This window comes from Bufo gargarizans, chromosome 11 (genome assembly GCF_014858855.1).
Source record: "Bufo gargarizans isolate SCDJY-AF-19 chromosome 11, ASM1485885v1, whole genome shotgun sequence".
NCBI classification, from domain to species: domain Eukaryota; kingdom Metazoa; phylum Chordata; class Amphibia; order Anura; family Bufonidae; genus Bufo; species Bufo gargarizans.
In genome coordinates this window covers 20,078,292-20,150,380 of record NC_058090.1, presented here as the reverse complement: position 1 = coordinate 20,150,380, position 72,089 = coordinate 20,078,292, and positions in this window count along the sequence as shown.

Sequence of the window (72,089 nt, the reverse complement as noted above, 5' to 3'; positions counted from 1 at the left end):
AGAGCGATCTTCTGCAGATCTCTAGAGAGGTCAGAGGTGTAATAATCTGCAGGATATATAACTATGTGTCTGTCAGGAGGTAGAGAGGACAAAGCGATGTTCTGCAGATCTCTAGAGAGGTCAGTGGTGCAATAATCTGCAGGATATAGCACTATGTATCTGTCAGGAGGTAGAGAGGACAGAGCGATCTTCTGCAGCTCTCTAGAGAGGTCAGAGGTGTAATAATCTGCAGGATATATCACTGTGTATCTGTCAGGAGGTAGAGAGGACAGAGCGATGTTCTGCAGATCTCTAGAGAGGTCAGGGGTGTAATAATCTGCAGGATATAGCACTATTTATCTGTCAGGAGGTAGAGAGGACAGAGCGATCTTCTGCAGCTCTCTAGAGAGGTCAGAGGTGTAATAATCTGCAGGATATATCACTGTGTATCTGTCAGGAGGTAGAGAGGACAGAGCGATGTTCTGCAGATCTCTAGAGAGGTCAGTGGTGTAATGATCTGCAGAATCTGTCGGTCATTACACAAGTGACTTTTTTGGAGACTGTTTACCTGACAGACACGGCTTTTCTTTCCTCTTTCTGGTTTTGCGCACGTATCTCCAGTGCAGGATAGAAAACACTTGTGAAAACAGTGCGCGGTCGCTGCGGCCGCTGCAGGATGTGGTTCTCCGTCTGGCACCTCGTGGACTGTTTATTTGTGCAGTTCTGTTTCACTGAACCAACGATTTTTTGTAATTTTTTATATCATTTGACGTTTGGAAACGTTTATGTAAATTTCATCTTGAATCCACGTGTTCTGTGCGGAGAGCAGCGCTCAGACCCCCCCCAATCAACCTGATGATGTCACCACATCTTAAAGGAGCGGTAAAAGTTATCGTCCTGTTGCTGAAGGACAGGATGACCTTGAGGAAATCTGTGACTCTTCTCCGGCCTCTTCCCTGATCCTCTTTTTGGTTTCATCCTTGTCAACAGTCCTGACCACAGCAGTGACTCCCTCTAGTGGTCGGGCTGGAAAATCACACCCATTACAGCTCTACATGAAGCCTATCGGCTGGTCTATATTTATTTATTTGTTGTAATATAATTTATTGTACCAAACTAACCAAATAATGATGTAATAATTATAATCTGCCTGTATGCAGTGAACTGACAGGGTCTCCATAATTGGCACCATAGTCCGAAAAATGGCGTGATGGCGGATGAGGTGGAATTACTAAGTTAAATGCACCACAATGCTGCTCTGCACATTAGTAATGTGTTTTTAAACACTTTTTGTGCCTCACTTGACAAGAGGGCGTGGTTTGTGTAAAGGGGTGTGGCTTTATATGCACCAAATTGCGCCAAAATTTTGGCTCAAACTGAGCCAGTCAATAAATTGTGTAAAAGTATTTAAAAATGCATCAAATGTATCACCGCAGACTGAACCTGATGAATCGGGAGCCTCGTCAGACTTTTTGGTCCTAGTTTGAATATTAGACAGGAGGAGTAAATTTGCCCCAACATCCCGAAAAGGAAGCAACCCCCAATACTGTGATACTAAGGAAGATACAAAGTAGCAATAACTAATAGAAAGAAAGAAAACAAACAAATATAAATAAACAGACTGCAGTAAATATTGTGGAGGAACTGGGGCACCACAGCACCATAAACTATGAATCACGAGGACGGGCGGCGGCCGCGGGGCCAGGAGGACAGTAAAATATTAATAATAGTAAATCCTCCTGCAGCCGGGAACGTCCAACCTGATGATAATTAGAGGCTGCGTCCAAGTGAAAGAATAAATCTGCAACAATCAGCGAGGGATCCGGGCAAGGAAATCTCCAACCGGCCGCATAGAAAGAGCAAAGGCTGCAGTGAATGGAGGGTCGAGCGAATCAAACTCCACAAAGCGGAATTCGTTTCGAGTTTCAGGGAAAATTAGATTTGCCGCAAACCGAATTTCCTCGTGCTTCATGGTAGTGAATCAATTTCCCCTGAATGTCGATAAAAAATGTAAAAAAATTTACATACCTTATCCGATTGAAGATCTCGCACGAAATCCTGTGCATGGTGACGTATGATGTCATCACGGGCTGCGCAAGATTTCACGCTAGATGGCGATGACCGGCTCTTCGCAATCAAATGGATGAGGGTAAGTATGATTTTATTATTTTTTATTTTATTACTGTCAGATGCAGCGATTAGTGATGAACGCGGCATCTGAGGTTTACAATGATGTGACTACTTACAAAGAAATGTGCTTCATGATCACAAAGCAAATTTTTTTGTAAAAATTGGTGAATCAGTAGAAAAAAATAAAATTTGTACTGCGTTCATCACTAGTTACCTGCCCTGATACATTGTAACAAGCACCAGGACTGGGGAGAGACTTGTACAGCTGCATATTACCTGCACTGATACATTGTAACAAGTACCAGGACTGGAGAGAGACGTGTGCAGCTGCATATTACCTGCACTGATACATTGTAACAAGCACCAGCACTGGAGAGAGACGTGTGCAGCTGCATATTACCTGCACTGATACATTGTAACAAGCACCAGGACCGGAGAGAGACTTGTACAGCTGCATATTACCTGCCCTGATACATTGTAACAAGCACCAGGACCGGAGAGAGACGTGTGCAGCTGCATATTACCTGCACTGATACATTGTAACAAGCACCAGGACCGGAGAGAGACGTGTGCAGCTGCATATTACCTGCACTGATACATTGTAACAAGCACCAGCACTGGAGAGAGACGTGTGCAGCTGCATATTACCTGCACTGATACATTGTAACAAGCACCAGGACCGGAGAGAGACTTGTACAGCTGCATATTACCTGCCCTGATACATTGTAACAAGCACCAGGACCGGAGAGAGACGTGTGCAGCTGCATATTACCTGCACTGATACATTGTAACAAGCACCAGGACCGGAGAGAGACTTGTACAGCTGCATATTACCTGCCCTAATACATTGTAACAAGCACCAGGACCGGAGAGAGACGTGTGCAGCTGCATATTACCTGCCCTGATACATTGTAACAAGCACCAGGACCGGAGAGAGACTTGTGCAGCTGCATATTACCTGCCCTGATACATTGTAACAAGCACCAGGACCGGAGAGAGACTTGTACAGCTGCATATTACCTGCACTGATACATTGTAACAAGCACCAGGACTGGAGAGAGACTTGTACAGCTGCATATTACCTGCACTGATACATTGTAACAAGCACCAGGACCGGAGAGAGACGTGTGGAGCTGCATATTACCTGCACTGATACATTGTAACAAGCACCAGCACTGGAGAGAGACGTGTGCAGCTGCATATTACCTGCACTGAGACATTGTAACAAGCACCAGGACCGGAGAGAGACTTGTGCAGCTGCATATTACCTGCACTGATACATTGTAACAAGCACCAGGACTGGAGAGAGACGTGTGCAGCTGCATATTACCTGCCCTGATACATTGTAACAAGCACCAGCACTGGAGAGAGACTTGTGCAGCTGCATATTACCTGCACTGATACATTGTAACAAGCACCAGGACCGGAGAGAGACTTGTGCAGCTGCATATTACCTGCACTGATACATTGTAACAAGCACCAGGACCGGAGAGAGACTTGTGCAGCTGCATATTACCTGCACTGATACATTGTAACAAGCACCAGGACCGGAGAGAGACTTGTGCAGCTGCATATTACCTGCACTGATACATTGTAACAAGCACCAGCACTAGAGAGAGACTTGTGCAGCTGCATATTACCTGCACTGATACATTGTAACAAGCACCAGCACTGGAGAGAGACTTGTGCAGCTGCATATTACCTGCACTGAGACATTGTAACAAGCACCAGGACTGGAGAGAGACTTGTGCAGCTGCATATTACCTGCCCTGATACATTGTAACAAGCACCAGCACTGGAGAGAGACGTGTGCAGCTGCATATTACCTGCACTGAGACATTGTAACAAGCACCAGGACTGGAGAGAGACGTGTGCAGCTGCATATTACCTGCACTGATACATTGTAACAAGCACCAGCACTGGAGAGAGACGTGTGCAGCTGCATATTACCTGCACTGATACATTGTAACAAGCACCAGGACCGGAGAGAGACTTGTACAGCTGCATATTACCTGCACTGATACATTGTAACAAGCACCAGGACCGGAGAGAGACGTGTGGAGCTGCATATTACCTGCACTGATACATTGTAACAAGCACCAGCACTGGAGAGAGACGTGTGCAGCTGCATATTACCTGCACTGAGACATTGTAACAAGCACCAGGACCGGAGAGAGACTTGTGCAGCTGCATATTACCTGCACTGATACATTGTAACAAGCACCAGGACTGGAGAGAGACGTGTGCAGCTGCATATTACCTGCCCTGATACATTGTAACAAGCACCAGCACTGGAGAGAGACTTGTGCAGCTGCATATTACCTGCACTGATACATTGTAACAAGCACCAGGACCGGAGAGAGACTTGTGCAGCTGCATATTACCTGCACTGATACATTGTAACAAGCACCAGGACCGGAGAGAGACTTGTGCAGCTGCATATTACCTGCACTGATACATTGTAACAAGCACCAGGACCGGAGAGAGACTTGTGCAGCTGCATATTACCTGCACTGATACATTGTAACAAGCACCAGCACTAGAGAGAGACTTGTGCAGCTGCATATTACCTGCACTGATACATTGTAACAAGCACCAGCACTGGAGAGAGACTTGTGCAGCTGCATATTACCTGCACTGAGACATTGTAACAAGCACCAGGACTGGAGAGAGACTTGTGCAGCTGCATATTACCTGCCCTGATACAATGTAACAAGCACCAGCACTGGAGAGAGACGTGTGCAGCTGCATATTACCTGCACTGAGACTTTGTTACAAGCACCAGGACTTGAGAGAGACGTGTGCAGCTGCATATTACCTGCACTGATACATTGTAACAAGCACCAGCACTGGAGAGAGACGTGTGCAGCTGCATATTACCTGCCCTGATACATTGTAACAAGCACCAGGACTGGAGAGAGACGTGTGCAGCTGCATATTACCTGCCCTGATACATTGTAACAAGCACCAGGACTGGAGAGAGACGTGTGCAGCTGCATATTACCTGCACTGTTACATTGTAACAAGCACCAGGACTGGAGAGAGACTTGTACAGCTGCATATTACCTGCACTGATACATTGTAACAAGCCCCAGCACTGGAGAGAGACTTGTGCAGCTGCATATTACCTGCACTGATACATTGTAACAAGCACCAGGACCGGAGAGAGACTTGTGCAGCTGCATATTACCTGCACTGATACATTGTAACAAGCACCAGGACTGGAGAGAGACGTGTGCAGCTGCATATTACCTGCACTGATACATTGTAACAAGCACCAGGACTGGAGAGAGACGTGTGCAGCTGCATATTACCTGCACTGATACATTGTAACAAGCACCAGCACTGGAGAGAGACTTGTGCAGCTGCATATTACCTGCACTGATACATTGTAACAAGCACCAGGACCGGAGAGAGACTTGTGCAGCTGCATATTACCTGCACTGATACATTGTAACAAGCACCAGGACTGGAGAGAGACGTGTTCAGCTGCATATTACCTGCACTGATACATTGTAACAAGCACCAGGACCGGAGAGAGACTTGTGCAGCTGCATATTACCTGCACTGATACATTGTAACAAGCACCAGGACCGGAGAGAGACGTGTGCAGCTGCATATTACCTGCACTGATACATTGTAAAAAGCACCAGCACTGGAGAGAGACTTGTGCAGCTGCATATTACCTGCACTGATACATTGTAACAAGCACCAGGACCGGAGAGAGACTTGTGCAGCTGCATATTACCTGCACTGATACATTGTAACAAGCACCAGGACTGGAGAGAGACGTGTGCAGCTGCATATTACCTGCACTGATACATTGTAAAAAGCACCAGCACTGGAGAGAGACTTGTGCAGCTGCATATTACCTGCACTGATACATTGTAACAAGCACCAGGACCGGAGAGAGACTTGTGCAGCTGCATATTACCTGCACTGATACATTGTAACAAGCACCAGCACTGGAGAGAGACTTGTGCAGCTGCATATTACCTGCACTGATACATTGTAACAAGCACCAGGACTGGAGAGAGACGTGTGCAGCTGCATATTACCTGCACTGATACATTGTAACAAGCACCAGGACCGGAGAGAGACGTGTGGAGCTGCATATTACCTGCACTGATACATTGTAACAAGCACCAGGACTGGAGAGAGACTTGTGCAGCTGCATATTACCTGCACTGATACATTGTAACAAGCACCAGCACTGGAGAGAGACTTGTGCAGCTGCATATTACCTGCACTGATACATTGTAACAAGCACCAGGACTGGAGAGAGACGTGTGCAGCTGCATATTACCTGCACTGATACATTGTAACAAGCACCAGGACTGGAGAGAGACTTGTACAGCTGCATATTACCTGCACTGATACATTGTAACAAGCACCAGGACTGGAGACAGACGTGTGCAGCTGCATATTACCTGCACTGATACATTGTAACAAGCACCAGGACTGGAGAGAGACTTGTACAGCTGCATATTACCTGCACTGAGACATTGTAACAAGCACCAGGACTGGAGACAGACGTGTGCAGCTGCATATTACCTGCACTGATACATTGTAACAAGCACCAGGACTGGAGAGAGACTTGTACAGCTGCATATTACCTGCCCTGATACATTGTAACAAGCACCAGGACTGGAGAGAGACGTGTGCAGCTGCATATTACCTGCCCTGATACATTGTAACAAGCACCAGGACTGGAGAGAGACTTGTACAGCTGCATATTACCTGCACTGAGACATTGTAACAAGCACCAGGACTGGAGAGAGACGTGTGCAGCTGCATATTACCTGCACTGATACATTGTAACAAGCACCAGGACCGGAGAGAGACGTGTGCAGCTGCATATTACCTGCACTGATACATTGTAACAAGCACCAGCACTGGAGAGAGACTTGTACAGCTGCATATTACCTGCACTGATACATTGTAACAAGTACCAGGACTGGGGAGAGACTTGTACAGCTGCATATTACCTGCACTGAGACATTGCAACAAGCACCAGGACTGGAGAGAGACTTGTGCAGCTGCATATTACCTGCACTGATACATTGTAACAAGCACCAGCACTGGAGAGAGACTTGTACAGCTGCATATTACCTGCACTGATACATTGTAACAAGCACCAGCACTGGAGAGAGACTTGTACAGCTGCATATTACCTGCACTGATACATTGTAACAAGCACCAGGACTGGAGAGAGACTTGTACAGCTGCATATTACCTGCCCTGATACATTGTAACAAGCACCAGGATCGGAGAGAGATGTGTGCAGCTGCATATTACCTGCACTGATACATTGTAACAAGCACCAGCACTGGAGAGAGACGTGTGCAGCTGCATATTACCTGCACTGATACATTGTAACAAGCACCAGCACTGGAGAGAGACGTGTGCAGCTGCATATTACCTGCACTGATACATTGTAACAAGCACCAGGACCGGAGAGAGACTTGTGCAGCTGCATATTACCTGCACTGATACATTGTAACAAGCACCAGCACTGGAGACAGACGTGTGCAGCTGCCGCTGGTGTGTTTAGCTCACCCAGCATTGCCAAGAATGATCCCATTCACTGACAGCAATAGAGATCTTGAAGAATTGAAACTATATTAGAATGCAGCTCAGGATGAGGTTGTTTCGGAGCTGTTTCTCGCCCTAGTCATTACCTTCATCACGTTTTATAGGTAACGGCTCTAGAAGTTCCCCGATTGTTTCCTGCCACGGTAAGAACCGCAGACCCCCGCACCGCCGCAGAATATTTCCCTTCAGCCACTCTGGATAATGACACTGCAGCCGGTAGCAGAAGGTATATCCTGCTTGTTCACCTTCTGCTATTGCCCTGCAGATCCTCAGCCCTACATCGGAGGCGCTGACCCCATAGAGCTTTGGCATCTCGCAGACCATGGACCATATGCTGATCGTAGCGAGAAGCCCCCAGGATCCGCCATCCAGTGAACGTGCTGTGTGCGTCCATCTGTGCGCCTACGACGAATGTAGAAGAAAGCGTAAAAGTAAACACAAGCAAAGTAAAACCAGAGCCGCCAGGTATAAAAAGTGCCAAGAGGTGAAGGTGCCCTAAGGGGGGCTGTGTGCCCCCCATAAACTCGGTGAGGCAATGGTTTATGGAACCAGGGGGTAGAACAGCACTTGGGGGTCTAGCGGAGGAGGGGCAGGTGAAATAACAGGAAGGGGGGATAAGTCACTGGGACGGCCATGGCCGCCCGGGGGGCACCGCTGGGGCGTAGGCGTGCCTCGAGGTTCAGTCTCATTTAATTAATATTTAATATTTTCTGAGTTTCCGGTGAATTTGAGAGGCAGTCGTCCAGCGATGCGATCCTGGTGGGGGGGGCGATGCGACATTCTGTATATGACCGGAGGATGAGCAGCGTTATACGGAGTCTTAGCTGATGGATATCACATTAGGCGCATCCATCACACCTCATCATTGGTGCCTCTGGCCGCCATTTTGGTCGTCACCCAACTTTCCCAGGAATAGATATAACTGGAAACCAGCTGAATAAATGAAACTGAAGGAGGAGGAAATGACAAGAACGGCGATCGGACGGCGAATGTGATCACGCAGGAGCAATAAAGATTCCGTCCTGTTTGTATTGGCCTGAAGATGATGATAGGAGAACCGCCGGAGGACGTGACATCACATGACCGCGAAGAGCGGATGGCATCGCCTTCCCTGTCTGTGCATGAGACATATTCCCAAAATACGGAGAGCGGAGGTCCCATGGTGGGATGAGCGGCTGCCATATTTCCTCCTTGTAACCTCACCCAGCAGTGCACACTGTCTAATGTTACCGTGAGAGTGCAGCGCCCGTCTCTCCAGAGCGTTCCCGCACAAGGATCATAAAACTTTCCTCTTACAGAGAGAGGATCCGATTTCAGGTGCGGCCCAAACAGCTGACTCTCCGGCCCATCTGGAAGCAACTAGCAGCTCAGCCCTGAAGATGCTGCAAACCCGCAACGGGGCGTCCAGTGAGGAAGGAGCCATCTCCACGAATAAAGACGTCTCATTGTGAATGACCCCCATGAATGAGCCGTCTGCTCGCATTTATTTCCCAGCAAAAGTCACTGAAAATGTAATAATCTATAAACAGAGAAGAAAAATACACAGAACCCGGAGCAAGACAAGCGTCCAGATGTGAGATCCGGGAAACAGGTGCACGAGGCGGTGAGGGGGTCAAGTGTCCCCCAAGAAAGGAGGGAAGGGGGGGGGGTAATAGTGATGGCGGGAAGGAAACATCTAAATAACATGTAAGTGGGACCAAGACTATATAATATTAACATGTCATACCCCAGAGCTGCACTCACAATTCTGGTTGTTCTTGGAAACAGCAAGACCCACAGTAACAACTAAGCTGTGCTCCTGCAAGGAGACGGAAGAGAACAGAGAATGCTGCACCAGCAGAACAGTGAGTGCAGCTCTGGAGTATAATACAGGATGTAACTCAGGATCAGTACAGGATAAGTAATGTATGTACACAGTGACTGCACCAGCAGAATAGTGAGTGCAGCTCTGGGGTATAATACAGGATGGAGCTCAGGATCAGTACAGGATAAGTAATGTAATGTACACAGTGACTGCACCAGCAGAATAGTGAGTGCAGCTCTGGAGTATAATACAGGATATAACTCGGGATCAGCATAGGATAAGTAATGTATGTACACAGTGACTGCACCAGCAGAATAGTGAGTGCAGCTCTGGAGTATAATACAGGATGTAACTCAGGATCAGTACAGGATAAGTAATGTATGTACACAGTGACTGCACCAGCAGAATAGTGAGTGCAGCTCTGGAGTATAATACAGGATGTAACTCAGGATCAGTACAGGATAAGTAATGTATGTACACAGTGACTGCACCAGCAGAATAGTGAGTGCAGCTCTGGAGTATAATACAGGATGTATCTATGGATCAGTCCAGGATAAGTAATGTATGTATACAGTGACTGCACCAGCAGAATAGTGAGTGCAGCTCTGGAGTATAATACAGGATGTAACTCAGGATCAGTCCAGGATAAGTAATGTATGTATACAGTGACTCCACCAGCAGAATAGTGAGTGCAGCTCTGGAGTATAATACAGGAAGTTACTCAGGATCAGTACAGGATAAGTAATGTATGTACACAGTGACTCCACCAGCAGAATAGTGAGTGCAGCTCTGGAGTATAATACAGGATGTAACTCAGGATCAGTACAGGATAAGTAATGTATGTACACAGTGACTGCACCAGCAGAATAGTGAGTGCAGCTCTGGAGTATAATACAGGATGTAACGCAGGATCAGTACAGGATAAGTAATGTATGTACACAGTGACTGCACCAGCAGAATAGTGAGTGCAGCTCTGGAGTATAATACAGGATATAACTCGGGATCAGCATAGGATAAGTAATGTATGTACACAGTGACTGCACCAGCAGAATAGTGAGTCCAGCTCTGGAGTATAATACAGGATGTAACTCAGGATCAGTACAGGATAAGTAATGTATGTACACAGTGACTGCACCAGCAGAATAGTGAGTGCAGCTCTGGAGTATAATACAGAATGTACTCAGGATCAGTACAGGATAAGTAATGTATGTACACAGTGACTGCACCAGCAGAATAGTGATTGCAGCTCTGGAGTATAATACAGGATGTAACTCAGGATCAGTACAGGATAAGTAATGTATGTACACAGTGACTGCACCAGCAGAATAGTGAGTGCAGCTCTGGAGTATTATACAGGATGTAACTCAGGATCAGTACAGGATAAGTAATGTATGTACACAGTGACTGCACCAGCAGAATAGTGAGTGCAGCTCTGGAGTATAATACAGGATGTAACGCAGGATCAGCATAGGATAAGTAATGTATGTACACAGTGACTGCTCTGATTATGTAGATTAATTCTGTATATAACCTGTAACTTATGGTTTGGAGGTGGACCTAGCCTTTAAGCTCTGCATCCATCATATAATACATAATATAAATGAGCAGCCGCTGCAGGCACAAATGCTTTCTCCTCCGGGCTCTGACTGCTGCTTGTTATATATGGCGCGCTGTCTGCAGTAATAACAGTGTTGATTTGTCCGGTGTCTCGGCTATAGATATTTCTTATCTTCCATCGAGATGAAGATGCGGGTTGCTCCGGCCCCTGACCAGCTCAGATGCCATTGTCCTGACTGGTGAGTGGCAGTAATTGTCTCCTTCAGTTATAAAGCAGCTGAATTATAGTTCTGCTGAGTGCGGAAAGTTTGCTTCTGGCGCTCTGGAAGTTTTTCTAGATGCTTAAGGTCAGTACATTTATTTCTGTGCTGCGCACGTTACACGGGATTGTTACACTGGAAGTTCATCACTTTCATCCATCAAAAATCGGCCTTCGTGTTATTGTCCGGGCTCCACGGAGCGCTTCTCTGCTCCGCAATGGCATTAATGAATCACTGCGCGCCGTTGTGCTCATCCAGCCGAGCGAGTGATCCCCAACTACTTCTAGAAAGTTTGGAAGAAGGAGAAAAAACTTCCAGTTAATTTCTGTTTCTGAGAAAAATGATGAGCGGCATAGGCAATATTTGTTTTCGCGATATTTTGCGAATTTTTTCTAAATAAATTCGAGAATTCTAGAATTCGTGCTCTCCAGTCATTATTTTCACGATTGCGCAAATCGACACTAATAATGCGCATATTTTGGTGCAATACGTGCAACTTCACATGTTATTAGGTCTGAGTACATATTACTGATTGGTGCACTAAGTATTGTTGTGACATCACAGCGCTATGTCTGTAGCTGTATGTATGGACAGCAGAGAAACAGTAATCCCTATCACAGCACAGTAATCCCTATCACAGCACACTAATCCCTATCACACTACCTAACACCCTGCACTGGAACCTATCAGCTCCACTGTATCAGGATATAACCTATAGTGATGAGCGGCAGGGGCAATATTCGAATTCGCGATATTTCACAAATATTTTGCAGAATATTCGTCCTCTATTTGCGAATTCGCTATTATTTTCTTGATTGCGAAACTTTCCTATTGGTTGCTAGGGATGTTGCTAAGCTCTGACAAAAATTGCAGCCTTCTCATTGGCCCACAAGCAAGAAGCAGGGAGGTTACTGATGAAAAAAATCTAGAATATTTGTGATTACGAGTATACAGCGCTATATTGTACATCTTTGCGAATTCTCAAAGTGCAGATATTCGTGATAAAAATTCGCAATTAGAATATTCGCGATCAACACTATCTGAGAAACCAAGGAAACAATCCAGATTTCCTCCCCTCATTCCAGTTCTGAAATCCTCTGTGCTGCTGGGGACCCTGCTCATTCACTATGTGACTCAGTCTGTGACCTCCACAAGATCAGCACACTCCTCTCCTGAAATCCTCTGTGCTGCTGGGACCCTGCTCCTTCCACTATGTAACTCTCAGCTTGTGACCTCCACAGGATCAGCGCACTCCTATCCTGAAATCCTCTGTGCTGCTGGGACCCTGCTCCTTCCACTATGTAACTCTCAGCTTGTGACCTCCACAGGATCAGCGCACTCCTCTCCTGAAATCCTCTGTGCTGCTGGGACCCTGCTCCTGAAATCCTATTTGCTGCTGGGGATCCTGCTCCTGAAATCCTCTTTGCTGCTGGGGAGCCTGCTCCTGAAATCCTCTCTGCTGCTGGGGAGCCTGCTCCTGAAATCCTCTGTGCTGCTGGGGATCCTGCTCCTGAAATCATCTGTGCTGCCGGGGACCCTGCTGCTGAAATCCTCTGTGCTGCTGGGGATCCTGCTCCTGAAATCCTCTCTGCTGCTGGGGAGCCTGCTCCTGAAATCCTCTGTGCTGCTGGGGATCCTGCTCCTGAAATCCTCTCTGCTGCTGGGGAGCCTGCTCCTGAAATACTCTGTGCTGCTGGGGATCCTGCTCCTGAAATAATCTGTGTTGCCGGGGACCCTGCTGCTGAAATCCTCTGTGCTGCTGGTGTCCCTGCTTCTTTCACCATGTACAGTAACCTTCATTTTGTGATCCATTTCACATCACTTTGTATTTTAGTCGATGATTGTCCTCGTTCCCTCGGCTCCGTCCCCCCTGCACATTATGGTTCTGATTGGACTTTCCAGATTAGAGGAATTTCACTGGACTTTACATCGAACAAAACTTTCCTCCTTGAAATACTGAAGAAATACATGACGATCCTTAAGACATCTCCTAACTTCAAAAAATGAACAAATATGGCCGCCCCCCTATCCAGATCACCGGCACAGAGCGCAACTCTCCAGTGTCAGAGGGTGGAAATGAATGTACCGCGTCTTATAAAGAAGAGCTGGACCCTTATGTTAATCTGGTACCACAAGGGAAAGTTCTGCCCTAGAAGGGTAAATGCCCTGTGTGAACCCGCCCCGGACATGGCAGCCTAATAGCAGCGAATACTCAGGGATGCACCTAGCTTTTCTGCTGCCTGAGCCAAACATTGGAACAGCGCCCCCTGGCAGCCCTACTGGTAAAGGCATGCTGTGACACAGTTGACTATAGAGAGATGAGCAGTTCCACAAGCGAAGCGTTCATTTCCCATGGCACTGCCACCGCCCCCATTTGTCTCTAGGTTTCGCCACCTGAGGCAATCGCCTCACCTGGCCTCATTGGAGGTGGACCCCTGGGAATACTGCGGGCACCCTGCGACGCCAGATCTCCACTGCTGGGCAAGATGTGACACGCTGCACTGGGAGAAACTACCTGGGGGGCCAGTTTGTGGCGTTCTTCTGTTGCAGATTTTGTCACAAAGGAGATTTGCGACCAAATCTGCAACTTCTCCTCGCAGAAAAAGCGGGCATGGTGTGGGCGGCGAAGGGGTCGGGCCAGCCTGTCTCATTTAACATTGTCTACACCTGTTTTTGGTGTAGAAAATGACTTAAATCAGTCAGCAAGAGAGCTGGCATATATTTGAGGAAGGTGCCTAAGTTATGCAGAGGCCGGCACGTCTATATACTTTAGGTGCATCAAGTGCTAGCGCAGGATTATTAACTGACCCCCATCTGTGGATATACACTGCACTGTGATAGAAATGTATACATTGTACATGTGTAGGTCACAAACTACAATGCGGCCACCTACTGGTCAATTGTATTATTGCTGGTGGACAAAGTATTTGGCTGTTCAGCACCTTTTGGTCATGTGTCTTAATTTGTTCAGGTTCCTATGCTGCAGTGAGAGCATAAGGGTTAGGTTTAGGGTAAGGCCCCATGCACACGGCCGTGTTTCACAGCCGTGTGCGGGCCGTGGAACCGCGGCCTGGATCCCTCCTGAGAGCAGGAGCGCACGGCGTCATAGCAACCAGTGACGCCGTGCGCTCCTGCTCTCAGGAGGGATCCAGGCCGCGGTTCCACGGCCCGCACACGGCTGTGAAACACGGCCGTGTGCATGGGGCCTAAGGGTGGTTTTGGTGGTGGACATTAGTCCTTATGATGAGTTGGTGGACTGGCTGGATTCTCTTAGAAGCCCATACATTCTAGGCACAACCACATGTCTGTGAGCGGATAAAAGGGAGCACCAACAAACCTCAGAGAGGAGACGTAGGAGTGCCTGAGTCTGCGTGTAAAATGGAAGAAGCTGAAGATTCCTGCGTGTAGTTAGCTAGCAGTGGAGGTGAGGGACGATAGTCATAAAGGTCCGCCACCTCGGGACATAGATAAAACAAAGATGCAGAGTTGATATCGGAACTGAAAGGTAGAAAGAAGCTGCTGAGGCCGTGAATTCTGACAGCAGGCAAAGCTGGTATAATAGTCAGGTCTGTAAGCAAGACCAGCAGCCTGCCACCTGTAAGCAACCAAGTGTGCACTACCGTGTGTCAGGTGGACGGCACACCACGGCTGACTCGCCTTTCCTACAGCAGATACGGCCAAGTGTCAGGAAAAGGGCGACTCAATGGCTAATATTTACTGATTTCCTATAATTTTCCTGTAATTTGCCTTTAAAGCGAGACCTGTGATGGCGACGTTGTATTCCAGAATTCCACAATTCGGGGAGCGCAGTGCGGAGGATATTTTTAGACATCCCCGGCAATGTTTATTGCGCAGTGCTGTTGCTCTTGCTTGGATGTGCTGTGTCGTCTCCTGTCTTTGTCTAATGAGCAGAAGGCTCGGGGTCTCTGCAGAAGACGGGGAGGTCAGCGCAGGGTTCGTGCTCTGCAGACGGCTTGTCAGGAGTCTTCTCGTCACAACTGTAATTACTAATTTCCTTAATAGGATTTGATTGACCATTTCAGGTGCACCCGGTCTCTGCGTTCAACCGACATTCGCCTCCATTAACTGATAACTAAGATTTACTTGTGATTTTCCAGGTAACAGTTATCTGCAGCCGAGTCCAGAAGTCAAAGGATAAAACACTTTATTAACCCGAAGAACTAAGAAAGTTTCCAACTTCTCTTCACCAGATTAAACAACTCCAGAGCAGAAGAAGAAGGAAAAACTCTACTTCAAAGGCACATCCTTCAACTTCAAGAAAGACTGGTAGACATCGGAGAATAGACTGTCTATTGTAAGAACTGAAAAAGTAACAGGGTTCACAAAGTTTATGTCTGAATATAAATCTAAAGAAAAGTGACCATAAATACATTACATTACTTATCCTGTACTGATCCTGAGTTACATCCTGTATTATACTCCAGAGCTGCACTCACTATTCTGCTGGTGCAGTCACTGTGTACATACATTACTTATGCTGTACTGATCCTGAGTTACATCCTGTATTATGCTCCAGAGCTGCACTCACTGTTCTGCTGGTGAAGTCACTGTGTACATACATTACTTATCCTGTACTGATCCTGAGTTACATCCTGTATTATACTCCAGAGCTGCACTCACTATTCTGCTGGTGCAGTCACTGTGTACATACATTACTTATCCTGTACTGATCCTGAGTTACATCCTGTATTATACTCCAGAGCTGCACTCACTATTCTGCTGGTGCAGTCACTGTGTACATACATTACTTATCCTGTACTGATCCTGAGTTACATCCTGTATTATACTCCAGAGCTGCACTTACTATTCTGCTGGTGAAGTCACTGTGTACATACATTACTTATCCTGTACTGATCCTGAGTTACATCCTGTATTATACCCCAGAGCTGCACTCACTATTCTGCTGGTGCAGTCACTGTGCACATACATTACTTATCCTGTACTGATCCTGAGTTACATCCTGTATTATACTCCAGAGCTGCACTCACTATTCTGCTGGTGCAGTCACTGTGTACATACATTACTTATCCTGTACTGATCCTGAGTTACATCCTATATTATACTCCAGAGCTGCACTCGCTATTCTTCTGGTGCAGTCACTGTGTACATACATTACTTATCCTGTACTGATCCTGAGTTACATCCTGTATTATACTCCAGAGCTGCACTCACTATTCTGCTGGTGCAGTCACTGTGTACATACATTACTTATCCTGTACTGATCCTGTGTTACATCCTGTATTATACTCAAGAGCTGCACTCACTATTCTGCTGGTGCAGTCACTGTGTACATACATTACTTATCCTGTACTGATCCTGAGTTACATCTTGTATTATACTCCAGAGCTGCACTCACAATTCTGCTGGTGCAGTCACTGTGTACATACATTACTTATCCTGTACTGATCCTGAGTTACATCCTGTATTATACTCCAGAGCTGCACTCACTATTCTGCTGGTGCAGTCACTGTGTACATACATTACTTATCCTGTACTGATCCTGTGTTACATCCTGTATTATACTCAAGAGCTGCACTCACTATTCTGCTGGTGCAGTCACTGTGTACATACATTACTTATCCTGTACTGATCCTGAGTTACATCTTGTATTATACTCCAGAGCTGCACTCACAATTCTGCTGGTGCAGTCACTGTGTACATACATTACTTATCCTGTACTGATCCTGAGTTACATCCTGTATTATACTCCAGAGCTGCACTCACTATTCTGCTGGTGCAGTCACTGTGTACATACATTACTTATCCTGTACTGATCCTGAGTTACATCCTGTATTATCCTCCAGAGCGGCAGTCACTATTCTGCTGGTGCAGTCACTGTGTACATACATTACTTATCCTGTACTGATCCTGAGTTTTACATCAGACACGGAGGCTTCATATTGCTTTCTCTTCCTTTACTGATCACCATAGCAGCAAGGAGAAACAAAAAACAAATGCAAATGGTCACCATAGCAACCCATATGTCCCACCCCTACAGCCCCAATATAAGGCTGCGTCCAAGGCGGTACTTCCTCTTTCTTGCTGCTCACCAGATAAGTGACATTTTATTTTATCTGCTGACTGTTATTCCCTAAGAGTTTAATTCTGGCTATTCCCCGGGTTATATTTCTCCCCTGGGGTTTGTTTTCTCCCTTTAGGTGTTTACGTTTAGGCAGCGAGATATAGATATATATTTTATCTTTGTTTCCCCTGTCGGGGCATCCTCTGCCTACCCCAGTAGTACTGGGACCTGATCGCGCGCGGCGTTTTCCCTGGGGCCCCTTCCGCTCGTCCCCTCTCTTCTACAGCAGGTAGCAGGGTTATGTGCAGTGCCATCGGATCTGTGGTCTAACTCTGTTTATCCCCTGGGACTTTTACTTGGGACTCCCCACAGTGCCGGGCCGATTCTCTGGCCTTGCCGCCATTTTACCTCCCCTGTGCTGGGCACTCCCCTCTGGCACGCCCCTCACCTTGCGCACGTCTTCGCTCTGGTCGGCGCCCTTTTCTCCCCGCTTTCGCGCTCACTCTGGCTGTCTGGAGCGAGATCTCGCGAGATTCCGGCGGCCATTTTGGTTCCCGTTCCCGCGAGATCTCGCTTCATCCGGTCTCCTGCGTGACGGCTGCCGGTTCCTCTGTGTTAGCGCTCCTCTCCTCTCGCTCCTGGGGTGATTAACCCCTCAGTTAACTGGCGCTGCGTTTTCTTTGGCCTCCGGCTCTCCTCTCTGCCCTCTCCTTACAGGTGCCCTGTTTCTTTTACTTAGCAGCATGGACCCCTCGGCCCAATCTCCCCCTAGGGGTGGAACCTCTGGCAATATTAGTCTCCCTGGCTCAGACTCACAGGCGCAACTCATCCAGCGCTCTGTGTCTGATGCTATCCTGCAGGCCATGGGTTCCATGTCCACGGTTTTGTCCCAGACCATCTCCCAGGCCCTGTCTGCACACCCCCTAGCTGGGGCCAGACTTGCTCCACCTGAGACTGCACAGCACTCTTTTGCTGCTGAACCTCCTGTGGGACAGGAGACGATGACCGGTGTGTTGATGACCACCCCAGACGACGCGCTGAGGTCGCGTAAGAGAGCTTGTCCCCGCCAGGCTGACAAATCGCGGGTGTGGAAGCACGCTAGAGCCCTAGCGGATGCCGTCTCTGACTCGGATCTGGGTTCGGGCCCGGAGGATCCAGCAGAGGCTTCTGATTTTTCTGAGGAGGATGACTCCCCTCGGGGGTCCGACCCCATTGCCACTCCCCCTGCTATGCCTTTAGCTGTAGGTTCCTCCACTACCTCAGCTGACAATTTACCTTTGGATTCCTCCGGGGCCCCCATGTTTGATCCTGAGGCCCTCCATCATCCCAGATCAGCGGAGTGGCTCCCCGATTCCCAGATTAGCAGCTATCTGGAGCATTGGGCCCGTCGTCCTCTGTCCAAAGAGGCGCGCAGTAAACTACGGGCTGAGTGTCCTCGGCCCATTATACCCCATAAGGTCTGCGACACGCCCGTCGTGGACCCAAAGATGACCCAGTTTTTGTCTAAGTCTGGGTGGAATGCCAAGAAGGGTTTGGATTCGGCCCTTAGAGGCTGCCAGGATAAGCTACTGGATATTTTCGGTCCACTGGCAAAGATTATGGAGTTGGCGGAGTCCGCCAGACAGGAGGTTTCCCACATTGACCCGGAGGAGCTCACGGGCTGGGCCCAGAGGGCGATTTGCATCGCCGGGGGAACCAATGCGTCCCTATCTGTGGAGAGGCGCAAGGCCATCCTGCTTAGGATAGACCCCAAGCTCATTAATCTCGCCCAGACGGAGACGGGCAAAGAGGCGGAAGGCCTACTTTTTGGGGACTCCTTTATTAAGGACCTCAGCCGCTTCGTCGGCACGTTTTCCGCTCTGGACAAGGCGCAGGCCACTATGCGCAAAGTCTTCCAGGGCCGGGTCTCTCACAGGGCCGGCAGCAACAGGGGCCGTCTGTCCGGCCGTTCCAGCACCCGAGGCAGGGGTGTTTCCAGAGGCTCCTTCTCCCAGCGAGCTGCGTTTCAAGACCAGCGGTCTCCCCAGACGTTCTTCCCATCCAGAGGGGGACAATGGCGCTCCCGTTCCTTCCGAGGAAACACGGCTCCCCGCAAGTTTTCCGGTAAGTCAGACCCCGGTCGGGGATTCTTCGGTACCTTATGTAGGGGGCAGACTTCGGCATTTTTTACCCGCTTGGGAACTAATCACATCAGACCCGTGGGTTCTGGGGACGGTCAGGGGCTTCTCCATAGAGCTCATAGACACCCCTTGCTCGGTACAGCTCCCGCCGGCCCCTCTTCGGAGGGGATCGGACTCCGCTCGGGTGGACGAGGAGCTCTCTTCCCTTTTCCTCAAGGGGGCCATAGAGAGGGCTCACGGTCACTCAAGGGGGGTGATAAGCAACATTTTCTTAGTCCAGAAGAAAGGGGGGCAGATGCGTCCCGTCATCAATCTCCGGGCGCTAAACAGCATCGTGCGGTACCGACACTTCAAGATGGAGGGCATCCATCTACTTCGGGACCTCCTCTCCCCCGGGGATTGGCTCGTGAAGCTGGATCTGAAGGACGCGTACCTGACGGTCTCGGTGGCCCCCCAGTCCAGGGATCTCCTTCGTTTCCTCTGGAAGGGCGAGGTTTGGAGATTCACATGCCTTCCATTCGGCTTGTCGTCGGCTCCGTGGTGTTTCACCAAGCTCCTGCGTCCGGTCATGGCCTGGCTGAGGAGTCGCGGGGTGCGCCTCATAATTTATCTGGACGACATCCTCCTGATGCATCAGTCCAGATCGTCGCTGCTGCAACACCTCCGATGGACGTCGGATCTCCTGGAGTCGCTCGGTTTCCTACTCAACTTGGAGAAGTCTTGGCTCACTCCCTCCCAGAGGTTGGACTTCCTCGGCTTCACGGTGGACTCGATCTCGGAATCCCTCAGCCTGCCGGGGGACAAGTTACGGTCCATTCGCAAGGAACTGCGACGGGCGTTGACCAATGCCCACCTGTCCCTGCGTCATCTAGCCCGCATCATCGGCCTGCTGGCATCCTCCATACAGGCGGTCTTCCCGGCGCCCTTGCATTACCGGGCCCTACAGCGCTTGAAGATTGCGCACCTCCGCTCGGGGGCCTCCTTTGCGGACATGGTGGACTTGGATGCGGAGGCCAAGGAAGAGATCCGTTGGTGGATCGCCAATCTGGAAGCTTGGAACGGCAGGGCGATTTTTGGCTTCCAGCCGGAGTTCACCATCGAGTCGGATGCCAGCCTTCAGGGCTGGGGAGCACACTGCGACGGGGTCTCCACCGGGGGGCCTTGGTCGCAGGTCGAGACGCGCTTGCACATCAATGCCTTAGAGTTGCTGGCCGGCTCTTTGGCCGTCAAGAGTTTTACCAACGGTTTGGCCAATGCATGTATCCGTCTCCGGATGGACAATATTTCAGCGGTTCGCTACATCAACCGTTTGGGCGGAACCCAGTCGGCTACCCTGGCGGGGTTGGCGAAGGATTTTTGGGCGTATTGTCTCTCCAGGGACATCATGGTGCAAGCCGAGTACCTGCCGGGACTTCACAACGTACGGGCGGATTGGAGTTCCCGCCATCTTACGGACGGCAGCGACTGGCAGTTGGACCCGTCGATTTTCTCGGAGGTGTCGTCCAGATGGGGACCCTTTTCCGTGGACTTGTTCGCCTCCCGGCTCAACGCTCACCTCCCTCGGTTCTACAGTTGGCGCCCGGATCCGGAGGCGATGGCGGCGGACGCGTTTCTGCAGGACTGGTCCTCCGGCCTTCTCTATGCTTTTCCCCCATTCATGATGATTCCTCGGATGCTTCTCCAGGTGCGTCGCCATCGGGCGGAGTTGGTGGCGATAGTCCCGTTCTGGGAATCTCAGGTATGGTTCCCGTCTCTCCTGGAGCTTCTGGTGGACATCCCAGTCCTTCTTCCGAACCCGACCTCTCTCCTGCGCTGCCCTCAGGGGACTCTCCACCCCCTGCTCCTGGACGGATCCCTTCGTTTGATGGCCTGCCGGCTCTCAGGACTCCAGGAGCGGTCGACGGAATTTCGGAGGCAGCTAGGCGCCTCTTGGACGACGCTTGGGCTCCCGGCACCCGAAAATCTTATCGGGCGGCCTGGCGAACTTGGGCTGGCTGGTGCGTGGAACGGGACCTGGATCCCGTTTCAGCTCCTGTAGCTCAGTTGCTTCAATTCCTCACCTCTCTGTTTGAAGGGGGTAAGGCTTACAGGACGATCAACCTTTTTCGTTCGGCGATCTCTTCATCGCACCTGGGGTTTGATGGCGTTCCGGCAGGACAGCATCCTTCCGTTTCGCGCCTCCTCCGAGGCGCACGTCTTTCTCGGCCTCCCCGCCCGAGGTTTTCTTCCACTTGGGATGTTTCCCTGGTACTTACCTTTTTGTCCTCTTGGCCTTCCAATGCTGACCTTTCCTTTCGTCAGCTTTCCGCGAAGTTGCTCACGCTCTTTTGCTTGATTTCTTGTAAAAGAGTTTCTGATGTGCGGGCTCTGGACCACGACGCCAGATCCTTCACCCCGGAGGGCGTGTCATTTAACATTTCAAGACGCACGAAAACGAGCATCCGGGTCGTTTCGTATCCCAGCTTTCCAGCTTCCCCGGCCTTGTGTCCGGTAGCTTGCTTGAGAGAGTACGAGGCCAGGACTCGTCCTCACAGGTCTCCGACTGTGCCGCAGTTGTTTCTCTCCATCCGTCACCCGTTCGGCCCGGTGACTAGCCCCACCTTGGCCCGTTGGTTAAAATGGGTTATGGCTCTTGCCGGTGTGGACACTTCGGTGTTTACAGCTCATTCGGCGCGCGGGGCGGCGTCTACCTCCTTGGCGGTCTCGGGTGCTCGCCTGGAGGACATCCTGCGATTGGCGGACTGGTCGAGTTCCTCCACGTTCCGTGAGTATTATTTCCGTCCTCCTCCTCATTTATTTGATCCCTTGGTTAACCAGCTTTGAACTAGCAATATGAAGCCTCCGTGTCTGATGTAAAACTTAATGATTTTCCTAGTCTACGACGTAAAGTCATAGTTTTATTAAGACACGGAGGCGAATATTGCCCTCCCTTCCCTCCCCTGGGCTCTGGTTGTATGGGGGGGGGTATGTTCGGCCGCTTACCTCTACTTAGTGGGTAGGCAGGGTTTTGGGTCTGTTAGTACGCTGGGAGGGTTCAGTTGTTCGCCATTATGTGCTCATGCTTGAATGTATGCTTACCATCGTCCTGGGCCTGTGGTGTCCACTGGAGATGGGTTTTGGCTGGTGCCATGACCTCGCTTTATCGGTGTTTATCTCTCTTGTTCTTTCAGGTTGAGTCTTCATGCCTTTGATTGCTCCTGTTTTGGATGAGGTTGTTCCCTCCGGCTCCTGCTGCTTCCACGTTGGATGTGCTGGGAGTCTTGGATGTTGGTTCCAGTCCGTCTCCTGATGTGGATCCTGTCGCTGGAGAGTTCCTGCTTGGATTCTGAGGGGTTCGTTGGCGCGGATTGTTCTTGGACTGTTCCTGAGTTGCTGTTCGTTGGTTGTTATGGACTGGTTCGCAGAGAAAGAGGAAGTACCGCCTTGGACGCAGCCTTATATTGGGGCTGTAGGGGTGGGACATATGGGTTGCTATGGTGACCATTTGCATTTGTTTTTTGTTTCTCCTTGCTGCTATGGTGATCAGTAAAGGAAGAGAAAGCAATATTCGCCTCCGTGTCTTAATAAAACTATGACTTTACGTCGTAGACTAGGAAAATCATTAAGTTACATCCTGCATTATACTCCAGAGCTGCACTCACTATTCTGCTGGTGCAGACACTATGTACATACATTACTTATCCTGTACGGATCCTGAGTTACATCCTGTCATGGAACCATGAACCAGATGTACAACAAGAGATAAGTGGAAATAAGAAGGCTTTATTGAAAATCAAGCTGTAAGCAAAAGTCCAAACGGATGGCTAAACCGAAGCAGGGTCTTGCGTAGACAGAGGTCAGGAACCAGAAGGGTAGTCAGACGAAGCCTGGATCAGGAACCAGCAGGGTAGTCAGACGAAGCCAGGATCAGGAACCAGCGGGGTAGTCAGACGAGGCCAGGATCAGGAACCAGAAGCAGCAGCAGTCTTAGAAGCATGTGAACACAGGAGGACCAAGCAAGGAACTGAAGCCACAGACCTCCTATATATATGAGCTAGGCATCCAGCTCCTCCCAGTGGGAAGGAGAAGCCGCAGGGTGGGAGGCTACAAGAAAACCAGAAACCAAGATGGCCGCCAGCACATGTCAAACGAAGGAGAACAGTAAGAAGGTAAGACCATGACAGTACCTCCCCCTCAAGGGCCCCTCCTCCGTGGAGTAAGGAACGGTTTCTGAGGGAAGCGTGCGTGGAAGGCTCGGAGCAAAGCAGGAGCATGGACATCTGCGGAGGGAACCCAGGAACGCTCCTCTGGACCATAACCACGCCAATGGACCAAAAACTGCAACCGACCGCGGACCAGGCGTGAGTCCAGGATATTGCTCACCTCATATTCCTCACGATTGCCCACTTGGACCGGACGGGGCCGAGGAACCGAGGAAGTGAAACGATTACACACCAACATGGCTTCAACAGGGAGACATGAAACACGTTGGAGATCCGCATGCCAGGAGGAAGCGCAAGGGCATAGGCTACCGGGTTTACCCTGCGAAGCACTCGGAAGGGACCAACAAAGCGAGGCGCCAGCTTGGGAGTGGGCACTCGAAGGTTGAGGTTGCGGGTGGACAACCATACACGGTCTCCGACCTGGTAGGAAGGAGCGGGCGCTCGTCTGCGATCAGCCTGGAGTCTCTGGCGCTGCGCAGAGACCTCAAGGGACCTCTGGATCTGTACCCAAGAAGCACGTAGGACGGAAAGGTGATCCTCCACAGCCGGAATATCCTGGGGAGAGAATACCTCCGGTAACACGGCAGGTTGGAACCCATAATTGGCCATGAAGGGAGACGTCCCAGAGGAAGAGTTCACCGCCGTGTTCCTGGCAAACTCAGCCCAAGGCAGGAGGTCAACCCAATTGTCTTGGTGATCGGAGACATAGCAACAAAGGAATTGCTCCAAGGCCTGATTGGATCGTTCTGCGGCCCCATTGGACTGAGGGTGGTAGGCCGAGGAGAAAGAGAGATGAATCCCCAACTGGGAGCAAAAGGCGCGCCAGAACCTGGACACAAACTGACTCCCCCGATCCGACACAATCTCCTTGGGCAAACCGTGCAACCGGAAGACCTCCCTGGCGAAAATCGTGGCCAACTCTTGTGCAGAGGGTAACTTCTTGAGAGGAACACAGTGGCACATTTTGGAAAACCGATCCACAATCATGAGAATGACCGTATGGCCTCGGGATGCAGGGAGGTCCACAATGAAATCCATCCCCAGGTATGACCATGGGCGCTCCCCGGTGGCTATGGGTTGCAAAAGGCCCAACGGAAGGTGCCGAGGGGACTTACTCTGGGCACAAACGGAGCATGCCGCTACATATGCGGCGATGTCGGAACGTAGAGAAGGCCACCAGAACAGACGTGAAACAGCCCAGGACAGCTGATTCTTTCCAGGATGCCCCGTGGCCTTGGAGTTATGGTAGGTTCGCAACAACCGAGTGCGCAACTCCTCAGGCACAAAACACCTGCCGTTGGGTCTCCCAGAGGGAGCACCAGATTGAGCCGCCAAAATCTGCTCACCCAGGGGAGAGGTCAGGCTGGTGCGAATGGCGGCCAGGATCTGATTCAGAGGTATGACCGAAGTCGGAATCGACTCCTCCCCGGACAGCTCGGAGTACTGCCGTGATAAGGCATCCGCTCTGATGTTCTTGGAACCGGGTAGGTAGGAGACCACGTAATTAAAACGTGACAAGAACAGAGCCCATCTGGCCTGACGTGGTGTCAATCTCTTGGCCTCAGAAAGGTAGGTCAGATTCTTGTGGTCCGTCAGGATGAGAACCGGAACCACCGAACCCTCGAGCAAGTGCCTCCATTCTTTAAGGGCCTGCACGATGGCCAATAACTCCCTGTCACCAATCTGATAGTTGCACTCCGCGGAAGACAGTTTCCGGGAGTAAAACCCACAAGGAAGCAGAGGACCCTCGGGTGTTCTACGCTGAGACAGAAGGGCGCCTACTCCCGTCTCAGACGCGTCCACCTCGAGGACAAAGGGCAACCCAGGGTTGGGATGCGACAGAATCGGAGCCGACACAAAGGCGGACTTTAGAGCCTCAAAAGCTCGGATGGCCTCGAGCTGCCAGACCTGGAAATTACTGCCCTTCCTGGTCAGATCCGTGAGAGGCTTGGCTAGCATGGAAAAGTCCCTGATGAACTTCCGATAATAATTGGCGAAGCCCAAAAAGCGCTGCAGGGCACGGAGACCACTGGGCTGGGGCCACTGTAAGACAGCCGAAACCTTCTCAGGATCCATGGAGAACCCCTCAGCGGAAATGATGTAACCTAAGAAGGTTACCTGGGATTGGTGAAATTCGCATTTCTCAAGCTTACCGAACAGCCTGTTCTCTCGTAACCGTTGCAACACTCGTCTGACATCCATAATGTGGGCCTCCATGGATTCAGAATATACCAAGATGTCATCCAAATAGACCACCACACACTGCTGCAACAGGTCACGGAAAACATCGTTGATGAATTCCTGGAAGACTGCGGGCGCATTGCACAACCCAAAGGGCATAACCAAGGATTCATAATGACCGGTCCTGGTGTTAAACGCGGTCTTCCACTCATCGCCCGCCTTGATCCTTACCAGGTTATATACCGCCCTCAGGTCGAGTTTGGTAAAGACCGTGGCCCCTTTGAGGCGATCGAACAGCTCGGAAATCAAGGGTATCGGGTAAGCGTTCTTGATCGTGATGCGATTGAGACCCCTGTAATCGATACAAGGCCTCAACTCACCGCTCTTCTTTTTCACAAAGAAAAATCCAGCCCCTGCCGGGGACGAGGATTTGCGAATGTGTCCGCGTGAAAGCGCCTCCCTCACGTACTCCTCCATGGCCTCATTCTCCGCTACCGACAGTGGATAGACTTTGCCACGAGGAGGAACGGCACCAGATTGTAACTCTATGGCACAATCGTATGGGCGGTGCGGAGGTAGGGCAACCGCGCGCACCTTATCGAATACATCCCGGTACTCTTCGTATTCAGGAGGCAACAGAGAGTCCGAGGAAGTACACAGCAACTTGACAGGCCCATGGATGCAACTAGCCCCACACTGCGGTGACCACGAGAGGATCTCGGCCGATCTCCAATCGAAAGTTGGATTATGCTTCTGGAGCCAGGGGTACCCCAAGACCACCGAGTAGTGTGGAGACGAAATCACCTGGAGGCAGACCGACTCTCTGTGAACGGCACCAATAGCTATCCCCACTGGAAGGGTCTCATGAGTCACGTGTGGCGGCAGAAGGGGTCTGCCGTCTATCGCCTCAAGAGCCAGTGGGGAACCTCGAGGCTGCAGAGGAATGGAATTGGCGGCAGCGAACACACTATCAATGAACAAACCACCAGCACCAGAGTCCACCAACGCCTGGGTCGTCACCGAGCCCCCGACCCAGGAGAGGACAACAGTGATCAGTGGTTTGTCAACACGGGAAACCGGGGACGAGGAGACTCCACCCAAGATCTGCCCCCGACAGGATCTCAGGTGCGAGCGTTTCCCGGACGGTTCGGACATGCCAACCGAAAATGCCCACCGAGACCACAGTACATGCATCGGCCCTCGCGTCTCCGGAGTACCCTCTCCCCCTCGGACAGGCGAGCAAACCCCAGCTGCATGGGTTCACCCCCAGACAAGTCATCCCCAGGAGGCGTGGGAGGAGAGGGAGGCACGGGTGGGACAGCAAACGTAGGCGCCAATCTGTTAGAAGACCTCCGCAGGCTCTCCTTAAAGGAAGGTCTCTCCCTGAGTCTGGTGTCAATCAAAATCAGGAAAGAAATAAGAGACTCGAGCTCCACTGGTAGGTCCTTAGCTGCAACCTCATCCTTCAAGGCATCCGAGAGACCATGAGAGAAAGCAGCGACCAGAGCCTCATTATTCCAGCCCACCTCTGCTGCCAGGGTACGAAACTCAATGGCGTATTCAGCTACGGATCGTGAACCCTGTCTGATGGACATAAGGAGCTTCGCAGCAGAGGCAGCACATCGAATACCTTCCGAAGAGAAGCAACAAAACCGGAAAACTCGGCAACCACCGGATTGTTGTTCTCCCATAAAGGGCTGGCCCAGGCCAAGGCCTTGTCCGAGAGCAGCGAGATCAAGAAGCCCACCTTTGATCTCTCAGTAGGAAAGGCATGTGGCAGCAACTCGAAATAAATGCCCACCTGGTTAAGGAAACCTCGGCACTGAGTTGGCTCTCCCCCAAAGCGCTGCGGAAGGGGGGCAGAACCGGTCATACCCCGAGACACCGCAGGTGCAGCAACAGGTGTCGGGGTAGACTCTGGCGCAACAACCAGAGCGGCAGTAGGAGCGGGCCCAGGAGCGACAACCGACCCATCGGCAGCGGAAGCGAAATGAGCCGTGCGTTCAAGCAGGGTTTGCAACGCCACAGCGAACCGACCCAACAGGTGATCCTGCTGATCAAGTCTGGCAACCAGCGTAGGTAGCGAGGATGGCCCTGTACCGTCAAAATTCATGGCTTGGTCCTAATGTCATGGAACCATGAACCAGACGTACAACAAGAGATAAGTGGAAATAAGAAGGCTTTATTGAAAATCAAGCTGTAAGCAAAAGTCCAAACGGATGGCTAAACCGAAGCAGGGTCTTGCGTAGACAGAGGTCAGGAACCAGAAGGGTAGTCAGACGAAGCCTGGATCAGGAACCAGCAGGGTAGTCAGACGAAGCCAGGATCAGGAACCAACGGGGTAGTCAGACGAGGCCAGGATCAGGAAACAGAAGCAGCAGCAGTCTTAGAAGCATGTGAACACAGGAGGACCAAGCAAGGAACTGAAGCCACAGACCTCCTATATATATGAGCTAGGCATCCAGCTCCTCCCAGTGGGAAGGAGAAGCCGCAGGGTGGGAGGCTACAAGAAACCCAGAAACCAAGATGGCCGCCAGCACATGTCAAACGAAGGAGAACAGTAAGAAGGTAAGACCATGACACATCCTGTATTATACTCCAGAGCTTCACTCACTATTCTGCTGGTGCAGTCACTGTGTACATACATTACTTATCCTGTACTGATCCTGAGTTACATCCTGTATTATACTCCAGAGCTGCACTCACTATTCTGCTGGTGCAGTCACTGTGTACATACATTACATTACTTATCCTGTACTGATCCTGAGTTACATCCTGTATTATACTCCAGAGCTGGACTCACTATTCTGCTGGTGCAGTCACTGTGTACATACATTACTTATCCTGTACTGATCCTGAGTTACATCCTGTATTATACTCCAGAGCTGCACTCACTATTCTGCTGGTGCAGTCACTGTGTACATACATTACTTATCCTGTACTGATCCTGAGTTACATCCTGTATTATACTCCAGAGCTGCACTCACTATTCTGCTGGTGCAGTCACTGTGTACATACATTACTTATCCTGTACTGATCCTGAGTTACATCCTGTATTATACTCCAGAGCAGCACTCACTATTCTGCTGGTGCAGTCACTGTGTACATACATTACTTATCCTGTACTGATCCTGAGTTACATCCTGTATTATACTCCAGAGCTGCACTCACTATTCTGCTGGTGCAGTCACTGTGTACATACATTACTTATTCTGTACTGATCCTGAGTTACATCCTGTATTATACTCCAGAGCTGCATTCACTATTCTGCTGGTGCAGTCACTGTGTACATACATTACTTATCCTGTACCGATCCTGAGTTACATCCTGTATTATACTCCAGAGCTGCACTCACTATTCTGCTGGTGCAGTCACTGTGTACATACATTACTTATACTGTACTGATCCTGAGTTACATCCTGTATTATACTCCAGAGCTGCACTCACTATTCTGCTGGTGCAGTCACTGTGTACATACATTACTTATCCTGTACTGATCCTGAGTTACATCCTGTATTATACCCCAGAGCTGCACTCACTATTCTGCTGGTGCAGTCACTGTGTACATACATTACTTATCCTGTACTGATCCTGAGTTACATCCTGTATTATACTCCAGAGCTGCACTCACTATTCTGCTGGTGCAGTCACTGTGTACATACATTACTTATCCTGTACTGATCCTGAGTTACATCCTGCATTATACTCCAGAGCTGTTGCTCGTTATGTAAGGTCTGTACATTTGGGATATTTTCTTGTAATTTTTGGGGTGTCACAGGAGGAGACTTTAGGAGGGAGATGGATGCAGCTAATGTCGGCTGCTTGTGCATTCATGTGACAGCCCGGAGCTCCACCTGTCATGCAGCCCTGCGTCTTGAAGAATTATGGTCATTTACAGCAGGGTCAGCAGTGTCTGCGCTCAACCTTCAAGGCCCTGCGTTCACGGCTGCGTTTTCACCAGTGATAGATGAATTCACTCATTTTGTGCTCGCTGTGTGATGAGACTTTCAAAATTCACCTGAAGCTTCTTTTTCCAATATGTCACAGGCTGTCGGCAGGTGACCTTCTCATATTCTGCAGCACAGAACACCCGTGGACGCGACTTCTCGGAGGAAAGGGGGAGGGGGAGGTTTGATGGGATTAAGGAGCCTATAGAGCGGCTGTTTTATGGAACATTGGACATGAGACCTAAGCTGTAACAGCTGATATAGTGCAGGGCTATAACTAGTAACCACGGGGCCCCTTCAGACACTGAGCTCATGGACCAGCATATATACATGCAGAAATACAGATAGTGGGTCCCTCGGGGGAGGGGCTTGTTCTTCAGCTACCAGTGGCGTTCTGCCCCTGCTGTAAGCTGCATCCAGACCCGTATAATCACTTTACATGACACAGAACCAAAGCACGAAGAGCCTTGTAGTCCAGGTGAGGTTCATACCTGTGGATACGTCCGGCAGCAACACCTTTATGACTACAATATTATAGTCAGGCCGTTTTTTGCGTTCTGTATACAGTCGGTATACGGAACCATTCATTTCAATGGTTCCGCAAAAGAAAACGGAACACATACGGAATGTACTCTGTATGTCTCCCATATCCGTTCCGTATTTGCGGAACCACCTATTGAAAATGTTATGCCCAGCACAATGTTTTCTATGTAATTACTGTATATTCTATACGGAAAAACGGAACAGAACTGGAAACACTACTGAAAAAAATGGAAAAAACTGATTTGTTAAAAACGGCTCGCAAAACACTGAGAAAGTCATACAGTCGTGTAAACGAGCCCTAAAGAACATGGGGTGTGGCCCCAGGGAAGAGCATTCTGGTGGAGTAATATCCTGCAGATGGAGACAATGTAACCCGTCTTATTTGGTGGCTTTTGAAGATGCAGAATGCGATGTGCAGACACCAGTCATCGCGTCCTCCCCGATCCGCACTTGAAACGCTTCACCCAACAAAGACAAAAACAACTCAAGATCCGTATTTAAAGCTCAAAACCCTCAAACAAACAGATCATAAATATGTTCTCCACAAAGCAGGTAATTATAACTCAACCCACGAGTAGTGAGAGCGGGAACTAAGGTAAGTACCACGATACGCCCAAACTGCAGTACATGGCACCCAGTATGGGCGGTGACTCCAGGGGCCCAAACTCAGGAGCCCTCGTATTACCTACATAGTAAGTTCTGCTCATTGTGGCACTCAGCGGAGAAGATGACTCCAGGGGCCCACACTCAGGAGCCCTCATATTAGCTGCATAGTAAGTTTTGCTCATTGTGGCACTCAGCGGAGAAGATGACTCCAGGGGCCCACACTCAGGAGCCCTCATATTAGCTGCATAGTAAGTTCTGCTCATTGTGGCACTCAGCGGAGAAGATGACTCCAGGGGCCCACACTCAGGAGCCCTCATATTACCTACATAGTAAGTTCTGCTCATTGTGGCACTCAGCGGAGAAGATGACTCCAGGGGCCCACACTCAGGAGCCCTCATATTAGCTGCATAGTAAGTTCTGCTCATTGTGGCACCCATGTAGGCCATTTGTGGTGTGGAAAGTATATTGACGTCATTAGGAAATCTTCTGCTTTCTTGTCACTCTAAGATGAGGTTCTCGACATTGTGGTAAACAAGCCCAAAGTGCGGCCGATGCATTATACCAAAAATAGCAATTTAAAAAAAATCATGCACATAAATTGTTAAATATATACAGGGGCCATACATAATACATGTGAATATAGGCTCATATATAGTAGGGAAGGAATTGCCTCCTCTCTGGGTAACAAGGGTCATGGGCCCCTTACTCCTTAAACTCAACGGTAGCTGTATACATCTGTTTACAGTGAGCTCCTCCTAGTGGTGGCTGTATAATCTGTATGTAGTGAGCTCCCTCTAGTGGTGGCTGTATAATCTGTATGTAGTGAGCTCCCTCTAGTGGTGGCTGTACAATCTGTATGTAGTGAGCTCCCTCTAGTGGTGGCTGTATGATCTGTATGTAGTGAGCTCCCTCTAGTGGTGGCTGTATAATCTGTATGTAGTGAGCTCCCTCTAGTGGTGGCTGTACAATCTGTATGTAGTGAGCTCCCTCTAGTGGTGGCTGTATGATCTGTATGTAGTGAGCTCCCTCTAGTGGTGACTGTATAATCTGTATGTAGTGAGCTCCTCCTAGTGGTGGCTGTATAATCTGTATGTAGTGAGCTCCTCCTAGTGGTGACTGTATAATCTGTATGTAGTGAGCTCCCTGTAGTGGTGAATGTATAATCTGTATGTAGTGAGCTCCTCCAAGTGGTGGCTGTACAATCTGTATGTAGTGAGCTCCCGCTAGTGGTAGCTGTATAATCTGTATGTAGTGAGCTCTCTCTAGTGGTGGCTGCATAATCTGCATGTAGTGAGCTCCCCCTAGTGGTGGCTGTACAATCTGTATATAGTGAGCTCCCTCTAGTGGTGGCTGTATGATCTGTATGTAGTGAGCTCCCCCTAGTGGTGGCTGTACAATCTGTATATAGTGAGCTCCCTCTAGTGGTGGCTGTATAATCTGTATGTAGTGAGCTCCTTCTAGTGGTGGCTGTATAATCTGTATGTAGTGAGCTCCCCCTAAGTGGTGGATGTATAATCTGTATGTAGTTAGCTCCTTCTAGTGGCGACTTTATAATCTGTATATAGTGAGCTCCTTCTAGTGGCGACTTTATAATCTGTATATAGTGAGCTCCTTCTAGTGGTGGCTGTATAATCTGTATGCAGTGAGCTCCTTCTAGTGGTGGCTGTACAATCTGTATGTAGTGAGCTCTTTCTAGTGGTGGCTGTATAATCTGTATGTAGTGAGCTCCCTCTAGTGGTGACTGTATAATCTGTTTGGAGTGAGCTCCCTCTAGTGGTGGCTGTATAATCTATATGTAGCGAGCTCCCTCTAGTCGTGGCTGTATAATCTGTATGTAGTGAGCTCCCTCTAGTGGTGGCTGTATAATCTGTATGTAGTGAGCTCCCTCTAGTGGTGGCTTTATAATCTGTATGTAGTGAGCTCTCTCTAGTGGTGGCTTTATAATCTGTATGTAGTGAGCGCCTCCTAGTGGTGGCTTTATAATCTGTATGTAGTGAGCTCCTCCTAGTGGTGGCTGTATAATCTGTATGTAGTGAGCTCTCTCTAGTGGTGGCTATATAATCTGTATGTAGTGAGCTCCTTCTAGTGGTGGCTGTATAATCTGTATGTAGTGAGCTACCTCCTAGTGGCGACTGTATAACCTGTATGTAGTGAGCTCCCTCTAGTGGCGACTGTATAATCTGTATGTAATGAGCTCCCCCTAGTGGTGACTGTATAATCTGTATGTAGTGAGCTCCTTCTAGTGGCGGCTGTATAATCTGTATGTAGTGAGCTCCCTCTAGTGGTGGCTGTATAATCTGTATGTAGTGAGCTCCTTCTAGTGGTGGCTGTATAATCTGTATGTAGTGAGCTCCCTCTAGTGGTGACTGTATAATCTGCATGTAGTGAGCTCCCTCTAGTGGTGGCTGTATAATCTGTATGTGGTGAGCTCCCTCTAGTGGTGGCTGTATAATCTGTATGCGGTGAGCTCCCCCTAGTGGTGACTGTATAATCTGCATGTAGTGAGCTCCCTCTAGTGGTGACTGTATAATCTGCATGTAGTGAGCTCCCTCTAGTGGTGGCTGTATAATCTGTATGTAGTGAGCTCCCTCTAGTGGTGGCTGTATGATCTGTATGTAGTGAGCTCCCTCTAGTGGTGGCTGTATAATCTGTATGTAGTGAGCTCCCTCTAGTGGTGGCTGTATAATCTGTATGTAGTGAGCTCCCTCTAGTGGTGGCTGTATAATCTGTATGTAGTGAGCTCCCTCTAGTGGTGACCATTCACTGTCCTAGACCCCCAAGCATACAGGCATTCACCTCTTCACTGCCCTTGACCACCAGTGGTGCTGATATTAACTCCTTCACGCTCTAGACCACCAAGCATGCAGGCAGTCACTTCTTTACTGCCCTTGACCACCAAGGATTCTGATATGAACTCCTTCACGTCCTAGACCACCAGGCTTACAGCAGTCACCACCTCACTGTCCTAGACCACCAGGGATATAACCGTTAACCTTCACTGCACAGGATCATTGGAGATGCTGACATTAACTCCTTCATGCCCTACAGAACTAGCCCTACATACATTCATCTCTCTCTCTCTCTCTCTCTCTCACTGTGGGGTACAGGGATCCTTGGTTGTAATCTGACAAGACCATCACCTGCATGGATTCTGTACATTTCCCCCCTGTTTGTGTGGGGTTCCTCTCTCATACCCTAAGAAGTAGATTGTATGGACCCTATTGAGTGATAGGGCTGAGCAGCCTCCAGCAGGCCCTGACCCCATCTCTCTCTCGCTGTGTAATAAGTCATTGCTCTGCAGGCTCAGCATTTGCGCTCTCTCTGGGGGGATTCTGCACCTGTGTGTCCCCGGCTACAATTTGCAGTTGTGGTTTATATTTTTAGTGATTTATAGAATTGACATTCGAGGCTGGGGAGCGGGCGAACATCCCAGATGCCGCCGCCGATACTACGTCTTCCCGGCTCCTGGTAACATTTAAAGGAAAACTCTTATTTAATTACATTCTTTCAATTTACCATCTAAATGTTAATCCCCTGAACACTAATGATCACTTTATTTGTTTCCGCGCTCGTTCTGTGTGGACCTGACATTTTGTGATGAGCAGCAGATTATTATCCTATTGATGACATGGTGCGATGAGAGGCGCTAACATTCTCTGCAAAATGAAGACGCCTGAATGCCACCCTGAGGGTTAACCTGGGGCCACGTGGGCAAGACAGGGCCCTTCAGTGTGCACTGTCCAGAAGAAGCCCCTGAGGGGAGGCAGCATTAGAGGATTTAGGGTCCATCAGCCATGTGATGTATGAAGCAGGAGGTGATCCCGCTGCATGGAGCTCCCGGGCCCTAAGGGCTGGATCACTCCAGGTGGGAATACTGCACAGACATGAAGACCGACCTGCGGTGCGGATACCAATGTCCATGGCATAATGTGACTTCAAGGAGGCGACTTCAGCTTCTTGAGAAATTCCCAGCCAGATGCGTGCAGCTCGAGGTGGATTTTCCTTGCGGATTTTAGTTCTGCAGGAAATCTGACCAGTGTGGACAGTGATGGCGTATTACCAGTCCCCGCCATCCCTACATGTCAGCTCTTTGGTTTCAGGATGCAAACCCCTGGCTGACATGAATGCACCTGGGGGATCCTGCTCTCGGCTCTTGCTCCTGCAGTCCCCTCACATCCCACTTCTAGATGCATGAAGCTCCTGCTGGAACATCCAGTCAATAACTCCCCACCAGCTGCAATAAATGACATCATTTGATCAATGGGGATCAATCCGTGTGCATACATTTTGCGGGCGACCATTGACCCCCATCCGTGTAGGTTCTGCTGTTTACAGGGGAGGTTGGTGCACATCTTATGTCCCTGTGCAAAAACATGTAAAAGGAGCTTGTTCTGCAGATAGGAAGTGACCCTGTGCAATTAACCCTTAATCTCCTCATGAAGGGGGGGGGGGAGGAATATAAAGCTGGATATTCTAACCAAATCCCCAACTCCACTTACTGAAATGCAGCCCCAGACTTGCCAGGACCCTCCACCATCACCCTCGTCATTCCACTGCTCTCCAGCCCTTCTGTTCGGTCCAGCACCTGCTGCCATGTTTCTATACCCCAGTGCCTATGTTTTTGTGGATGCTTCAGTCCCTTGGCCTTGTTTCCATCTCAGAGGTATGGCTTTGTGGCTGCATTTCTTCCATGAAGACCACTTCTGGCCAGACTCCTCCTCAGGGGTATACCTGGGCCAGCTCTGAGCTGCCAGCTCTGCCGGACATCACCCGATTTCGAAGAGAAGTAAACATTGTGTGTCCTTCATCTGCTGCATCTACAATCCTCAATGCGGTCAGGATTGATGTCCTCAGATACTTATCCATCATGTAATACCATCAGGGAGGCGTCTGATTGGCTCCAAATGTATTCTGCAGCAGGACAACTCCCTACATCCAGCCGATGTCATTAAGAAGAACAAGGAGTCCTGGAGGTGATGATTTGGCCCCACAGATCCCTGATCTCAGCGTCATCCAGACCGTCTCAGATCACATGAAGAGACAGAAGGATCGGAGCAAGCCGACAGAAGATCTGCGCATAGTTCTCCAAGATGTCTGGGAGAACCTCCCGGCTGAGTTCCTGCAAAACCTGTGTGCAAGAGTCCCTCGAAGGACTGAGGATGGAGGCAAAGCTCGGTCACAGAAAATATTCATTGAATTTAGATATTTTTTTCTTCAATCCCTTTTCATTTTGTTAATTGATAAAAAAAATTAACTATGAAAACTTCTATTTTTGAAAGAATTCTTACTTTACACCACTTTTCCACACATGCCTAAAAAGTATGCACATTACTATATATACAGTGGCGGAAATAATTATTTGACCCCTCACTGATTTTGTAAGTTTGTCCAATGACAAAGAAATGAAAAGTCTCAGAACAGTATCATTTCAATGGTAGGTTTATTGTAACAGTGGCAGATAGCACATCAAAAGGAAAATCGAAAAAATAACTTTAAATAAAAGATAGCAACTGATTTGCATTTCATTGAGTGAAATAAGTATTTGAACCCTCTAACAAAAAAAGACTTAATACTTGGTGGAAAAACCCTTGTTTGCAAGCACAGAGGTCAAACGTTTCTTGTAATTGATGACCAAGTTTGCGCACATTTTAGGAGGAATGTTGGTCCACTCCTCTTTGCAGATCATCTCTAAATCCCTAAGGTTTCGAGGCTGTCTCTGTGCAACTCTGAGCTTGAGCTCCCTCCATAGGTTTTCGATTGGATTAAGGTCCGGAGACTGACTAGGCCACTCCATGACCTTAATGTGCTTCTTCTTGAGCCACTCCTTTGTTGCCTTTGCTGTATGTTTTGGGTCATTGTCGTGCTGGAACACCCATCCACGACCCATTTTCAGTTTCCTGGCAGAGGGAAGGAGGTTGTCGCTCAGGATTTCACGATACATGGCTCCGTCCATTTTCCCGTTTATGCGAATAAGTTGTCCTGTGCCCTTAGCAGAAAAACACCCCCAAAGCAAAATGTTTCCACCCCCATGCTTGACGGTGGGGACGGTGTTTTGGGGGTCATAGGCAGCATTTTTCTTCCTCCAAACACAGCGAGTTGAGTTAATGCCAAAGAGATCTATTTTGGTCTCATCAGACCACAGCACCTTCTCCCAGTCACTCTCTGAATCATTCAGGTGTTCATTGGCAAACTTCAGACGGGCCTGCACATGTGCCTTCCTGAGCAGGGGGACCTTGCGAGCCCTGCAGGATTTTAATCCATTGCGGTGTAATGTGTTTCCAATGGTTTTCTTGGTGACTGTGGTCCCTGCTAATTTGAGGTCATTAACTAACTCCTCCCGTGTAGTTCTAGGATGCTTTTTCACCTTTCTCAGAACCATTGACACCCCACGAGGTGAGATCTTGCGTGGAGCCCCAGAGCGAGGTCGATTGATGGTCATTTTGTGCTCCTTCCATTTTCGAACAATCGCACCAACAGTTGTCACCTTCTCTCCCAGCTTCTTGCTAATGGTTTTGTAGCCCATTCCAGCCTTGTGCAGGTCTACAATTTTGTCTCTGACATCCTTGGACAGCTCTTTGGTCTTTCCCATGTTGGAGAGTTTGGAGTCTGCTTGATTGATTGATTCTGTGGACAGGTGTCTTTTATACAGGTGACTAGTTAAGACAGGTGTCCTTAATGAGGGTGACTAATTGAGTAGAAGTGTCTAACCACTCTGTGGGAGCCAGAACTCTTAATGGTTGGTAGGGGTTCAAATACTTATTTCACTCAATGAAATGCAAATCAGTTGCTATCTTTTATTTAAAGTTATTTTTTCGATTTTCCTTTTGATGTGCTATCTGCCACTGTTACAATAAACCTACCATTGAAATGATACTGTTCTGAGACTTTTCATTTCTTTGTCATTGGACAAACTTACAAAATCAGTGAGGGGTCAAATAATTATTTCCGCCACTGTATATAATGGAGTTTCACTCTGCTAGATAGGGCAAGCGGGCGCAGTACAGAGGAAAATACAAGTTCTTAACTCAAAACGTCAGTGTTTATTCACACTTGAGGCAGTTGCACAAAACAGCAGTAACTTTGCAGTCTTGGGGTTAATTCACACACAATGGAAAGTTCATATAACACAAGTCACCTTGCTGGCAGTTCTGCCTCCAGTAGTCCACAGCAGGCTTTAGGGCGCCTGTTTCCCCAGCGTGCGGCTCTCAGCCCTCCAGCACGGCACCAAGCCTCGGATCCCAAAAACAGAGACCTTGCTGCTGAGCCCAGCTGCCTATTTAAGGACAGCCAAGTGCTGCCAAAACCCGGACCGGCACTTAAACTCCGGTCCGGTATTTGACCTCACCTGGCTGGAAACCACTGCTAAGGACAGGCTACAAGCAGAAGAGACTTGTTTGGGCTAAAGAACACAAGGAATAGACATTAGACCAGTGGAAATCTGTGCTTTGGTCTGATGAGTACAAATTTGAGATCTTTGGTTCCAACCACCGTGTCTTTGTGCGACGCAGAAAAGGTGACCGGATGGACTCTACATGCCTGGTTCCCACCGTGAAGCATGGAGGAGGAGGTGTGATGGTGTGGGGGGGGCTTTGCTGGTGACACTGTTGGGGATTTATTCAGAATTGAAGGCATACTGAACCAGCATGGCTACCACAGCATCTTGCAGCGGCATGCTATTCCATCCGGTTTGCGTTTAGTTGGACCATCATTTATTTTTCAACAGGACAATGACCCCAAACCCACCTCCAGGCTGTGTAAGGGCTATTTGACCATGAAGGAGAGTGATGGGGTGCTGCGCCAGATGACCTGGCCTCCACAGTCACCGGACCTGAACCCAATCAAGATGGTTTGGGGTGAGCTGGACCGCAGAGTGAAGGCAAAAGGGCCAACAAGTGCTAAGCATCTCTGGGAACTCCTTCAAGACTGTTGGAAGACCATTTCAGGTGACTACCTCTTGAAGCTCATCAAGAGAATGCCAAGAGTGTGCAAAGCAGTAATCAAAGCAAAAGGCGGCTACTGTGAAGAACCTAGAATATGACATATTTTCAGTTGTTTCACACTTTTTTGTTATGTATTTAATTCCACATGTGATAATTCATAGTTTTGATGCCTTCAGTGTGAATCTACAATTTTCATAGTCATGAAAATAAAGAAAACTCTTTGAATGAGAAGGTGCGTCCAAACTTTTGGTCTGTACTGTATATATATAGCACTATATATATTTCCTACATGTAATGACCTATAGACATATCATATATAGCGCTATATGTACTGGCCACCTGTAAGGTCCTATAAACCTACCGTATACGGCACAGACCATTCACTAAGATCCTGGGGAACAACCATGGGACAGCGCCCCCAATCCATGAACCTCTGCTGAAGGGGGAGCAGGTCTGTGCTATCAACCCTGTAAACTGTGAACAGAGGACCTTAATAGATCCAGTGTTACAATGTCTCAGAGAAGTTACTTTGTTTCTAAAGATTCTGAGATATTGAGTTCAGGTTACAGAAATCGTCATCCCAAGCTCCGCAGCCACTATTCCTGGCAGGCGGCAGAAGACGATCTATTAACCCTTTTGTATAATTAGCAGTATGACGCAGGGGTTATCGGGTTAAATATTTTTGCAAATTATAATGCATTATGGGATTTTGGGAACAACGATGGGCTCCAGCAGTGCCCTCATTTCGCAAAGATCATTTGCACAAACCATACAACTAGAGATGAGCAAATCTAAGTTGACGAAGTGGAATTCGATCCGAATTTCAGGAAAAATTTGATTCGCACCGAATCCGAATTTCCTAACGCTTTGTGGTAACGAAACACATTTTTTCCTAAAAAACATGGACATAGAGCAAGGAACTCTGGGGGATCACCCATACTGACATGCATGCAGCCAATCAGCAGCCAGCCAGCCCTGTGATGTCACAGCCCTATAAATAGCCTCAGCCATCTTGGATTCTGCCATTTTCCAGTGTACTTAGTGCAAGGAGAGAGGTCAGCAGGCGCTAGGGACAGTGTTCAATAGGAAGTTCAGGGAAAGAGCACTAGAAGTGTAGGGAAAGAATAGGGAGGAATTATTCCACATTATTGAAGCAGAACAAGGTCCAATAGGGGAGGTTACAGCCTGGATAATAGAAACAATCCTATTACACCTTGCTGCACTGACTGTGGATCCAAATTGCCATTATACAGCTGCTTTCAGGTTTGCAATAGATCAGGGATGCTCAACCTGCGGCCCTCCAGCTGTTGTAAAACTACAACTCCCACCATGCCCTGCCGTAGGCTGATAGCTGTAGGCTGTTCAGGCATGCTGGGAGTTGTAGTTTTGCAACAGCTGGAGGGCTGCAGGTTGAGAATGCCTGCAATAGATGATACCTCTGTAATTCCAGCAAACCGCTATTGGGGTCTTATTTGCCCTTGTGCGGTGCAGTTATATGTTCTAAAGCCTTCTTTGAGGTGTATTAGTGGAGAAAAGGGCTTATTAGCCGTTGTGTGGTGAAGTGGGAAAATTACAGCCTTTTTTTTTGGGTGTTTTAATTTCTTTTTTATGTATTTATCTGATCTAACAGTCTGTCAGACAGAGAAGTGCCCGGCCCTGCACAGGGGAGTGGCAGAGACCTTAATGTTTCTGGCGCAGGCAGAGGTCGCAGCAGAGTAAGGGGCCGTGGCAGCAGGAGTCGCAGCGAGAGGCCTGAGCTCCCGGGTCATCTAGCGGTCGTGTCTTCACCAGCAACCCAGCGGTTCTTGAATGGTTGACTCGATCTTCGACTTTGTCGCAAGTGACATCAGACACCCCCAGCCAAGAGTCGGTGGGTTTGTTAGACACAACCCTTAGTTGGCATGGCCCGGGAGCAGGCCCTGTGCCCTCACCTCTCCTCAACCTGCCTCTGTCCTTTTCTGTTCCCTCAGCCAGAGAAGTATTATATGCTGTGGGCTCAGCTCCACTATACAGCGAGGACAACCTACTAGAGGACAGTCAGCAGCTACTGCCCAGCCAAGATGTGGAGGAGACATCTGCCGCTTCCTCCGCTAGGCAGGCAAGTAGTGATGAGGAGAGTGGCGTGGGAGCTGGTGTTGTGAGCGGTCAGACCCTTTACGGCCCACTGGGTGAATGTGGTTCCTGCACAGCCACACCAGCAACTTGGTGTCACGGCTGAGGATGGGGGAAACCTTCAGCCGTGCGATGCCAGATGCTGTTGTGGCTACTCGGCCATGAGAACAGGATAGGGAGCAGGTCACCTCCTACAGCGTCCCTGATCTGACCCTAACTCCTAACCTGCATGGGCCGACCTTTAAGGTAGGAGGACCCATGCGCAGGAACCTCGGAGCCCTGACTTACCCTCCGCAGATCCCTGAGCTAGGAGCTGGGTAAGACGACCTACTCCTCCTGGGCACGGAGGAGCAGGAGTCTCCATGGCCAAGCTGTTGGGAAAAGAGGAACTCATACAGCCTTACGGGAATGACAGGCAAACTATTAGTTCCACCAACCTGTCACAGCCTTGCTGACTGGATCCCTGCGCAAACAGGAATCCAGAACCGTAAGCTGCACCAAACACATAGGAAGGTCCCAACAGAACATAACATACAACATCAACACACAGAAGACATAAACATAAGGACAATATCTTTTTCTTTATGATCACAGGGGTGGCTCTCACTGGCAGGTAATATGCATAGGAGGCTGCTCCAGCCAAGCATGACTGAAGCAACCTACTGAGCCATGCCAAACACCAAGGCTATATAGGCCAAGAAGCCACACCTCACAGTCGGACACACCCAGTGACATCACACACACACTGGGAAGGGAGTTAACCCTTCCAGCACCACAGAAGGGAAACACACATAAAGGGGAAGTGACCAAACTAAGATCACCCTGTGGCTGTTGCCGCAGGCAACGACATGCGTGGCAGCCATCCTGGGAGACAGCCCGAAGGCCGGGACACTGCCACCACATGTACAACATACCAAACGTTGCCACGGGCAACCACAGAGAAAGGAAGATGTCAAAGTGCACACCAGACAACACAAAGTGCACACCAGACATACAAACACACTGAACACAATACACACACCTAACATAAAGGAAGTCAGGTGAGACCGCATGCCAGGGCAGCAAGCTGCCTAGCGACGCTCAGGCTGCTCTGCTGCACACACACATACACAACTAGTTGCCCGCGGCAACCACAAGTGAGGCCACAACCAGCAACCCACACCTGTGGTTGAAACCCAAAATAAACCGCAGGCAACCGCATGCGGTAAAGGAGTCACGGTCATAGCCATGGCCATGACACTTGGCCAGGTGACGCTGCTTCTGCCTCCACGTTCTCACGCCATTGGTCCTGTGACAATGTCCGCCTCTGCCTCCTCAGCAGTGTCCTCAGCCTCCACTGTGCCCCTCCAGCATACCACATGTGCAGGGCACGGCGGTGTCGCGCTGTTCTGCACCTCGTTTGCCTGGGCGAACGGAGTCACACAGGGGAGGAACTGCTCCATGTCCTTCATCAAGAAATCAAATTCTGGCTATCTCTGAGACAGCTCAAAATCGGAACCATGGTGACCAACAATGGGAAGAACATGGTGTCGGCGCTGTGTCAAGGAGGGCTAAGCCATGCGCCCTGCATGGCACACGTGTTCAATCTGGTTGTGAAGCGGTTCCTGAAGTCTTCCACCCATCTGCAAGACATCCTAAAAACGGCCAGGAAACTTTTCATGCACTTCAGCCACTCGAACACCGCAAAGCACACCCTCCTTGAGCTGCAGCAGCAGAACGGCATCCCCCAACATAGGCTGATATGCGACGTTTCCACCCGTTGGAATTCCACCCTCCATATGTTGGACCAACTATACGAACAGAGAAAGACCATCAACGATTTCTTGATGATGCAAGCGGACAGGAGCACTCCCCTGTGTAACTTCGATGTAAACCAGTGGCAGCTCATGCGTGACAACTGCCGTTTGCTCTGGCACTTTATGGAGGCCACGTTATTTGTCAGTCGCCAGAACTACGGGATGAACAACGTCATTTTACTGCTTCATGTCCTGAAACCGATGCTGGTAAATATGGCTGATCAGGGGACTGGAGACGTGGCACCTATATCTCACGGCCACATGAGCCCTGTGGGGTCAGAACTGGAGGAGGAGATTGGAGCAAAGGCAATGTGTAGCGAAATGGGTGTTTTTTATACACAGGTGACAGGAGAGGAGGAGCAGCCAGAGGAGCTCCAGGGCGATGAGGAAGATGAGGCAGAGGACCCAGACACACCGTGGCAGTTTAAGCCATGTACCAGGGTGGGCTCCCCAGGATACAGCAAAGTCATGAATGCGGAAAACAACTCCACCACCAGCTTTTGCCAAAACAGAATTTTACTTGAACGTGGTAATGAACACAACCACAAATGCTGGGAACACACAATAAATTTACATACACCCAGACCGAAGGCTGAGACCCTTGTGCTGCACAGCGCCGTGTCCTCCGATGGATGCAGGAGATTACCCTAAAAAAAACTAGAATAACTGTATGAGTGTGTGGTAGGGGCTAGCCTGCGGTGCAGCACAACAGCTCACAATCTTACAAAGCTCTAGAATATTCCTTCTCCCATAACTGGTCCTGTAGCACGTGCCTGAGTATTCCTTCTAAGCAAAACGTCAGCCTGGCTTCAGTTTGTGGGAAGTTTATCAGCTCTCCAATGTGAAATGTCAATTTAAGTTATGGAGTCCTTGCAATGAACAGTAGTAACACTTGTGGCCTGACCCAAACAGAGACCCTATCTAACTAACTACAGGCCTGGTCTCAGTCTCTAGGCGCCAACACTGTGCGGAAGTGCGTGCACGATCTTACGGACCCGGGTCTGCTCTGCATTCGCTGGTTACTATGAACTGAACAAATGCCTCTCCAACAAGCATGAAGTCCCGCAGTGTATGTAGCTTTGCTCCTCAGCTCTCATCAGTGTTCCTGAAAGCAATCCTCGTTCCTCTGGACAGGATCAGGGTCTTGGACATGATCAGCTTCGCTTAGCTGCAGCTCTGGTCACTGAGGGATGCTCTCACACTGGATGCCGTCAGATCCTCTGCTGACACAGTTCCTCAATCTCAGCTCCCTCTAACATGGCTGCTCCCTTTCTCTTTCTCTCCAGGCTTTGTGTAACTCCCCCTCTCATGAATATGGAAATATAAGCAGTCTGTAGCTGTGTTTAGGAAACAGCGGCATCTTGTGGCCAAACAGCAGAATGTCAGTCCAGATCATTTAATTTAATCTATAAAAACAGTGTTCAGACAATGAGACCTGTTTGCCCATCTCATAGCAGTATGCAGTGGAGATGAAGGCAGGGATTCCCTCCGAGTCACTTGCACAAATGGCCCGATGCATGCTCACTTGCTTGTGTAGTGACAGCTGAATTGTCAGCATTCAGCAGAGGGATAACTTCTGGCTCTCCACCTAGTTGGACCCTCGCTACCAGTCCAAAATGGTGGCCTTTTTTACACCTGCTGAGAGGGAGGACAAACTAAACTACCATAGAGACATCCTATGTAGTCAGTTGGCTGCTGCCTATCTGCGCCATCGTCCATCCTCTCGCAGGTCTGACCAGGGGGGCCCTCTGTGCTCACGTCCCTCTGCCATGGCTGCTGGGGAGGGGTGGGGGGTTAGGAGCTTTACCAGCTCCATCGGCAGCAGCCTGAGTCTAGAGTCACTGATGAGTAGCTTTCTTCACCCGCCTAGTGAAGAAACTTCTCACCAGCAGAAGCAGCTAGACCTGGAGCAGGACCTGAACCAGCAGGTGGAAGCATACTTGGACAGCACCCTGCCACCCCACAATAACTATCCACTGGACTACTGGGCAGCTAAACTGGATGGCCGCAACTGGCAGAGTTTGCCCTGGAAAAGCTGTCCTGCCCGGCCAGTAGTGTGGCATCAGAGCGGGTGTTTAGTGCGGTGGGGGGCCATAGTTACCCCAAGGAGAACTCACCTGTCCACCCAAAATGTGGAGAGACTGACCTTTGTCAAGATGAATCAGGAGTGGATCAGCCAGGATTTCCACCCACCAATGCCTGATGCATTAGATTAGATCATCCATGGTGCCACACCAATACTTTGACAAAAGAGACCGGTTTCTTCTGGCTACCTGCCTCAGCTACTATTCTGATGCTGGCACCTGCCTAATGCCACACATCTGATGCCAAGTGCTCCTTCTTTCACCCACCATCTTTAGCTTGTACTGGTATTGCCACCCACCTCCCCACTCTGTCACCGGGTCACTCTGTGGTCTCCTGATGCTGCTGCCACCTCCACACCATATCACCTTGCCACTCTGTGGTCTCCCGATGCTGCTGCCACCTCCACACCATATCACCTTGCCACTCTGTGGCCTCCTGATGCTGCTGCTGCCACCTCCACACTCTGTCATTGTGCCACTCTGTGGCCTCCTGATGCTGCTGCCACCTCCACACTGTCATTGTGCCACCTTGTGGCCCCGTCCTGGTGCTGCTGATGCCACCTCCACACTCTATCATTGTGCCGCTCTATGGCCTCCTCCTGATGCTGCTGCCCCTTCACACTGTAATTGTGCCACTCTGTGGCCTCCTGATGCTGCTGCTGCCACCTCCACACTGTCATTGTGCCACTCTGTGGCCTCCTGATGCTGCTGCCACCTCCACACTCTGTCATTGTGCCGCTCTGTGGCCTCCTCCTGATGCTGCTGCCCCTTCACACTGTCATTGTGCCACTCTGTGGCCTCCTGATGCTGCTGCTGCCACCTCCACACTGTCATTGTGCCACTCTGTGGCCTCCTCCTGATGCTGCTGCCACCTCCAGACTCTCTCATTAGGCCACTCTGTGGACTCCTCATGCGGCTTCCACCTCACCACTATGTCATAGGGCCACTCTGTGTCTCACAACGGATCCTGTCTGTGTTGCAGCTGTAATGCCTGCATGACATGGTCCCTATTTTGCATCAGGGACATAAAGGGGGATGCAGCATCCTGCTATTAGATTACATTATTGTTGGGGCTAAACTGATTCACTGTATGGCGTATTGTTACAGACATAAAAAGTCCTGCATGATGAGCTATTGGAGAGCGAGAGGCACATATTCTGTTCTGCACACTGGGGTCACCTGCGCACATAGACCTGTACATCTGGAGACTGGGCCATTCTTCTGGGTCCAGTGCAGACAATGTTCCATACATATCAGCGCACACTGCACCGAGCACATCTGCTCCTCATACTACCTGCACCAAGCTGATCACCGGCTGAGTGAGAACCTCTCTGACGATGACGCCTGATGATCCTGCTGCATGATGCCAGCCGTTCTTCTTGTTGTCAGATACGTAATAACCAGGGCAGAGATGTTTATTGCGGGCTCCTCTACATGAATTAGCTTCCTCCTATGATTTGTTCTGCAGGAAAAAAATAAATCAGACTTTATCTTCTTAAATAAAATTACCGCCGGGTCCATTTGTCAGGATGAGAGGAAGTCGCCCGACTCTCCGAGAAATCAGGTTTAGTAAATGATTATTCTATTTTCTGAGGATACAATGATCCGGTTGCAGGCTCAGACGCATCCACATCTGTGACTCGGGCTGCACTCACTAGTAACAGAGAGCCACTTACCTCCTCCATCACTGGTCAGGAGCAGTCCCACCGTTCTCGTGGCCTAAAAAAACTTTCAAGAAGATTCCTACTTTCAAGGACACCCTCACCCACCCCCAAAAGTTCTCAACGATACCTTGGCATGAGCGCAGCTCCAGACATCCCGAATTTCCTCAAAACTTCAGGTTCCACCAAATCCGAAGCTTTTGCAATTTATTGCGGACAAACTGCTCAAAATCCATGGGATCCGCCGTATTATAGATCAGAAGACAGCAGGACGGGCACGATGAGCAAGGGGATCACATGATCCCGGCTGGTGCCCTGGCCGCCAGACCTGCCCAGAATTCCTTGTAGACAGCCTCAGCCTATCAGGAGGATTTATACTGACATGTGCCATGGGGTCTGTTCGGGGGTCATACATTGCTGTGAGAGGACGTCTGACAGAGAGAGAAGAATACGCAATACGGCTGGTTCAGTGTCAGGGAGTTTAATGAGACAATAGCCAATTAGATTTAATTACTTGATGGACAGAGAACTGAGTTTTAGCTGGGGACAGGAGTAGAGCCAGCCATCTACAGTGAGGACTGCACTGCTACAGCAATATTTAAAGCTATAGTACTCACTTTTTTTTTAACCAATGGGTATCATCGCAACATATATCTCATAATTCAAATTCACAGAAATGTTCTACCACAACAATCCTGGCGCTAACAGTGTACTGTCTAAAGATGCTTTCTATGTCATGGCAGCTGTATACTGTAATGGACGCGGCCCATTCTCCAAGTGACAGTTTAAAAAACAAAAAAAGTATTTGAAAGTTAAAAAGCAGAACAAATCGCTGCGATGAGCATCGACCATTAGTTTATCCATAGTGTGGAGGTTAGCTGTACAAATGGTAGGCAGTCGGCAGGATTGGATGCAACATAAGGGTTTTATTGGAAAAAACACAACTCAAATTTGTTCCAACAGGATGGCTTGGCTTCAGCCCATCACAGTTCAGTCACATAAAGCACTTGTCTTCAGCCCTCATGTGTCATATAACAGTTCAAATTTTACACAGGCAAAAAATACAGGAGTCACCTTTCTGCAGAATCTTGTCTTTTCCCTTCTCAGGAACACTGTGGAGATGAATGCTCCTAAGTCCTCTGCAGACCAACACCAACCACACACTGACAGTGAGTCTTTTAAATTAGCTTCCAGCTGGGTGAGGTGGTAACACAGGAGATGGAGTATGGGAGTGACTTTCCCACCCAAACTCTTCAGTCACTCCTAAATCCCGGACCTAAATTCCAGCTACCACAAACTCAGCAATCTAACATTACTGGTTGCCATTTACCTCCGGGATTTACATCACTGAGAGCAGCAGCCTCAGTGACACATACTTACCATCAATAACCTCACCCTTTGGATGCTTACATATCCCCCCCCTCTGCCCAAGGCCAGGGGACTGGGCACTTGACCCTGATAGACAGTAAATCCTTGACAAGGCATCAGCATTAACATGAAGCTTCCCTGCCCTGTGCTCTACCACAAAATTAAAGTCCTGCAACTCCAGGAACCACCGTGTTACCCTTGCATTGTTTCCTTTATTTCGGCACATCCATTTTAAAGGGGCATGGTCAGATACCAAGCGGAACTTCCTACCTGCCAAATAGTACCGCAAAGCCACGAGGGCCCACTTTATTGCCAAACACTCCCTCTCCACTATTGAGTAGTTTCTCTCACAGGAGGTGAGTTTTCTACTCAAATATATGATGGGGTGTTCTTCCCCATTTACCTCTTGTGACATTACTGCCCCTAACCCAACCTCTGAGGCATCGGTCTGGACAATAAACTCTTTTGAGAAGTCTGGTGCGATCAGCACAGGCTGACTGCATAGTGCTTTTTTAAGGTCCTGAAACGCCTTTTCTGTCTCTTGAGACCACTGTACCATTACTGACTTTCTCCCTTTTGTGAGGTCTGTTAATGGTGCTGCAATGGAGGCAAAGTTCGGGACAAATCTGCGGTAATAGCCAACAATCCCCAAGAACGCCTTCACTTGTTTTTTTGTCCGAGGCTGTGGCCACTTCTGAATTGCCTCCACTTTATTTACCTGTGGTCTTATTGTGCCCTTACCTACAATATACCCCAGATAGCGAGCCTCCTCCAACCCAATAGCGCACTTCTCCGGGTTAGCAGTAAAGCCAGCTTTCCTGAGGGAATCCAGTACGGCCTGTACCTTACCTAGATGGGATTCCCAGTCTGTGCTAAAGACCACAATATCGTCTAAGTATGCTGCTGCGTACCTTCTATGGGGCCCCAAGACCCTGTCCATTGCCCTCTGGAAAGTGGCAGGTGCCCCTTGTAACCCAAAGGGCATCCTGGTATATTGAAAGAGCCCGTCTGGGGTGGAGAAGGCAGTCTTTTCCTTTGCCTCCTCTGATAGGGGAATCTGCCAGTACCCCTTGGTGAGGTCAAGTGTGGTAATATACCTAGCTGGTCCCAACCTTTCAATTAATTCATCCACCCGGGGCATAGGATAGGAATCGCATTTAGAGACTTCATTTAGACGGCGGAAGTCATTGCAGAACCGCCAGGTCCCATTTGGTTTAGGCACTAACACAATGGGGCTGGACCACCCACTTTTGGATTCCTCAATAACCTGCAGAGCTAACATACGCTTTACCTCCTCAGAGACCGCTTGTCTCCGAGCCTCAGGGATTCTGTATGGTTTAATGTTTATCGTTACCTTGGGGTCAGTGACTATCTCATGCTGAATGACATCTGTAGTGCCTGGCAGGTCTGTAAAGATATCCCTGTTCTGCTGTAGAAACTCCTTGGTTTCTTGTTTTTGGGGTTTGGACAGGGTGTCACCTATTGCAACCTTTTCAATATCTGTGTGACAATCCATTTGGGGTTTTGTGGCTGCTACCAGGGACTCTCTATCCTTCCAAGATTTGATTAAATTGACGTGATAGAGTTGGATGGGCTTTCTTTTCCCAGGCTGATGTATTTTATAATTGACTTCTCCAACCCTTTCTACTACTTCAAAAGGACCCTGCCACTTGGCCAGAAATTTGCTTTCTACCGTGGGAACCAGCACTAGTACCCTGTCCCCAGGGTTGAACTGCCTCACCCGGGCCGCTCTATTGTACACCCTGCTCTGGGACTCTTGGGCCTTCTGCATGTGTTCCCTCACGATGGGCATAATGCTGCTGATGCGATCTTGCATTTGGGCCACATGTTCTATCACACTTCTGTAAGGGGTAGCCTCACTCTCCCAAGTCTCCTTGGCAATATCCAGCAATCCCCTGGGATGTCTCCCATATAATAACTCAAATGGAGAGAAGCCAGTGGAGGACTGGGGGACCTCTCGGATGGAAAACATGAGATATGGCAACAGACAATCCCAGTCCCTCCCATCCTTTTCTACTACCCTTCTCAACATCCCCTTTAAGGTTTTATTGAACCTCTCTACAAGGCCATCTGTTTGGGGATGATATACAGAGGTTCTTAGCTGCTTAATTTTCAGCAGGTTGCAAAGCTCTTTCATAACTTTGGACATGAAAGGTGTACCCTGGTCAGTCAGTATTTCTTTTGGTAGGCCAGTTCTGGAAAATATATGAACCAACTCCCGAGCAATGCACTTGGAGGAGGTATTCCGCAATGGAATGGCTTCAGGATACCTAGTGGCATAGTCCAGCACTACCAAAATATACTGGTGGCCTCGGGCAGACCTAACTAACGGCCCCACCAAATCCATAGCTATTCTGTCAAATGGAATCTCAATTATTGGCAGGGGAACCAAGGGGCTCCGAAAGTGACTCACAGGAGCCGTTACTTGGCAGGTTGGGCAGGATTGGCAAAACCTTTCAACCTCTTGGTAACAACCTGGCCAATAGAACCTTTGCAGGATTCTCTCCTTTGTTTTATCAGTCCCCAGATGACCCCCAAGTAAATGGGTGTGGGCCATATCAAGGACCATCCTTCTATAAGGTATGGGTACCACCAATTGCTCCACAATTTCATCACGCATCTTAGTAACACGATACAGTAAATTATCACTGACAGCAAAATGAGGAAACCTTTGATCAGCATTAGGCTCCTGAGGTACCTCATTTAGTACAGTTACATTTTCCCATGCATGTTTCAGGGTGGAGTCTTGTAACTGAGCAGTCCCAAAGTTCTCCCGAGACACCTCCAAGTCCGGTACATTCTGCTCAGGGTTAGACTCCTCACCCTCATCCCCAGCCAATACTGCAAGGGGAAAACTGTCTGATACCTCATTGGTCACCCCTACAGCATCTGTTTGGGCTTCTCCCCCTAAAGGAATTGGGCTGAAAGGAGGTGAACATGCAACAGGCGTATCATTACAGTGGGAATGAGACCAGAGATCCCAGAACAACGGAAAATCACGTCCCACAATCAATGGATGTAATAAGTCTGGTACCACACCCACTTCATGGGTCCCTGTCCCGCAGCCAGTCCCTACAGTCACTTTGGCCAGCGGATAATGCTTAGTGTCCCCATGGATACAAACCACCCCCACCCGCCTTTCAGGGATGACCAGGTCATGGGGTACAGCAGCACACAAGAGGGTGACCAGGCTACCCGAGTCCAAAAGGGACTGGTTCCTGCAGGGGTGTAGCACTGCAAACAGGATGAGCAAACATGGAGAGGCGGCGGGTGGCACCACACTCCATTGGCTCCTCCCCCTGGGAACAGTGTGCTGCAATATGCCCCGGTTGCTGACACTTCCAACAACGGACCTTAGGTTGGCCTTCGAGTGGGGCTTCAGAACGGGAGGGTACCTTTCTTGGAATGAAAAACCTCTTTCCCCGGGGGGAGCCACCCAGGCTTTGTCTGTTGGCTAGGTCCTCCTGCTCAGAGGTAGAAATGGCTGTGGAGGTTGCTCGCTGTCGACGACCACCAGAGGATCCCATGAACTGCTGTGGTTTACCTTCAGGCCTCAGACAGGTCTCTGTAGTCGTAAACCGCTCCACAAGTGAAACCAATTGATCCAGGGTTTTGGGGTCTCCTTGAGCAACCCAGCGGTGAATGTCCATAGGAAGTCCACTCACATAGTGGTCGAGCACGATTCGTTCGACAATGTCTGCTGTACTCAGTGTCTCAGGTTGTAGCCACTTGCGCACAAGGTGTAACAAATCAAACATTTGAGAGCGGGGCGGTTTTTTCTCTTCAAACCGCCATTCATGGACTCTGCGAGCACGGACAGATAAGGTGACTCCCAGCCGGGCCATGATTTCTGCTTTAAGGATATCATAGTTTTTGGCCTGCTCTGCCGTTAAATCAAAATATGCTTTTTGCGGCTCCCCAGTCAAATAAGGGGCCAAAACCTCAGTCCATTCAGCCGCAGGGAGTTTCTCCCTTTCCACAATCCTTTCAAACACCGCCAAATAGGCCTCTATGTCGTCATCTGGGGTCATTTTTTGCAAGGCGCAGTGCACTGCCTTTTTTACATTCACAGTCCCAGCTAACTCCTCCATATTCCTTGGCTGAGCTGACACACTCTCTCTCAGGACTGCGATCTGTTCCAGCAACAGACGGTTGGTTTCCTGCTGGGCAGCACTGACCTGCACAAACTGCTTAACCAGCTCCTCCATGGCAGGAGTCTCACTGGGCAACAATGTAGCAGCCTTTATCCAGGACATAAGCAGGTTACAGAGCAAAAAAAATTATGCAGCCGTTACCCTTAGCAACCACTTGCCCGCATCCGACACCATATGTGGAGGTTAGCTGTACAAATGGTAGGCAGTCGGCAGGATTGGATGCAACATAAGGGTTTTATTGGAAAAAACACAACTCAAATTTGTTCCAACAGGATGGCTTGGCTTCAGCCCATCAAAGTTCAGTCACATAAAGCACTTGTCTTCAGCCCTCATGTGTCATATAACAGTTCAAATTTTACACAGGCAAAAAATACAGGAGTCACCTTTCTGCAGAATCTTGTCTTTTCCCTTCTCAGGAACACTGTGGAGATGAATGCTCCTAAGTCCTCTGCAGACCAACACCAACCACACACTGACAGTGAGTCTTTTAAATTAGCTTCCAGCTGGGTGAGGTGGTAACACAGGAGATGGAGTATGGGAGTGACTTTCCCACCCAAACTCTTCAGTCACTCCTAAATCCCGGACCCAAATTCCAGCTACCACAAACTCAGCAATCTAACATTACTGGTTGCCATTTACCTCCGGGATTTACATCACTGAGAGCAGCAGCCTCAGTGACACATACTTACCATCAATAACCTCACCCTTTGGATGCTTACAATAGCTATATACTGTATGGCAGTGTCACTCTGACATTACTAATGACCTGAGACCTCGGAGTGTCACACACGACTTTTCAGAGGAATCGAGGCACTTTTTGATTCAGGTTGAATTTATTTGTATCAAAACGAAATGGCCGAATCAATCGAACCGCTACTGGTAGCTCTGATCAATGATTCCTGTAACCTGCTGGAGGTTCACATCTTCTGAAGAAACCTTCATTTCCAGGACCATCTATAGACCTGTACTCCACCACTCCGTGACCACCATGGGAAACCTTTAAAAAGTCTTGACCCTTGTCATACAGATGCTGAGCTAGGTATGATTTACATCAGTCACCAGGACCCAGTGACAGCGGCATTTGGCCAGCCCCCCTGAGTCAGTACTTTGTAGGACCACCTTTCTCTGCGGTTAGCTGCCAGTCTTTGGGGTCTGTCTCTACCAGCTTTGCACATCTAGAGGCTGACATTTTTGCCCATTCTTCCTTGCAGAAGAGCTTGTGCTCAGTCAGGTTGGATGGAGAGCGTCTGTGAGCAGCAATTTCCAAGTCTTTCCCCAGATTCTCCATGGGATATAGCTCTGGACTGTGACTGGGCCGTTCTAACACATGAATATGCTTTGATCTAAACCTTTCCCTTGTAGCTCCGGCTGGATGTTGAGCGTCGTAGTCCTGCTGGAAGGTTGCAGCCTATTCCAAGTTGCAGCCTATTCCAGAACTGCCCTGTATTTAGCTCCATCCATGTTTCCATCACCTCTCACCAGCTTCCTGGTGCCTGCTGAAGAAAAGCCGCCCCCAGCCATAGGCGTGCGCTGCCTATTGCATTAGGGTGTGCACCCTAAAGCACAAAAACACACGCCGCGCGCACGTGTATATGTGTGTGTTTATATATATATATACACAATGCACACAATGCCCCTCTATCATGGGGTGCAGGTCCCCAGAATGCCCCTCTATCATGGGGTGCAGGTCCCTACAATGTCCCTCTATCATGGGGTGCAGGTACCCACAATGCCCCTCTATCATGGGGTGCAGGTCCCCACAATGTCCCTCTGTCATGGGGTGCAGGTTCCCACAATGCACCTCTATCATGGGGTGCAGGTCCCCACAATGCACCTCTATTATGGGGTGCAGGTCTCCACAATGCCCCTCTATCATGGGGTGCAGGTCCCCACAATGCCCCTCTATCATGGGGTGCAGGTCCCCACAATGCACCTCTATTATGGGGTGCAGGTCTCCACAATGCCCCTCTATCATGGGGTGCAGGTCCCCACAAAGCCTCTCTATCAGGGGGTGCAGATCCCCACAAAGCCTCTCTATCAGGGGGTGCAGATCCCCACAAAGCCTCTCTATCAGGGGGTGCAGATCCCCGCAAAGCCTCTCTATCAGGGGGTGCAGATCCCCACAAAGCCCCTCTATCACTGCCACTTTATTAGAGGGTCGGGGTCAACCACTTCAGCAAAGCAAGTCTCTGCACATGACTACTCTCCAGAATATAAGAACAGCCTGGCTGCAAGGTGAACCCCAACTTCAGCGCTCACTCCGCTCCCACTCAGCTTCGCTTCAGCTCCCACTCATTGCAGTCAGAGGGATGCACTCCGCGCACTTACCTGCTGGGGACACACCTGCTCCAGGCTCCCTCTCACTCCACAACTAGAAAGTTTGCCGGGTGCCCATGCTGCCAGCCCTGTCTGCAGTGTCACTCACCCCAGGGGCTGAAGGCGGAGACTGGATGCTGCCCGTGACTCCCGCTAGCTTAGCACCTCCCGGTCTGTGCAAAGATGGTGGACGAGGACGGGATCCACTCTAGTCAACGGAACAGGGGTTGGCGGCGCAACGCAAGTGATTTTTTATTTTATTTTTTAAGTTTCACAGCCGCTGGGCCTGAATAGGGTGTGCCCACCAGGCACACCCAGCACACCCCGTGTGCACGCCTATGCCGCCAGCATGAGGCTTCCACCACATTTCACGGTGGGGATGGTGTGTTCAAGGTGAGTTGCAGGGTTAGTTTTCCACCACACACAGCATTTTGCAGTTCCCCTTTGGTCTCCTCTGACCAGAGCACCTTCTTCCACATGTTTGCTGTGTCCTCTACATGACTGGTGGCAAACTGCAGACAGGACCTCTTATGGCTGCTTTCAGACATGGCTCTCTTCTTGCCTCTCTTCCATAAAGACCAGATTTGTGGACTCCACGACTAATAGTTGTCCTGTGGACAGATTCTCCCACCTGAGCTGTGGATCTCTGCAGCTCCTCCATGAGCCTCTTGGCTGCTTCTCTAATTACTGCTCTCCTCTCCTGGGCTGTCAGTTTAGGTGGACGGCCATGTCTTGTTAGGTTTGCAGTTGTGTCAGACTCCTTCCATTTTTGAATGATAGATTGAACAGTGCTCCATGAGATGTTCAGAGCTTGGGATATTATTTTATAACCTAACCCTGCTTTACACTTCTTCACAACTTTATTCCTGACCTGTCTGGTGTGTTCCTTTGTTTTCATGATGCTGTTTGATCACAAATGTTCTCTAACAAACCTCTGAGGCCTTCACAGAAAAGCTGGAGTTTTACAGCAAGACACGGAGGCTTCGTATTGCTTTCTCCTTCTTTACTGAACCACCAATAGCAGCAAAGAGAAAAAATTTACATACAAGGAACCATAGCAACCAAGGTCCCTCCCCACTGGCCCCTATAATAGGCCGCTCCTCCTCTGTAACTTCCCTCTTTCTTTGCTGCTGCCAAGCTAAGTACACCTTTTATTCTCTGCTGTGTTTAGCTTTGTGTTAGGTGTCTCTTTTGGGTTGCGCTGCGTACACTGGGTGACTAACCCTGTTGGCTGTACAGCGCTCCCCTTGCGTTTTCCTTACCCCTTGCTTTGCAGGTTAGGGGTTTTTGATCGCTGCGCTTATCCCTGCGCTTTAGGGTTATTCAGTCCGCGCCTTTTGGGCGCCATTAGGGCGTTTCCCCCCCCCCCCATTTTTTCCTGTGCGGCTTTTCTTTTTGTGATTGTCTTGGTTCTGGCCTTGCACGTCGCTGGCCTGCCTCCCGCTCCCCCCCTGGACATATTTTTACCTCACTTGCTTCCGCGCGGCCCGAGGGTTGAGGGGCGGATCCTCCCTCTCGATCTTCGGTGGCGCCATTTCCCAGCGCTTCTCTATTCCGGGTGGCCGCGAGATCTCGCGATATCTCGGCGGCCATCTTGGAAGCCCTCTGTGATCGGCCGGCCGCGTGATCTCGCGAGATCTCGGCGGCCATCTTAGTGAGGACGGCCGCATTTCGCGGGCTTCTGGGGGCGGTCCTTCAGTTCTTCCTGCTTCCGGTCACTCGTGCCGGATCCCTGCACGGTCGGCGGCTCCTGCTCCCCTGCTCTCAACGGTCTCAGGTGACCTCGGCCTCATATTACAAACTTGCCCCTTTTTGGTCCCAGCGCTTCCCCCATTTAGGCATCAAACATGTCGGCCCCTACTCCACCTCCGATTGCCAGTCGCCCCCCCTCCTCACCTGAGGGAATTAACCCCACTGATGCAGATGCTCAGGCCCTGGCTCTGCAGCGCTCGGTGTCTGACGCAATTATGGTAGCCATGGGCTCCATGTCGTCAGTTTTGTCTCAGACTATTGCCCAAGCTCTGTCAGCACACCCTGCTAGTGCGCCCTTGCTAGACCCCATTACCGTACCGCAGCCTACCTCTATTGATCCCCCTGTGTCACAGGGGACTTTGACTGGTGCGCATATTGCCACCCCAGAAACCGTGCTTAGGTCACGGAAAAGGGCCTCTTCCCGCCAGGCAGAACGGGCGCGGACTTGGAAAAGCGCTAGAGCGCAATCTCCAGAATTGTCTGGCTCTGACAGGGCTTCAGACGAGAAGGCGTTTGCGGACATGGATTATGAGGCGGAGGAGGATGTCATCCCCCCAGTTCAGGGCCCCTCAGCTGCCGCTGCAGCGACCTCCTCTGCCAGGGATGTGGTGTCCCCTTTTCACGCTGCCCACTCTGTAGCGGTACTGGATGACTCAGGCGAGCCTATGTTCGACCCTGAATCCTTACATCATCCGCGTTCGGCGGAATGGCTCCCCTCCCCTCATGTGGGGGCTTACTTGGAACACTGGGTGCGTCACTCGCTTTCCCGCGAGTCACGCAATAAACTCAGAGCTGAGTGTCCCAGGCCATTAGTTCCCAATAAGGTGTGTGAGACCCCAATAGTGGATCCCAAAATGGCGCAATTTCTGGCCAAAACTGTCGAACTCAAAAAAGGGACTGGATTTAGCGCTCCGCAGCTGCCAGGACAAGATTCTAGATGTCCTTGGTCCGCTGACCAAAATCTTAGAGTTGGCCGACTCAGCCAGGAATGAGGGATCCCGTATAGACCACGAGGAGTTACGAGGCTGGGCCCAGAGGGCCATCTACCTTACTGGTAATGCCAATACTGCAGTGGCAATTGAAAGGCGCAAGTCTATTTTATTTAAAAAATAGACCCTAAGCTAGCTAATTTGGCGCTCACTGAGGCAGGAAAGGAAGCCCAGGGTCTCCTTTTCGGCGAGTCCTTCATCAAGGACATGGGCCGTTTTGTGGGCACTTTTACTGCGCTTGACAAGGCCCAAAGTTCGATGCGCAGAGTGTTTCAGGGACGGGTCTCTCATAGGGCCGGCAGTGGTAGGGGCCGCCTGTCCGGCCGTGCTAATTTCCAGGCCCGCGGAGCAAATCGAGGTGCCGGTGGACAACGTGCATCTTTCCAGGACCAACGTACTCCGTTTCCCTTCTTCGCCTCCAGAGGAAATCGGTGGCGTTCTCGCTCCTTCCGGGGCAACCCCAACCATCGCAGACCCTTGGGTAAGTCTTCCCCAAATCGGGGATTCTATGGTACCTTGTGTAGGGGGCAGACTCCAACTCTTTTTTCATGCTTGGAGTCTCATCACCTCAGACCCGTGGGTGCTGACCACGGTCAGGGGATTTCACATAGAGCTCACGGGGTCTCCCTACCTTATTCCCTCCCCCCCGCCTGTCCCCCTGTCACACCCAGATTGCGCTCTGATGGACGCGGAGCTCCGCTCCCTCAGACAAAAGAGGGCAATAGAACGTGCGTCCCCTGCGTGGGGATCTGTGATCAGCAATATATTCCTCGTTCAGAAGAAGGGCGGGCAGATGAGGCCAGTCATCAATCTTCGCGCGCTGAATGCGGTAGTTCGCTACCGACATTTCAAGATGGAGGGGATCCACCTTCTGCGGGACTTGCTGGTTCCTGGGGACTGGATGGTGAAGCTGGACCTGAAGGATGCTTACCTGACGGTCCCAGTGGCCCCTCGTTCCAGGGATTTGCTCCAGTTCAGGTGGAATGGCGACGTCTGGAGGTTCACCTGTCTGCCATTCGGTCTGTCTTCAGCTCCTTGGTGCTTCACCAAGTTGCTGCGTCCAGTCGTGTCGTGGCTGAGGACTCGGGGCGTCCGCCTCATCATTTACCTGGACGACATTCTTCTGATGCACGAGTCCAGGGTGGGATTACTGGAACATCTCCAGTGGACGTCGGATTTGCTTTCGGATCTCGGATTCCTCCTCAACATAGAGAAGTCCTGCCTCATCCCGGCTCAGAGGATGGAGTTTTTAGGATTCACGGTGGACTCTCTCTCGGAGTCCCTCAGTCTGCCGACGGCAAAGTTGCGGTCGATCCGCAAAGAATTGAGACATGCGCTCCTCTTACCCCATCTCTCATTGCGTCACCTGGCCCGCATCATCGGGCTTCTGGCCTCGTCCATTCAGGCGGTGTTTCCAGCCCCGTTACATTACCGGGCACTCCAGCGTCTGAAGATCGCCCATCTTCGGACAGGTGCTTCATTTGCGGACGCGGTGCTTCTGGACACGGAGGCACGAGAGGAGTTGCGTTGGTGGATTGCCAATCTGGAGGCGTGGAACGGCAGAGCGATCTTCGGATTCTTGCCGGAATTGACAATAGAATCGGATGCGAGCCTCCAGGGTTGGGGTGCCCATTGCAATGGCGTTTCCACGGGGGGCCCCTGGTCAGCGGAGGAGTCCCTCCTGCACATCAATGCGTTGGAGCTCCTTGCGGGATCTTTTGCGGTGAGGAGTTTTTCCAACGGGATCGCCAACGCGTGCATCAAGCTGCGGATGGACAATATATCGGCAGTCCAGTATGTCAACCGATTGGGGGGTACCCGCTCGGCAACGTTGGCTCGCTTGGCCAAAGAGTTTTGGTCCTTTTGCCTGTCCAGGGACATCATGGTGCAGGCGGAGTACTTGCCGGGGTTGAACAACGTTCAGGCGGATTGGAATTCGCGCTACCTATCGGATGGCAGCGATTGGCAGTTGGATCCTCGGGTCTTCTCCGCAGTCTCGGAATTATGGGGTCCGATGTCGATCGATCTGTTCGCATCACGTCTGAACAGACAGCTCACCCGGTTTTTCAGCTGGCGTCCGGATCCGGAGGCTTTAGCGGTGGATGCGTTTCTTCAAGATTGGTCGGTGTCCCGCCTGTACGCGTTTCCTCCATTCTCGATGATTCCGAGGACTCTCTTGCAGGTGATTCATCATCGGGCGGACCTGGTTCTGGTGGTCCCATTCTGGGGGTCTGGTTCCCCTCGTTGCTGAGGATTCTAGTGGAGATTCCCGTTCTTCTCCCGACCCGGTCGGATCTCCTCCGCAACCCTCTGGGTCTGCAACACCCCCTTCTGCTAGACGGATCCCTACGGCTGCTGGCGTGCCGGATCTCCGGACACCTGGATCGTTCGAGGGAGTTTCGGCAGCAACTCGACAACTATTGGACAGTGCATGGGCTCCCGGCACCAGGAAGTCGTACCGGGCAGCCTGGAGAACTTGGGCTAACTGGTGCGTGGAACGGGACTTGGATCCCGTTTCGGCTCCTGTAGGCCACTTGCTAGAATTTCTCACCTCTCTCTTAAGGGGGGCTCGTTTGTCTCGCCCTCCGCGGCCTCGTTTTTCTACTACATGGGACGTTTCTCTGGTCCTTACCTTTTTGGCCTCCTGGCCCGGGAATTCTGAACTCACGCTTAGGCAATTGTCGGCGAAATTGTTGGCGTTATTTTGCCTTATTTCATGCGAGAGGGTCTCGGATGTGAGGGCGCTTGATCATGATGCGCGTTCCTTTACCCCGGAGGGGGTTACCTTTAACATCTCGCGTCGCACCAAGACTAGCATCCGTTTCGTGTCTTACCACAGTTTTCCTTCCCCTCCGGTCTTATGTCCCGTGGCGTGCCTTCAGGAATACGAGTCCAGGACTCTGGCGCATCGGTCCTCGGCCAGTTCTCAGTTGTTCCTTTCTATACGTCATCCTTTTGGACCGGTTTCTAGCCCTACGCTAGCTCGCTGGCTTAAATGGGTCATGTCGTTAGCGGGTGTTGACGTTTCTGTCTTCACGGCCCATTCTGCGCGTGGGGCCTCTGCCACCGCCTTGGCGGTTTCGGGGGCCAGATTGGAGGATGTTATGCGTCTGGCTGATTGGTCCAATGTTACCACGTTCAGGGAGTTCTATTTCCGTCCTCCACCTAATTTGTTTTCTTCAATCATAGACGGGCTTTGAACTTGCAATACGAAGCCTCCGTGTCTTGCTGTAAAACTAAATGATTTTCCTATTTCATGACGTAAAGTCATAGTTTTATTAAAGACACGGAGGCGAGTATTGCCCACCCTATTCCCTCCCTTGGGGTTTTTTATTACAGGGGTCATGTATCATTGCCTCTAGGTATTATTGACCTTTTTATGTTGTTGTATTTAGGTTTTATTGTCCTTATGTTTCTTTCATTGCCATTGTATTGCATGTTATTTATTACAATTCTTATTGTTTTCTGTCCCTTGTCGCCTGTTGAGTCAGTGGCATAAATGGCGTCCGGACGTTCTGTCCTGATATGTTTGTTTCACCTGGGCCTATGGTCTGTTTTATTTTCCAGGATGAAGTCTTTTCGTGACAAGATGCCGTATTACCGGTGGATGTGTCCTACAGTTCAGCCAGGTTGGCTAGTTGATTGCGCTTCATGGGCGTTGGACTTTCCGTTCCAGTTAAAGTTCGGAGTTATCGTTGGGATGTTCGGGATGTCAGCACCAGAGTTTCAAAGAAAGAGGAAGTTACAGAGGAAGAGCGGCCTATTATAGGGGCCAGTGGGGAGGGACCTTGGTTGCTATGGTTCCTTGTATGTAAATTTTTTCTCTTTGCTGCTATTGGTGGTTCAGTAAAGAAGGAGAAAGCAACATGAGCCTCCGTGTCTTTAATAAAACTATGACTTTACGTCATGAAATAGGAAAATCATTTAGTTATACTGAGAAGACATTACACACAGGTGGACTCTCTGTACTAATGAGGTGACATCTGAAGGAAATTGTTTACACTGGACACTGTGTTTGAGTACAGGGGTCTGAATACAAATGTACGCCACACATTCCAGATGTGTATTTAATAAAAAAAAACATTACAACCATGTATCATTTTATTTTCACTTCACACATACTTTATACTATCATATAAAACCCCAATTAAATACATTTAAGTTTGTGGGTATAAGATGAAAAAATGTGGAAAAGTTCAATGGGTAAGAATACTGTAAGTATAGTATGACAGTATTATTCAAGGTATGGTATGGTTAAGTAGAATATGACAGTGCTATAGGTCACAGTATGACACTGTTATTTTGGCACTCTGAGGCAGAATTTCTGAGAATAGTTTGTCACTTTTATTTGGGCAGCATTACTAGCACACAGCATGGCATATTAGGGCACTAGATAGAAGAACAATTATCTTTTCTGGACACTGTATGGCAATATAATAATGCCGATGTCAGCATCAGCATAAATCAGTTTTGTGGCATCTGGTGAGAAAAGTTCTCATTAGCTACAGGTAGAAAATGCCATTTTTTTAGGTGACTGATATCAGATCTGGTCTGACGGCCCTTTATGAAGTAAAGGATGAACATTCCTCGTGAAGAGGATAAATTAGCTTCAACCTCACAGTTTTGTTTTTGCCTCCTCTGGATCAACACAGTAAGAAAGTCTAATGGTGTGAACAAGACGGACGCTCGAAGAATGTAACTAACAGATAAGATATTAAATTTGTGAAATCTGAATAATTGGTACCACGCTGATCGCATTCTGCTGGAGCGGAAAACACATTTATTTGTAATTATAATTCAGAGTTTTATACATTTTATGCATCAAGAAAACCGCAGACTACTAAACAAATATTCTAACTAATCATTGTAAAGTAATAAGTATATAAGTGCAAGAGTGTAGTAAAAGTGTACAGTATTAGAAAATAGACAAAAATAAATAAAATGGGCAGTATTATAGTAGTTATATTCTTGTACATAGGAGGCAGTATTATAGTAGTTATATTCTTGTACATAGGAGGCAGTATTATAGTAGTTATATTCTTGTACGTAGGAGCAGTATTATAGTAGTTATATTCTTGTACATAGGAGCAGTATTATAGTAGTTATATTCTTGTACATAGGAGCAGTATTATAGTAGTTATATTCTTGTACGTAGGAGCAGTATTATAGTAGTTATATTCTTGTACATAGGAGCAGTATTATAGTAGTTATATTCTTGTACATAGGAGGCAGTATTATAGTAGTTATATTCTTGTACGTAGGAGCAGTATTATAGTAGTTATATTCTTGTACATAGGAGCAGTATTATAGTAGTTATATTCTTGTACATAGGAGCAGTATTATAGTAGTTATATTCTTGTACATAGGAGCAGTATTATAGTAGTTATATTCTTGTACATAGGAGCAGTATTATAGTAGTTATATTCTTGTACATAGGAGCAGTATTATAGTAGTTATATTCTTGTACATAGGAGCAGTATTATAGTAGTTATATTCTTGTACGTAGGAGCAGTATTATAGTAGTTATATTCTTGTACATAGGAGCAGTATTATAGTAGTTATATTCTTGTACATAGGAGCAGTATTATAGTAGTTATATTCTTGTAGATAGGAGCAGTATTATAGTAGTTATATTCTTGTAGATAGGAGCAGTATTATAGTAGTTATATTCCTGTACATGGAGGCAGTATTATAGTAGTTATATTCTTGTACATAGGAGCAGTATTATAGTAGTTATATTCTTGTACATAGGAGGCAGTATTATAGTAGTTATATCTTGTACATAGGAGCAGTATTATAGTAGTTATTCTTGTACAAAGGGAGCAGTATTATAGCAGTTATATTCTTGTACATAGGAGCAGTATTATAGTAGTTATATTCTTGTACATAGGAGCAGTATTATAGTAGTTATATTCTTGTACATAGGAGCAGTATTATAGTAGTTATATTCTTGTACATAGGAGCAGTATTACTAGCAGTATATTCCTTGTACATAGGAGCAGTATTATAGTAGTTATATTCTTGTACATAGGAGACAGGTATTATAGCAGTTATATTCTTGTACATAGGAGCAGTATTATAGTAGTTATATTCTTGTACATAGGAGGCAGTATTATAGTAGTTATATTCTTGTACATAGGAGCAGTATTATAGTAGTTATATTCTTGTACAAGGAGCAGTATTATAGTAGTTATATTCTTGTACATAGGAGCAGTATTATAGTAGTTATATTCTTGTACATAGGAGCAGTATTATAGCTAGTTATATTCTTGTACATAGGAGCAGTATTATAGTAGTTATATTCTTGTACATAGGAGGCAGTATTATAGCAGTTATATTCTTGTACATAGGAGGCAGTATTATAGCAGTTATATTCTTGTACATAGGAGCAGTATTATAGTAGTTATATTCTTGTACATAGGAGCAGTATTATAGTAGTTATATTCTTGTACATAGGAGCAGTATTATAGTAGTTATATTATTGTACATAGGAGCAGTATTATAGTAGTTATATTCTTGTACATAGGAGCAGTATTATAGTAGTTATATTCTTGTACATAGGAGGCAGTATTATAGTAGTTATATTCTTGTACATAGGGAGCAGTATTATAGTAGTTATATTCTTGTACATAGGAGCAGTATTATAGTAGTTATATTCTTGTACATAGGAGCAGTAGTATAGTAGTTATATTCTTGTACATAGGAGCAGTATTATAGTAGTTATATTCCTGTACATAGGAGGCAGTATTATAGTAGTTATATTCTTGTACATAGGAGGCAGTATTATAGTAGTTATATTCTTGTACATAGGAGGCAGTATTATAGTAGTTATATCCTTGTACATAGGAGGCAGTATTATAGTAGTTATATTCTTGGTACATAGGAGCAGTATTATAGTAGTTATATTCTTGTACATAGGAGGCAGTATTATGAGTAGTTATATTCTTGTACATAAGGAGCAGTATTATAGTAGTTATATTCTTGTACATAGGAGGCAGTATTATAGTAGTTATATTCTTGTACAATAGGAGGCAGTATTATAGTAGTTATATTCTTGTACATAGGAAGGCAGATTATAGGAGTATATTCTTCATAGGAGGCAGTATTATAAGTTCTTGTACATAGGAGGCAGTATTATAGTAGTTATATTCTTGTACATAGGAGGCAGTATTATAGTAGTTATATTCTTGTACATAGGAGGCAGTATTATAGTAGTTATATTCTTGTACATAGGAGGCAGTATTATAGTAGTTATATCCCTGTACATAGGAGGCAGTATTATAGTAGATATATTCTTGTACATAGGGGCAGTATTATAGTAGTTATATTCTTGTACATAGGAGGCAGTATTATAGTAGTTATATTCTTGTACATAGGAGGCAATTTTTATTGTGAAAACAAACAAACAAAAATACAATAAAATACATTTTTACAATACAAAACCCAAAAAATAACAGGCATTGTACACACAATGACCACTCAGCTAGAATGCCTATAGAATTTTATTAAACTGATAAAGTCCACATTTGATGGGGAGGAAAAAGAAGGGGGGGGGGGAACAAAAAACTAAACAAACACAAAATAACATATTTTCTGTTTTAAACCAAAGACACATTCCTCCATAATTTCCTATTATTTGGGTTACTCCTTATCTCTAATGACTTAACCCACTGGAGCTCAGACATTATTTGGTTTACGGCTGTGGTGTGGTGGAATGGCTCATTGTGTATAGACACGCGGGTTCTCATGTGCCAATGGTAGTATTTTATGACAGAAATGATCAGGTACATTGTCCCCCTGTCTACATTACTATTTCTGGATGGAACAGCATAGATGATGTCAGGATAACTCAGGGACTGCAGTAATGGGATGTTTAGCTTTTGTGACACCTCTTCCCATATTCTCCTCCCACCCCTGCAGTCAGATATGAAGTGCTCCATCGTCTCCTCCTGCTGACAACCGAGAGGACAGTTCCTATCTGAAACACTTAAAAATTTTAGGTTACCCCTAACAAATAGCTTTCCATGTAATGACAACCAAGCTATGTCAAAGAATTTGGCGGGGAGACGTTTCCCATTGAGGAGCTTCAGACTTTCTTGTAAAGTGCTAGTCACACAATCCCTCAAGACTAGTGGAGAACAAAAGAAAGCCCTACAGATCCTCACATATAGATCTTTCCTTGGCTTACCCTCAATGTAGGACTTCTCTATCTTCCACCTTCTCACACACTTCAGCCCGTAGTCCAGGTACTGGGGGAGGTAGTCACTCGTCCATCGACCCCTCTTGAGACTGCCGCCTCGCACCCAAGATTCTGCAAAAGGCAATATCCAGTCCCTGACACTGTTCACCCACAGGGAGCTGTTCTCTGAGTCCAGGCAACCAAAATTAACTTTTAGAAACATGGAGTCAAAGAACACCCTTGGATTCAGCATATCCAACCCACCCTCTCTCCTCTGCAGGTAGGTGATCCCTCTTTTTATCAGGTTCAACCTGTTCCCCCACAACAGTTGGAAGAACAGGCTAAAGAGCCTAGCGGAGAAAGATTCCGGCAAAGGAAAAACGACAGAGACATACAAGAAGACAGGGACCAGGTAAGTCTTCAACATTTTAACCCTTTCTCTATAGGTCAGCCTCCAGTTCTTCCATCGCTGAACCTTTGCATTTCCGGCTTCCAACTTCTCTTCCCAATTTTGTTTGCCGTTATCATCCCTCCCAAATTTGACCCCTAGGATTTTAATATAGGTGGAGGCTCTCACAAATTGTGGCAGATCAAAATCTAGATCACTGTCTGATATCCAAAGAGCTTGACTCTTCTCAAGGTTGACCAGAGACCCTGAGGCCTCCGAGTAACTTCTGATGGCTGCAGACAACATCTCCACCTCACGAGGCTCAGATATCACTACAGTCACATCATCCGCATAGGCAACAACACTCAGGGGCAGGCAATGGGGGACCGGCACCCCCTGAAAACTACACTCCTGCAGTGACCTCAGGAATGGGTCTAGGGCAAATACATACAGCAGTGGACTCAGTGGGCAACCTTGTCTCACCCCTGCCTCAACCCTGAAGGTATCACCCTGCCAACCATTGACCAGAGGAAAGCTCTCAGCCTCGCAATACAAAGTCTTCAGCCAATCGATGAATTGCCCCGGAATACCGTACTTTGACAAAGTGGCCCATAGATACTCATGATCTACTCTGTCAAAGGCTTTAGCCTGGTCAAGACTCACGACATATCTCCCACACCTCAGAGCTTTACATCTCTCAAACATCTCCCTTATCGAGAGGACTGCTCCAGAGATGTTCCGCCCTTTTACTGTGCCAAACTGACAGCCTGACAACAGTGCTGAGGACAGACAAACTAATCTAGAAAACAGAATTTTTGCCAGAATCTTTCTGTCGACATTCAAGAGGGCAATCGGCCTCCAGTTCTTGATGTCACTCGGCTCTTTACCTTTGGACAGCAGAATCAACGAGGACACTCTCATGGATGGAGGCATCAGGTGACTTTCTAGACAATTTGTATATACATCCACGAGGATTGGGGCCAAGAGGTCTCTGAATGTCTTATAGAATTCTGCTGTTATCCCATCTGGACCTGGTGCCTTCTTCAGATGTAACTTATCAATGGCCTCTTTAACCTCCGCCACCGTCAAATCTGCTGTCAAAGGAGAAAAGTCCAAATCATTAGTATCAGGGAGCGGAGTTGCCTCCAAGAATTGGGTCATCTTGTCACTATCCAAAACCTTCCTCTGAAACAAGTCAGCATAGTAAGATCTCACCACCCCCAGGATACCCTCCCGAGATTCTTGCAAAACACCCTGGGGGTCAGTGAGACCGGTGACAGATTTATTTGCCACTCTCTCCCGGCAATTCTCAAAGGGATCAGGAGACCCTAAGGTCCCATAATCCCGTTCAAGAACCAGGGAGGTATACCTGCTGTACTGATACTGCCTCATCTCAGATTTCAGCCGGTCAATCCTTTGTTGGTCACCCCCTCCCGCCGAATAGAGTGACTCCAATTCTTTCCACAGCTTGAGATACTGGCCATACTTAGGCTACTTTCACACTAGCGTTCGGGCGGATCCGTTCTGAACGGATCCGCCCATAATAATGCAGACGGAGGCTCCGTTCAGAACGGATCCGTCTGCATTATATTAGCTAAAAAAAGCTAAGTGTGAAAATAGCCTGGGACGGATCCGTCCAGACTTTCAATGTAAAGTCAATGGGGGACGGATCCGCTTGAAGATTGAGCCACATTGTGGCATCTTCAAACGGATCCGTCCCCATTGACTTACATTGAAAGTCTGGACGGATCCGCACGGATCCGCACGCCTCCGAACGGCCAGGCGGACACCCGAACGCTGCAAGCAGCGTTCAGCTGTCCGCCTGTCCGTGCGGAGGCGAGCGGAGCGGAGGCTGAACGCCGCCAGACTGATGCAGTCTGAGCGGATCCGCCTCCATTCAGACTGCATCAGGGCTGGACGGCTGCGTTCGGGTCCGCTCGTGAGCTCCTTCAAACGGAGCTCACGAACGGAAACCCGAACGCTAGTGTGAAAGTAGCCTTACACTTCCCCTTTATAACTGACAGTCTCTTTAAGAGGGATCTGATCTCATCCTTGACATCCTCCCACCAGTCGGCCATATTGCCATAAAAGTCCACTCTCTCTAGCTGACTCTGTATAAGAGAGTGAACATGACTCTGAACCGAAGGGTCTTCTAATAGACTGGAATTAAGTCTCCATAACCCTCTACCTGTCCCAGAACACTTTGTGACACCCAAACAGAAATATAAGGCCAGATGGTCTGAATAAGGGACGATCTTCTCATCTTTCTCACCAATGGTCTCTGTAGGACTCACCAGAGCTAAATCTATCCGACTTCTTCTTTCACCACAAAAATAAGTAAATTTTGGTTTCCGACCACCCTGCACAAACACATCTGACAACCCGGCCTGTTGAATAATTCTGTTTAGGACCTTGGAGTCTCTGGTAAGAGGCCTATTAGAGGTCCTGTCACTCGATGCCCTGGCGGCATTAAAATCTCCAGCCATGATGATAGGGATAGATGTGAAGAGATATGGCTTCACTTCATTATAAAGGTTAATCCTTTCAGTCACTGTCTGCGAACCATAGATATTGATGAGACGGAGCCTCCTACCCCGAATAGTAACTTCCAGAATTAGGCACCTTCCCATCAATACCTCTGTCAACCTATGTATAGTTACATCATTGGTGTTAAAGAGGATAGAGACCCCGGCACTTGGTTCTACAGCCAGTGACCAAAAGGATGGACCAGACCGCCATTCACGCTCGGCTTCCCGTAAGAGTCCTAACGTATTTAAATGTGTCTCTTGTAGGAAGAATATATCAGCATCAAGAGACCTTAGATGTTCATAAACCGCGTGCCTGGTCCTCCCCACTCTGACACTGTTCACATTACTGGAGAACACTTTAAGGTTGAAGTCAGCCATCAAAGCAAAGCAAAGCACAAGTAGCAGAGATATTACCCCCATCATCATAGATCCGAGTCTGAGCCCACCTGCCGACCACCTGTCTCCATGTCTGATTCGGACAGACGTTTAGCTCGCGGGGGTTTCCTTTTTGTGGGGGGGTCGCCCTCTTGGTCCTCATTAAATTCATCTACCACTCTCTTTAACTCTCTCTCCATCTCTTCCTCAGCGTCTGACTCTGATAGGACACCGTACCTATTTGTTATGGTCATGACACCTGACCCGGGGTCTACTTTCTTTTTGGAAGGTTTTTGGACAGTGGTCCATTCCCCCTCAGGCTTACGGCTGGTTTTATCCTTCTTCCGTCTTTTCTGTGGATTTATTGATGCTGGGGCAGAAGACGACGTGCCCACAACCTGCTCAGTGACCTCCCCATTCCCCTCAGTGGCTCCTGGCTGGGACTGGTCAGGCACTATGTCACCTATATTGTCACCCATATTGTGCTGAGGCTTGGGCGGTGTCACTGCTGACCCTGACAACAACATCTCCTCCTCTAGGTCATCTGCCCCTTCCAGCAAGTCCTCATCAGGGAAGTCCTTACAAACATTATGCCAGGCGTCTGGACAGTCCCTGTGGGAGTGACCGATCCTACCACAGAGGTTGCACCGGATGTTCTGGCAGGTGGCGCTGACATGGCCGATCTCCCCGCATAAGTTACATTTTACCAGGGTGCACACACTCGCAATATGACCGGCCTTTCCGCATTTAAAACATTTTCTAGGCTGACCCGCATAGAAGCATACCCCTTTCTCCCGGCCAATAAAGAATGAGTTGGGCAGATGTTGGGTAATGTTGTTAACCTGCCGTAACTTTACCAGGACCTTCCACCCCCCAGTCCATATGTCATCCTCGTCCCTGGTCTTGGTGAGATCTGACATTAGGTCACAGTGTCTTTTTAGCCAGACAACAATATCCTGGTAGGGTACCGACTCGTTCCAGAATATTATGGTGACGCTTGCTGTGTCTGGTCTAGAGATGGGGATGAGGCTGAACTTATTCCAGCCATCAGCATCTCTCACCCGGGCGAAATGAGCCCAGAAGCGGTCCAGGTCAGACATGAGTTTAAAGCTGACGTCATACCCCTGCCTGTCAGGAAGGTTTATCACTGCCAGGATGTTAGATGGCAGGAAACCCATTTGGTGGCACAGAAGTTCACGGACCACAAACCTTCTGTCAGGCAACTCCTCCTTGGCCCCTCTATGTCTGAACCTGACCACGTTCCTCCTCTTAAAAGCCTGACCTGTATAGTTCACATTAGATGTGAAGGATGGTGACCCACGGCTCCAGGCATTACCAGAGGAGACACCACCAGTTCCACCCTCCTGCTGAACTTGGGGGCGCTGTGGTGGCTGCTGACCGCCTGCACTATGGGGGTCTGACACTTCTGGTGTAACTAAAGGGGGGAAGTGCAGTGCATCAGACTGTACAGCCCCCTCCCCACCACCATCCTTTATACTCTGCGGGTCACAAGCCTCTGAAGGCTGACCTAATGGTGGACCCGACTCTAGAGATGACCCCAAATCCCACACAGACTGTGAAGCGCTCCCCTCTGCAGAAACATCATCAGTAACATCACATGCAGTCATATCAATGCAGTCACTGGCAGTATGATCCTGCTCTACAAAGCCCCGACAGTCCTGCTGAGCCATGACCTGCGAGCTCTCTGCTGCACTGCTGCCTTCAGGCGAGAGTCCACAGTCCTGCTGCTCTCTACTGCCCCCCAGGCCTTGTGGTGACTGCACTGCTACTGCAGAGTTACCTTCAGGCGAGAGTCCACAGTCCTGCCGCTCTCTACTGCCCCCCAGGACTTGTGGTGACTGCACTGCTGCTGCAGAGTTACCTTCAGGCGAGAGTCCACAGTCCTGCTGCTCTCTACTGCCCCCCAGGACTTGTGGTGACTGCACTGCTACTGCAGAGTTACCTTCAGGCGAGAGTCCACAGTCCTGCTGCTCTCTACTGCCCCCCAGCGCTTGTGGTGACTGCACTGCTACTGCAGAGTTACCTTCTGGTTGGAGTCCACAGTCCTGCTGCTCTCTACTGCCCCCCAGGCCTTGTGGTGACTGCACTGCTACTGCAGAGTTACCTTCAGGCGAGATTCCACAGTCCTGCTGCTCTCTACTGCCCCCCAGGACTTGTGGTGACTGCACTGCTACTGCAGAGTTACCTTCTGGTTTCAGTCCACAGTCCTGCCGCTCTCTACTGCCCCCCAGCGCTTGTGGTGACTGCACTGCTACTGCAGAGTTACCTTCTGGTTGGAGTCCATAGTCCTGCTTCACAGTACAAACTGCTGGAACTTGTGGTACCTTTTGAGGAGTCTCTGCAGGTCTTTGCTGTTGCTGGACACTTTCTTCCACTTCTCTGTACAAATTCCCTTTCTCAAAAGGGAAGCTGGCTGGTCTGAGGACTGGTCTTGCACAGGCCTGCTGGGTGTCATCTGGACAGGTTGGAGACCTGGGTTTAGATGGAGATGGTTCTGGCGCAGGTCTTTCCTCATGTCCCTCATATCTTTGCTGGTTCCTGAAGGATTCAGCGACTGGTCCCATCTGCTCCAGTACAGCCTCCATGTCCTGCACAGTGTCAGCGAGCTGCACAGCGAGGGAGCTCAGCTTCTTGTCGTGGACAGCCTGATTGTTGGGGTTTGCTGCCTTTAGCTTATAGACACAATCTATCTGCTTCTGCAGCTGTAGTTTAGTCTTTTTTAATGTCTCTAGTCTCTTGACCAGAGCTGGGATCCGCTCGGCCAGACTTAGTTCTGGTGCACGCTGAGTATTGGGGGGTTGTGTCGGCAGTGTACTCACAGAATGGCTGCTTACAGGCGTCCCTCTGCTTGGCACTGGGCTTGGTGCAGCCGTGGTCACTGCTGCGAGGTCACTATCTCCAGATTGGTGACTGGGCCCCTGGTTCTTCCCAGTGGCCCCATGAAGCCTTCCTGCAGTACTCCCTCTGGTCTCATCTGTCGTGTTGGCGACTTTTGCGCTGTTCCCACTTCCATAACGCGTGCGGTCAGACCGCATCAGGACAGGCTGCTGCAGATTCTCCTGCATGGTCTGCTTCTCCAGGGATGTTCTCCTCTGTCTGCCTGCGGGTGGGGTGGATTGCACACCTGCAGCCATGCTCTTACTCAGTGATGTCTCCCTCTTTACTTCCAACATTTTCTTTTCTTCTTTGCTTCCTGCTGCACTAGGACTGGCAGCACTCGGAACATTCCTTCCTTCCAAAGAAACTTTTGGATAATTATCCATGGAGTGAGAGGTCTGGGAATTGTTTCCCAGAATAGGCCTTGAAGCCTGGGCCTTGCTTGGGGAGCATTCCCACCCAGAGTGGCCCCGCCCTGGGCTTTCTCCAGACATCCAAAGCCTCAGGAGAGCTACTGACACACGTCCTCACAGCTAGGAGGCAGTATTATAGCAGTTATAT